At 40.1% G+C, this 72,089-nt stretch overlaps 3 protein-coding genes across 3 annotated transcripts; all 3 read right to left on the bottom strand.

Annotated features, from left to right (window-relative positions):
- Positions 1–11,073: 11,073 nt before the first annotated feature.
- On the bottom strand, positions 11,074–14,395 carry LOC131219494 (premnaspirodiene oxygenase-like). The gene is made up of 2 exons (XM_058214655.1): positions 13,371–14,395; positions 11,074–12,141 (listed from the first exon to the last, which is right to left on the bottom strand). The coding sequence occupies exons 1-2, from the start codon at positions 14,265–14,267 to the stop codon at positions 11,497–11,499; spliced, it is 1,542 nt and encodes a 513-aa protein (XP_058070638.1). The 5' UTR covers positions 14,268–14,395; the 3' UTR covers positions 11,074–11,496.
- Positions 14,396–33,629: 19,234 nt separating this feature from the next.
- On the bottom strand, positions 33,630–36,475 carry LOC131218204 (desmethyl-deoxy-podophyllotoxin synthase-like). Its single transcript, XM_058212884.1, has 2 exons — positions 35,567–36,475; positions 33,630–34,262 (listed from the first exon to the last, which is right to left on the bottom strand). Exons 1-2 carry the CDS (start codon positions 36,473–36,475, stop codon positions 33,630–33,632), a joined length of 1,542 nt encoding a protein of 513 aa, XP_058068867.1.
- Positions 36,476–51,212: 14,737 nt separating this feature from the next.
- LOC131218473 (premnaspirodiene oxygenase-like) lies at positions 51,213–51,735 on the bottom strand. Its single transcript, XM_058213032.1, has one exon. It carries the CDS (start codon positions 51,726–51,728, stop codon positions 51,213–51,215), a length of 516 nt encoding a protein of 171 aa, XP_058069015.1. The 5' UTR covers positions 51,729–51,735.
- Between the last annotated feature and the right edge of the window lie 20,354 nt (positions 51,736–72,089).

The raw sequence follows: 72,089 nt of genomic DNA on the forward strand, positions 1-72,089 counted from the left end.
CGAGGGTATTTCCCTCCCTGGAACAATTCGATGGCTGCATTTTGGACTTCAGTGCTGATGATATCCCAGTAGTGGGTGAAGAATTTGCTAGAGAAACCGTCAGGGCTGGGGGCGCTATCTATTGGAATTGAAAAAACTACTGCCTTAACCTCCTCCAGGGTGGGAGGACTGAGGAGGATCGTGTTGGTGCTGTTTGAGATAAGAGGAGGAATGTTTCCCAGTATGGAGGAGGGGATGGTGGAGCCATTGGAAGTAAACAGGTTCGAGAAAAATGTTACAGCGGCAGTTCCGATATCTTAGGTTGATGAAATGGGGGAGCCCAAAGTATATTGGATCGAGCGAATGGTGGCTCGACTCCTATCCAACACCGAGGCGTGAAAGAATTTGGTGTTTCGATCCCCAGCCTATAGCCATGCGATTCTAGATTGCTGTTTCCAGAATATTTCCTCCAGAAGCTGAGCTTAATTCAGGTTAGCAAGTGCCTGGTTGAGGGCAGATCTGTCAGCAGCGGATCTGGAGTGAAGGAGGCTCGCTTCAGCTGTAGTGACTACATCTTCTGCGATCCTACAGTTCTGAAACATGTTCCCAAAAAAGTTTGGTGATTCCAAGATTTGAGGGTTGCTTTGAGTCTGTTCATCTTATGGAGGGGAATAATCATAAGGCGTCCTTGAGTGTCTTGTTGCCATGAGTTTGAAACTAGGTTGAGAAAGTCCTCATGATGCAACCACATGTTTTGAAATTTAAAGGATCTAGAACCATTACCTGGCATAGCATCTAAGGTAAGGAGTAAGGGAGAATGGTCAAATATACCCGAGTTAGGTGCTTCACCTTGCTTCTTGGGTATGCCTGCAACCAATCCGAGTTTAATAACATCCGGTCGAGCCTAGCTCAGCGTCTGCTTTGGCCCGATCTGTTGTTGCACCAAGAGAATTTGGAGCCAGTGAATCCAGCGTTGATCAGGCCTGCTGCACTAATAACAGAACGAAATTCCTCCATGCTTCGGGGATTTGATGTTGTACTGTCGGCTCTTTCGTCCTGACTGATAGTAGCATTGACATCTCCAGTCACCAACTAAGGGCATGTGATGGAGGAGGATAATGATAGCAATTCCTCCCAGAGGAGTTGCCTATTGAGCCTGTTGCAGTCAGCGTAGACAATCGAAATGGCTACTGCTTGGTCATTGTTATCCAAAATAGCTTTGACAGTGACGCATTGGTTGGTTGCTGATAGCGTGTGGATATGGTACAGAGGATTGAAAAGAATCCAAATCTTCCCTTCAGTTATATCTTCAGAGATCGAGTGTTGGAAACCCAATCTAGAAGCAGTTAGAAGTCTCCTGTTGGGTCGGACTGTTGGCTCTTGTAGCAGAAGGATTCTAGTTTTTCTGGTGTGGACTAGTCTTCTGAGATGTCTCTAGGTCACAACATTGCTGGTTCCACGCACGTTCCAAGATAAGACATGACATCTGAATCCCACTCCACTCCCGCTGCCCGTTTCCGTAGCCTTGCTAGGCGAAAGCTGTGCCTAATGGAGGCCTTTTTCTCCTGCATTATCTTACTTCAAATCTATTTTCCTGACTGAGACTATGGTGGGGCTGAGGGGGAAGGGATGCAATTTGATATGTCTACCCATAGCTCCATTTCTTCACCCATATCATGGGGGAGAATAGGGGGTTGAGGGGGCTCTGACATAGTATCTGAGTCGTAGTCTGAGGATGAGTCGTTGTGATCTAATCCGGAATTGACCAGGGAAGGATCATTGGCGCTTCTATCAAAAAGGATGTCTCCTGCCCATGGTCATTCCTGTTGGAATTCTTGCCTGTTTTCCATGGTTGTGAGAATCTGGGCTTCTACTTCCGGGTTAGGCAGGAAAGCAGTCTTGGTGGGGCTAGGGCAGTTGAATTCTAGGGGAAGAGGAAGGGGAAGGGTGCTAGTGGTAGGGAGAGGAGGAGGTGTTCACACCCCAAGTATAGGGTTGTAATGTAGTAATAAACTCGATGAGACCGAGGTCGAATCCCAAGAGACTAAAACCTGTACATAATCTGAAACTAAATAGAACTAGAACTAGACTAAGATGAGATCTAAATCGAATGTAATTGAGGGAATAATGATGAAATATTAATCTAAAATTTAGAGAATTCAGAGGAAGGAAACTAGGGATTCAAAGGATCTACTTGTAGAGATCAGGGAAATCTTATGCCTGCTTCAAGAACTCAACTGGACTTAGAGTCCCATCTTCATCCAGTTGGAGGGTGTAATCATGAAAATCAAACTGAACTTCCTTTGATATAGTTTTCAAGAGATGAGAGGTATATGAATTAGAATGGATTCCATCAGCAAAGCATGCCCAGGAGACAAAGCAAACAACAGAATTAAACTAATTAACAACCAATCATAAGATGTATGAAGGTTAGGAAGGGTACCGTCATCCAACCATGCCCAGGAGATGATGGTGAACAACAGGGCTTCCTGACATCATAATCAAAATAAGGAAAGGAACATGCTCAAAGCTATCACAGACCCATTGTAATTTCAATCACAACAGACCATTAAAAACTGAAAACATTTCCCATAATTAAACTATAATCAAGACCAGTTTAGTCTAAATAAAAGGCATGCACAAGCAAAAAGTCTCCCCATCATGCTACAAGCGTCACCTCTTAGCCCTAGCTAAGAGGTTTAGCCTAGCAACATAATTAGGCTAGATCCCTTAAACAAAAACAAAACAAACAAAAAATAAAAATAAAGAAAAAGAAAACCAACTCTACTCTCTCTCTCTCTCTCTCTCTCTCTCTCTACGTCCAATTGGATATGCCTCCACGGCTGCTCACCTTCCGGGATCCAGAGATGCCTTTCACGTCCTCTCCCTCTCTTTTTTTATATGCATCTGACGTCAGTGGAGGCAGGTTACGCAGCAAGAGTTTGCGTGCAAACCGGACTTCGCATAAGATAATACGCAAACTGAGTTGCGTTTTGATTAATTTTCTGGGAGAACTCTAACCATATTATCCATTCCAACTTCATGGTGAAGGTCAGACGTGTCTTACGCTCCCTCTAGACGGTTCAGATGGGCCAACCGATCAGGTCTATGATCGCAGAATGACAATGAAAAGTGGACAGCGTCCGGACGTCCATTTTTAGAAATTTCCTACGCTGAGATGCTCGGTGAGCCTCACATTAATGTTTTTGAAAAGATCCACCCCATTCATTGGATTCCTGACGCGATTTCAGTAAGAAAAAAGTGGTTTTGATCGAGTTTTGGTGCGGCCCACTGTATCAAATCGATTCGCCGTCCATCTTGCGTTTTCTGACGATCCACGTGCGTACATGTGTATGGGCCAAAAATGAAAGCTAGATATGGGTCTTCTCCACCCCCTGAGTCGACTGAACGGGTCAGATCATCTAATGGAATGATGGGTGGGCCCATTGTCAAAACCCAATCGTAAGCATGTCCGTCACTGCGTTTTGCATGAGAAGGAACTGTTTGGATGTTTTGTTCAAAAAATAGGTGGGGCTCAGTTTTGATGATATTCTCAGATATCTACTTCGTTCATTATCTTCTAAGTAATGTGTAAGCCCGTGGGTCAAAGTAAGAAGTAAATCAGAACTTTATGTGGGCCACACCATCCACCTATGATGAGGTACTACCCATCGTTGAAGCAACCCTCTGTTCCCTTATGGCATGCATATGAAATTTTGTTTATTTACAAATTTGCCATTCTCCCTTCTAGAAACGTCTGTCGTACGTTCCTCCCTACTGTACCGTCCAAAAGAAGTGAAATTTGGCAAATATCCACTGTTTTTCATACTTTTTTCATTGGTTCAGTTTGGGTCTCGATCTCCCAAGGATGTCCAAGATACTTTCTTAATGGTTATTATCTAATCTTACCCATCGGGTCACTTATACACTGATCCAAAGGCTAAAATTTGACATGTACGGCTAATTTGTGGTCATTAGGTCATATATAAAGTTTCGAGCTGAACGGATGATGGGAACCCTGTGATCTTGCATTCTGGACGATTTTCGGGCCCGTTTAATGCGAGTGGCATGATTTTCTCGGATCTTGGCCTTGTAAATTCATCGATCTCGGTCCTCTGGAGTCCGTCGCTAGCCTTGGTGACTTCAGAGTATTAATTCCATGCTTTTAATACCCTTTTTCAGTCCAGGCTCCTAAATTCACCTTGCAGCACAAACACAATTAAAATATGGTATTAAATAGTATCATGTTTGTAAAAGCAGGTAATAACTGGGGTCTAATATGCAATTTTCAACTCTCAACAGGAGGTTAGGTAGCTGGGATCAGAGGTGGAGGCTGGGCTGTGGGGAACTAATAAGGAGAATGAGCAGAAGGGGAATAGAATTGCAGTGGGACTAAAGGTCGCTGAGTTAGGGGGAGGCCAGCAGGGGGTTGAGAAGGGTGGGAGGTAGGGGGCTGCGTATGAGGTAGGGAGGCTTGGGGATAGGTTAGGCATAAGGCTCGAGTCAGGGAGGTAGCTGCGGGGTGCTGAGATGGTGGGGGGTAATGGGGATTGAGCGCAGAAGGCGAGGTGAGGCCATAGGCTAAAAGGATGGTTGAATGGATGTTAAGGGTGTAGGAAGTGATAGAGGGATGTTGTTGCTCAGGTTGGGTAGGGGAGGTGTGGGTGGGAAGCAGGTTAGTAGAAGGAGGATGTTGAAGGGGAATATGAGGTGCTAAGACAAGAGGATTAGTAGGGTTGGTGAGAGGTTCCTCGTCAGGTGTATGAAGAGGCTAAGGAGGATTGGGTTGAAGAGCATGTTGGAGGGATTGGAAGGGTGGAGGCAAGAGGGTGGGAGCAGGGTTGTTGCTGGATGAGGCATTGGATCAAACAGTTGGTGGAAGAGAGGAAGTGGAGGCATTAGGGCCATCTCCAGCAGGTAGTTGAGCAGCATGTTGGAGGACAGGAGTAAGGTTGTTTCTAGTTGTGGCGTCTGATCGAACAGTTGGTGGATGAGTGGAAAAGGAGGCATTAGGGTCATCTCCAGCAGATGATAAGGAGGTAGGGGAGTGTTGAGTGCAATGAGGATCCTCAGGTGGAGGGTCCGAGTGGGGGATTGAAGGGTTTGGGATATTTGGGGGGGGGGGGGGGGGCCGAGTGGGGAGTTCAGTAGGGAGGTTGTCACGGGCTATGGAGGGGGGTTCTGCAGTGGAGATAATTGGGAATGAAAGCCCGTCCACCTCCAGATCTAGAATTGTAGCTAGAGCCGGTCCTGGATTGGGGAGAATCCTTACTTAGGCGAACATGAGGAAGGTGAATGTCAGCGACAAATGGTCGATCTCCAGGACTAAACCGAAGACTTTTGCGATTTGCTCGATGGTTTGCCTACACCATGCGTGGAGTGGGATGCCTTGGATCCAAATCTAGATTCCTTGGTTGGTGGAGACAGAAGACGGGCTCCATGGAGAGAGCGAACAGAGTCCCATGGAATGGTGGAGATTGGAATCCCAATGGAAGGCTTGCGCTCCTTCTCTAAATGGGAATGCGATGAGGAAAGAATGCATTAAAACTCTAGCAATGTCCACCTTGGAAGAGCTAAAAGGGGAGGATCTAAGAACATCAACTAGATGGGTGAGGGAACAATTGGTGGACTTCACCGTTCCGATGAAGGCATTGGCCAGGTCTCTCCTTCTTGTCGCTAATATGCATAGCAGGACGTGAATAGCATAGGTAATGGGTGGCATTTTGGACATAAAACGGTGGACGGAGGGTGGGATTGGCATGGGTGCGAGTGGATGGGTGGAAGGGTTCGGGTTAGGGTTTGAAGAAGCGGGTGGGGAATCGGCCAGGGTTTGATGCGGGCTTGAGAGGGCTTCTTCGATAATGAGCTGGTGACCCTCGAAGACGAAACCCTGGAGCTTGGCCATGGCCCAATGGGCTTCCTCCTTCTGAGCAAATCGGACAAATTTGAATCCTCTGTTTCGGGACGACTTTGGCATGGAGGGGATGTAGACATCGACTATCTCTCCGAATCTGGCGAATAATTGCTGTAGGGTCGCCCTATCGCAGATGAAAGGAATGTTGGAGATGAAGAGGGAGAAGGGGGAAGAGGTGGAGCGTCTTCGGCGACGCATCGTTGTCCATTCTCCCTGCTCCATTGTAACCCCCACTTCCCTGCCGAGTAACGGACTAGTTTCTTAGATTAAGGAAAGGACGATTTCTCCCCTAGGGTTGTTGGACCGAACTCAACTAGACTTCAGCCTAACTGATCTTGAAATTAGTGAGTTGACTTGACAAGTGGACTCAACCTCCCCTTTCTCCTTCTCCTTCTCTTATTCTCTTTCACTTCTTTCCTTTCCTTGCTCCTTCCAGCCATTACATTCAGCAAGGGAAGCTAGATGAACTTGACTCGAACAAAACTCTGTGTGACTCAATGAGTTGAAGTTTAATTCTCTCTCTCACTCTCATGATTTTTTCCTTTTCTCTCTCAATTTCTCTTTGGATTTCGATATTACCCCTCTCATGAGGGTTTTTATAACCTTTTAAACCTCTTGATAGTTCCAGAAGTTTGCGTCTAAGGACTCAACAAAAGTTTGAGTCGGGCAATTTATGCACTAAACCTTCTCGAAGTGTTCTCGAGCTCGAACTGTTGTAACTCTTGTTGGAGAGATACGTAATCATTGAACAGTGATTAGACCACTGTCTGGTAGGCCTCACAACCATCGTCTTGGATTTCAAAATCAATGGTTATAATGGGTGCTATGATGGTGGTTCTTTCAATGAAGAATGAGGATCCAAAACTCAAGTGGACCACACGAGAGGGAAAATCGGACAAAGAAATGCATATAATTGAAACCTTCTTGGGCTCCACATTGATGTTTATTTTCCATCCAAATTGTTTATAAGGTCATTACCACTGGGATGAAGTGAAAACATTAAAATTTAAAAAAAAAAAAAAAAAAAAAAAAAAAACCTTAGCCTGATACAAACTTTTGGGGCCATACGAATGCTTTAACAATTGTCATTGAATCCCCACTATTTCCTCTCATGTGGCCCACTTGAGATTTGATCTCCCTTCATTTTTGGTTACATGTGCTAAAATGCCCTCGAAAAATGGATGGACCGCATGGATTTCTCAGCAAAAAGGTAGTTGATTATATGGAAAAAGGTAGTTGATTATATGGAAAAAGATCTCCAGTTTTTTAAAATTTTCTTTTCATTTTTTTTTAAAAATAAAAAATAAAAATTATTAAGCTAACCTCAACATAAATTGAAGTTGCCTAATAAAATTTCTCCAATTAATATGAATATAATTTTTATTTATTTATTTATATTTTTTTTGAAGTTGCCTAATAAAATTCCAAGGACAGGGAATCCCTATTATTTATTCATTTTTTGTTACATATCCTAACAAAATGAGACGGTGGAGCCAAACGCAAGTAATATTCAGCAGGAAATCATTGAGGCCAGAAATACGCTATCTTGTCTGGAGCTCATGGAAGAAGCCTTCTGAAAGTAGAAAGCCAGAAACAACTGGCTTCAAGTAGGAGATAGAAATACCGAATTTTTCCATGCGTCGGCTACCGCTCGAGCCAGAAAAGTGATTATCTCTTCTATTTGTTTGGAATCTGGTCAAACCGTCACGTCCCAGGAGGAGATTAAGATCAACGTAGCCCGCTATTTCCACTCCCTTTTTTCTGCAGGGGCAACCGAGCAGGATGAGGACCTTCTGGAAACCATCACGTCTGCTGTCATTGAAGAGGATAACGTTTTGTTGCTGAGCTCACCTTCTCTTAAGGAACTCCACCAAGCCATTATGTCAATTCCTAGGGACAGTGCTACCGGACCAGATGACTTTAATGCAGCTTTCTTCGCTGAATGCTGGGAGGTATTTTGCAAGGATATTCATCAAGTAGCCATAGCCTTCTTTCAAGGTGAACCTCCACCAAGGGCGTTCACCTCCTCCCTCATAGTTCTTATTCCAAAGAAGGATGCTCCCAAGACCTTCACGGAATTCAGACCCATTAGTTTATGCAATGTTATTTATAAGATCTTTGCCAAAATTATGGCTGTTCGTCTGAGCAAGCGGCTTCCCTCGTTGATATCCCTTGAACAAGGGGCTTTTATCAAAGGCAAATCCATCGCTAAAAACATTGCCTTGTCACAAGAACTTCTTCGAGACATAAATAAAAAAGTTAAGGGAGGGAACATCGTTGTGAAGTTGGATATGGAGAAAGCCTACGATAGAGTGGACTGGTTCTTCCTCAAGCGAATTCTTCAGCGGTTCGGTTTCTCGGCCCCTTGGATCAAAATTGTGGAGCGTTGCTGGAGCAATTGTTGGTTCTTAGTTATCGTGAACGGAGAGGTCGGAGGCTTTTTCAAGTCTACTCGAGGTCTCTGCCAAGGGGACCCTCTTTCGCCATACCTTTTCATTCTTACGTCTGAGGCGCTCAGTCGTGGTTTCAGTAAGTTGGTGGCTGGAGGCTCCCTTTTACCGTTTAGAGGGCGTTGTAGCAATGCGGTGGTGTCCCACCTTCTTTTTGCAGATGACACGTTCCTCTTCTTCAATGGAGGCATCCGATCCATAAGAGCGGTTAAGCTTTTTCTGGACCGCTATCAACTTGCTTCGGGTCAGAAGGTGAATGTCCAAAAGAGCATCTTTATTCACTCAGAAAATATGACCCCTGCTAGGTGTACGAGCATCCACAGGGAGTTTGAAATGGCGGGAGTAGTTGAAGGCTTTACCTATCTTGGGGTCCCCATCTCGGTGGGTTGAAGAAGAAGGGACGCCTTTCAAAGCCTCCTCTCCAAAGTGGAAAGCTGAATTAGAGGTTGGAAGGCGAGATTTCTGTCTATGGCGGGCAGAGCCACTCTAATCAACCATGTCCTGGCCAGCATTCCAGTTCACACGATGGCTGCTATGCATGTGCCTGCGACCATTTTCCACAAATTGGAAAAGCTCTTCGCAGACTTCTTTTGGGGCTAGGCGGGTGGTAAAAAGAAACTTCATTGGCATAGCTGGAAAGAGGTTTGCCGCACCAGGGTGGAGGGTGGCCTAGGAATTAGATGGCTAAAGACGTCATGACCACTTTTTGTCTTAAGATGGTTTGGAACGCCTCTCACAAAAAGGAAAAGGGTCTGTGGGGTAATCTTATGCAAGACAGATAGAGAAGCGACATTCAGAGCATGGGGTCGGCTGTCTCTTCGTACGCGGTCTCCCCGCTATGGAAGAGGATCAGAATCCTTCTCCCTACCATTGAATCGACGACCCAATAGCACGTTGGAGACGGCAACATGAATTTATGGTCTGTAAACTGGTCTGGTCTCGGCCCGCTAATGAACAGAGCTACAGCAGGGGTTCCGTCCTCTCTGTCAAATCTTAAGGTGCGAGATTTCCTAGGAAGAATGGGTCTGTTAGCCCCGTCTACAGTCTTCACTCTCCCCTTCCAACAAGACTTGAATGTCATTTTCCACGGGGGACACTGCATCACAGCGAATCAGGATTATCCGATCTAGCCTCTAACTCAGAATGGTGACTACTCAGTGTCCTCGAGCTGGGATCTCAGCCGTGACCATTCCTCTCCTACCAGCTGGGGCCAGAAGATCTGGAATATTAAAATCCCCCCCCTCCCCAAAAAAAAAAAAAAAAATCAATTCTTGTTTGGCGAATCATTAGAGATGCGGTGCCTGTCGACGAGGCTGTCAAAGGAGCTACTGTGTAAAGGAGAAGAAATGCAGTCCGTCTATTAAATCGGTTGATCATACTTTCCTGCACGGTGCCCGCGCGTCTGAAGTCTGGCACTTTTTCGCCAAGAATTACGATGTTAATCTGTCCAATTCTGACTCAGTGTTAGAGCGCCTCTCTCGCTGGTGGACCTCCCATTCGACTCAAACGTCCCCTGCTCCTTTCCGCACCCTCATTCCTTGTTTTATTCTTTGGGAACTCTAAATGGCGAGAAATGCATCCAAGTTCAACAACAAAAAGTGGAGAACGGTTACTGTCATTGCTCGCATTGTTGCCTGGCTAAGATGGATTATTAAGAGTTGGAACATCCCTTCTAGAGGGGTCACCTATAGCAGGGCCTTGCTCAGCATGGGAATCCATTCCCATCTGCGCATGGTTCAGCAAACTCAGGTGGTGTATTGGAAGAAACCGCCGTCTAGTTGGGTAAAACTCAACGTGGATGGCTCATCCCGAGGCAATCTGGGGTTGGCTAGAGGTGGGGGGGTGTGCAGAGGTGAAAAGGGAGATCTTAGCTTCGCTTTTTATGCTGGTTATGGTGTTGCTTCAAACACCAGGGCCGAACTGCGAGCTGTCCACGACGGCCTTTTTTTCTGCTTTCAGCACGGGCTGACGAATATCCAGGTTGAAACTGACTCCATGACGGTGGTGAATGTGTTGTCGGATCTTTCCCAACTGAGTTGGAAGTGGAGATATTGGATCACCAGAATCCGGGCACTCTTGAGTAATGGCCACATCACGTTCATGCATGTCTATAGAGAGGGCAACGGGCCTGCTGACGGTATGGCTAATTTGGGTAGCAGCAAGCAAAATCCATCCCTGTTTTCCTCCGTTGGTGACCTCCCCCAAGTGATTAGGGGTCTCCTTTTCCTCAATAGAGTGGGGCTTGGCTCGATCCGGAAACGAGGTTTTAAGTAACCCCCTTTGGTGTGCCTCTGTTTTTCCTTTTGGGGAGCCTCTTCTCTTGGGTTGGGTGTTTTCTGGGTCATGTTCTTTTGTAAATTTTATTTACGATAGGTGGTCCCAAGCCTGTTTTTAGTTGGCTCGTGGGATCACCCGAAGTTTCAGGGCTTGCATCTTTCTTCAGCTTCCCTTAGGATCCGCACTCAAGGAGGCCGGTCACTCCGTGTCGAGTCCACCGAGTCATTAAGTTGACTCGACTCGATGAGTCACCCCGAGTCTGTCCCAGTACCAAGTTTCCCAGCAGCTCGACATGCCAATTAGCAGAGTCGACTCCACGGAATTTATGGTGTGTTCCAGCGGATGATGCTCAGACCTGAATCTGCAAAATGAGGGCCCACCTTGATGGATGGCTTGGATAAACGTGACACGTGTGCCTGCTGATAGATTAGCATACCTCCTATCTGATAAAAATGTGAAACGACTTGAATTTTTCTTCGTTGGTTGTCTAACCTTTATTTCATTAACAAGCCCAACTAGGCTGAAGAAAATTTACAAGGTGTAACCGGTACTGCTACAACACATGAACATAGTAGTGTCCAGATGAACCCAATATGTGCCACTGGGAATTATGATTCATCGATCCAGACCGTTGATGTGGTCAGCCACATCATGGATGGGTGGTGGCCCAAACAACTTAAAAAATGTAAGATCCCTGCTGGAACATTTTGTCCTCTTTCATTTTTCTTTTTAAATTCTGGACCATTGATATAATTTTCTCAATCACCTATTGAGGTACACTGATCTGAAGGTTAGAACAATCCAACATATGAGATTTTGGGCGTGTCCCCCATCTATGTTGGGACACGTCAGATCAATGATCTCAATTGCAGAAACTCAGGCCCCACCTGATGAATTAGGGCCCTCACCAGGCAAAGGAAAACAAGGGATGGGAACCAAACGTAGGTTGTATTTTCTAGCTATTGTGATCCCAAAGGATTCAGTCAAGTCCAGATCCTCACCTTTCATTCCATCGGGGAGTTTCCAGTCAAAGTGGTAGAGGAGATGGGCCAGGGGGAGTACCACATTGGCTATTCCAAAGTTCATCCCAACACACATCCTCCTACCAGCACCAAAAGGCAAAAACTCAAAGTGGGTCCCCTTGTAATCAAGTGAGCTACCATCAAATCTCTCAGGCTTGAAGCTCTCAGGATCATCCCATTGTTGTGGGTCCCTTCCCAGGGCCCACACGTTGACAATGACTCTTGTCTTGGCAGGTATATCATAGCCGTCAATCTGGCATCTATCCCTACATTCTCTTGGGATTAGTGAGAGAGGAGGGTGTAATCTTAGAGTCTCCTTGATTACCAATTTCAAGTAGTAGAGTTTGGTTGTCTCTCTCTCATCTATCTTTGTTTTACCTTCGAATAACTGTCTCACCTCAGCCTGAGCCTTCTCCATTACCTTAGGGTTTTTCATCATTTCAGCCATGGCCCACACCAAGGTGGTAGAGGAGGTTTCGGTTCCCGCCGCGAACATATCCTGAAAAAGTAAATAGATCATCTTGGTTTAAGAACATGAGCAAATAGATCTCCTATTTACACGAAAAGAATAGAACACCCACATCTGGTTGTATGGTATGACCTATTAATCATCATCTAATCCTTATCTCAATTAATTAGGGTCGGCTACATGAATTCTTACAAAGATAATTAGTGTACATGCCTAAATTTAGAATAAGTTAAATATAAAATTAGGTGTATAAATATTATAAAATCTATGTATTTATCAAACTAGGATCTAATTACAAATCATGAATCTTAATTAAAGATTGTACAATCTAATAATTCTCTTCCTCAATTCTTCTCTATCATGGTGCCATACCTCATTTAGACCATAGGTCATCAATGCTTTTCTTATTACTTCCATAATCCAAGTCTATTATGTTATACCTTACCCTTTCAGGGCCTTCAACTTGTACTAACTCCTAAATGGATGTATGGTATGAACTGTTATATATGATACAATTTTCTTGCTTTTGTCCCTACAAGCAGTGGCCCATAAGGTGGATGGACAGATTGACTACCACAAATCTAGGCTGCATATCGTCAGTTGACACAGGGAAGGATGTGCCACAAATCTAGGCTGCATATCGTAAGTTGACACAGGGAAGGATGTGAAGAGGTTGATCACCTTCTTCCTCAGGGAGTAATTACTCTAAATGCATGGATATTCCTCAAATCCACGAGGGAAAATAAATAAATTCTAATAAAATCGAAAATAACTTGATTGATGATCAAAACGAATTTACAATCCTTTAAATAGTGAAATCAAACCAAGGAAGAAGTTTAGAATCAAACTCCAACTTAACTCCCTGAAAAATGTGACTTACTACAAATACTAAACTTACTATATTATAGAGGATCGTGATTTCTACTAGACTTCTTGGTTTTCGGCCAAAAATAATAAGTGTCTAATTTGGTCTAACCAAATTATTCCCTTAATTTTCTAAGCCTTTTCATGTTGGGCACGACTCCTAAAACTCAACGGATTAAAATTTATGATCGAACTAAAAACTTACTACAAATAATAAAAATGAAAATAAAATTGAGTTTCTACCGCCAATCATGATGGAATCTCCCAAATCTGGCCGGTTGGCTGGCTAAAGTAGCTTCTCCTACCCAAAATCATATATGGTACGACCCGCTCTACGGCTTAAGTAAATTAAGCTTGGCTTCAAAGTAAAAGGGTTTTTGAGCAAAGATACTAACCAAGAGGACAGCTTTTATGTTGTCAGTAGTTAGCGGAAATTCAAGGTTCCCATGCTGTTGAAGTCTTAGTAAAACATCAACCAAATCCTCATCGTCCAATCTGTCCCCACTCATCATGGCTGTCGTGCTTTTCTCCTTATGTTCTTCAATGATGCTACCAAAGATCTCATCATACTTGCCGCGAATCCTCTTTAACCGGAATCTCAATCCGGTAATCAATGAAATAAATCTCAAGGAAGGGTAGAAATCAGACACGTCCAAACCCGCAGCCGTTTTAACACCTTCCTTCAACATGGCAATGAAACTCTCTCTGTTCTTGCATCTCTTACCAATGGTAGCCCTCACAATGACATTGTTCGCAGCATTTACAAGCATCTCAGAGAGATTTACCATACAATTCGAAGAGGCGTAAATGGACTGAACAAGGCTCAATGCTTCTTCTTCTCTGATGGATTGGAAAGATTCAACACGCTTTGCACTGAAGAGCTCGAGCATGCAAATCTTCCGTAGCTGTCTCCAGTAATCACCGTAGGGAGAGAAGCTCACGTTGCTGCATTCATAGGCTGTGATCTCCACCGTTAGAATGGCGGGCCGCTCCGCGAAGTTGGGATCTTGTGTCACCATCACCTCTTTTGCAAGTCTTGGGGAAGTGATCACAATGGTGGAGATGTGGCCCAGTCTTAGGTGCATGAGGGGCCCATATTTTAGGGCTAAGTCCCTGAGGGTACGGTGGGGTAGTGGTTTTAATAGGTTATGGATGTTGCCTATGATCGGAAGCTTCGGTGGGCCAGGGGGAAGTTTGGGAATTTGGGTGGTGGGCCACTTTCCTTTCTTGATCATGATCAAGAAGAGGAGGAAAGTGAAGAGGAGGGGAATGGAAAGGGATTGGAATTCCATGGAAGCTGTTTGAGGAGGTTGTAGCAAATGCTATGTGCACTTCTATCCATTGTATATATCCATCCACATGTTCTGAGACGTTGTGTTCTTCGGGACGCGGGCTTTCGCAGGAAGCTCCTGCACTGGAAACCTAGATGGGGTCCACCGTGATGTTTTTGGTAAATCTACGCCGTCCATCAATTTTTTGAGATAATTTAAGGACTTGATACCAAAATTAATCAGGATCTAAGATTCAAGTGGGCCGTACTAAAGGAAAATATGAGTAGGGAAATTCCTACCGTTGAAAGCTCCCTAGGGTCAACAGAAATGTTTACATGCCATCCATACCGTTCATAACGTCATTACTACTGTGATGAACTGAAAAAACAAATATTAGACTGATTCATAACTTCTGTGGTCCCACGAATATTTCAACTGTGGAAGTTCAATCCCAACGTTTTCAGTCCACTTGAGTATTGGATCCGGTTTATTTTTATCCTTATGACCTAAAGTGATCTCACAAAACTTATGGACGGAGTGGATTTCTCACAAACATCAAGGTGGGCCCCACCTAGGTTCACAACGCATGAACTTACTAGGAAAGGCTTTCACAGGAAATCCGCGTCCAGTGACTCTCATCTGTCCATCTGCGTCTTGTGGGGGCAGTTGATCCAGATGACCGATCTAGTGGGTCTTGCCTATAGCTGGCCCATGATCAGCGACTGAAAGAAGGGAGCGGAATGGGTGTGGCCGGCTTCACGGGACGCGGATTTCCAGTGCAAGACTGATGGGTGAGGCCCACTGCGATGTTTGTGAGAAATCTACCCCGTCCATCCGTTTTTCGAGCTCAATTTAGGACATGTGACAAAAAATTTAGGGAATATCCAGCACTCAATTGGACCACGCAAGAGGAAACAGTGGGCATTCAGTGAGCACCGATGAAGCATTCTTATTGCCGTAAAATTTTTATTTCGGACTATCCTTTTAGTTTTTCACTTCATCCCATTGGAAATTACCTTATAAACGGTTTGGATAGCATATAAACAACAACGTGGATCTGAGGAAGGTTTCAACGGTAGAAATCTCTTTTCCGAATTTTCCCTCTCCTGTGACCCACCTGAGTATTTTATCAAACTGAACGCACTAAAACGATCTCGAAAAACTGATTTATGTAAAGGCTCTGGCAGGAAATCCACGTCCGTGATCATGGATAAGATTCTCGTGTATATTTAATACGGAAGCGGATTGCGCCTTACCCCCGCCCCGACGGTAATCCGTCCGGGCAGAGCTCAGTGAGGGCCACCGTGATGTAAACGTCTTATCCACACGGTCCATACCTATTAAAAGATCATTTTATAGCATGATCCGTAAAGCGAAGCAGGTCCAGATCTCCAGTAGACCACACTAAAGGAAGCAGTGGTAATAATGACACCCACCATTGAAAGCTCTTTAACTGCCACTGTGATGTTTTTTTTACCATCCAACCTATTCATAAGGTCATATAGACCTGGATGAAGTGAAAACACAAATATCAGCTTGATCTGAAACTTCTGCAGCTCCCAAGAAGTTTTTAATGGTGGACCTTCAATCCCCACTTTGTGGCCCATTTAAGCCTTGGTTCTAAATTATTTTTGGGTTCACATTTTATAATGATCTTTAAATAGGTATGGACGGCGTGGATAATACTTTTTCATCACGGTGGCCCCACAGAGCTCTGCCGGACGGATTACCGTCCGGGCTGGGTAGGACGCAGTCCACTTCCATTTAATACATACAAGGAGATGATACGGTAGAGCCCGAAGAACCGGAAGCACATGACAAGCTGATTAATTAATCTGCGGCCTATATTTAATAAATCAAACCTTTTAAGCAATCGTATCCATTGCTTTCCTTCACTCTGCTGTAGCGGATGTATAATGACTTTTAACCAATTACGTTTATTGACCATTTATTTGAAGACCAGTGTTTACAAGTCTACCATCATCCGATCCATGATTGTTGTGGCCATTTTTTATACACGGTTGCATAAACAAGATGGATGGTCCCACGTTGACAGATAGGGCCTACATGGAATTAGCAGAACTCCATGGCCCACCTCATGGATGGACCACTATCCAAGCTGGCGGCGTGGTGCATGTGCACTTATCAAAATGTCAAAATTCTTAGATAATGCACCGTCAACGGCTCATCTCAAAGCTCACATATTCTCTAGAAAATGACGTGACATCTCACACGTCATCTAAAATATGATAAAGTAGAGTGATCTGGGGCCAGGGAGATGAGGAAGACATTTGTTGAGATGAAAACGAAAAAAAAATGTTATTCACATTCCACGCGTAATAAGACGTCATCTTTATCACAGTTATGGAGTTCAAGGCAATCTTTGATGGAGTAAGCCTACGTAGCAGTTTGGAATTTAGAGTTACTGTAGAATCAGATTCAACAACAGCTGTGTACTGTTTAAATGATCTCAATCCTAACGTAGTAGCTACGGTACATCACTGAAGATATCAAACAGAATGTTATCTCGCCAGCTACGGATTTACACATATTTTATGGGAAGAAACTCGGGGTGAACAACCTGGCCCGCCTTGGTGCTTAGTTCTAGAACTATAAGAAAAGCTACTTTTATCGACGAAAATTTTCATCGCTAAAAACTTTTTTTTCATAGGTAAAAACTTTTGCCGACGAAAATCGGTAAAAGACCAAGGGGAAAAACTTTTACCAATGAAAAAAAAATTTTGTTGGCAAAGATAAGACGGTAAAACCTTTTACCAATGTTTTTATGCGTAGGCAAAAATATTTACAAAACTTTTACCTACGAATTTTGTCGTTGGTAAACATTATTAGAAAATGTTTGGAAAAGTTTTACAACACTTTTACCTACGAATTATTTCGTAGGTAAAAATATTTTACAAGTCATTTATCTACAAATATTGTCGTCGGTAAACATATTTACAAAATTTCCAAAACTGTTAACTACGATATTGTCGTAGGTAAAACTATTTACAAAACTTCTACCTACTGATATTTTCATAGCTAAAAATATTTATAAAACTTTTGCCTATGAATATTTTCATATGTAAAAACGTGGATGAGACTTTTATCTACAAAAATTTTCATTAGTAAAAGTGTCTTTTTTTTTTTTAATATTCCATCACAAAATTCCTAATATACAATTGTTACAAAATATTTCATCATATTTTTCCTGATATACACCTGTTATGTAATATATTTCATCATATTCACATTCACATCCATTTAAACCCAAAGTACATAAATCCATCCAAATATAAACTGCATCCATCAACATGACATTCATTCACAATAAATACATACAAGTTTAACATCATAAATAAAATACAAAAGATCACAAAGATGAAGGCGGAGGTGGTAGAGCATCGGTGGGTACGCGTGCAGCGAAAGCCTAGAACATCTCCTTCATCCGTTGCTCATGATCCACCCGTATCTCATCTATCCTCCTCTCATTCTCCTCCCTCTGCCTCACCTGCTCCTCCATCCTCCTTCTCTCCTGCTCCTCCCTCTGCCTCACCAGCTCCTCCATCCTCCGCTCCTGCTCCTCCATCTACCTCTCCAGCTGCTCACTCTTCTTCTCCAGCTACTCTCTGATGTCATGGACTACGATCCGTATCTGCTGAACCTTTCTCTTTGCGATATCAGCTCGGTGGGTGGTGCTCTCGCCAACAACGATGGATCGGGTGGAGGCAGTTCTAGCGGGTGCCATGAGCTTAGCACCATGGCCAAGCCCACACACATATCCAGAACGGGTGCCAAGCACCTCACTCAGGATCTCTGGCTCACTCAGCTGATACCATCAGGAGTGGGCTGACTGCGTAAGGTGTCTATCGCCGCTTGTAATGAAAACATATGAATTTTCTCTAAAAAATGACATTATTATAATTTAATGCAATTAAAATTTACAATATAAGAATTTTTACCCAAATCTCGTCGGCTCTAGGATGTACCCAACATCCCGTCGCCTGTCGACAGTGAGTCCCTCCGTAGAAGTCTACTAGTCCGGGATCCTGGCCAGTGACGGAATCTCGCTGCGCAATCGAAAGGAGAATAGAGTTAATATAAATGCATGTAAAGAATATATTAACTTAATAATTACCAGTAATTTCTTACCATGTCGTGGTGAATTTCTACATATGACTTTGAACCAGATATATGGTTCACTTCTAACTTTCCCCTGTTGTCAGAATTTATTTTGCTTCTCTTCTGAACACATTATTCATAATACATTGTTATTAATTACGAATTTAATTGTTACCTTAAGATATCGTAAATATGTAAATATTACCTGAAAAAAATCAGATGAAAATCTATCGCAGAGTATCTGCCAATCGTTATGGGTCACGTGCAGCGTTGCTGACAGTGCGGCCTCCTCGTGCCTCATACACTGCTTGTACCGCTTGTGTAAAAGGGAGCGGTACTCTTTGAACCGCTCCTTAATCATGTCATTGACGGCATAGGAAATATGCGGAACACTCAAATCCAAGTCAAATTTATCCTGCAGTTTCGTCAATAAGAGATTAAGGTAATAAACTTATTAAAAAAATAACTTAACCATAAATGAACTTTTATAAAATAAATTTTAATTTACTAAAATTTATCTGAAGGGGCTGACGGATGAGCTGCCGCATATCATCTGTCATGTCTGCCCAATGGGGGGTGGTGGGGGGATCAAAGATCGGCATAAGACACCGACCTCCGACGTAAACAGTTTGGCATTGTTCCCAGCAGGTCTAATGCAGTACTCTGGAAACTCTATTGTCACCCTACCCTCACACGTAAGTCGCTCTAAAAGCAACCCACGCGTGGGTCCACGTCCTCGTTGGCTGGTCGACAACACTATTGCAAAAGAAATATGTAAGTCTAAACATAAACAAAAGTCATCAAAAGAAATATATGTCTAGACTTACATGCAGTGTCCGGTGTATGCGCGACTGAGGGATCAGATGCCTGCGATACAACATGTGATGGCGATGCTGGCTCTGTCGCATCACGGGTAGAACGGGTAGATCCAGTGCGCGAATGACGTGCTCTCTTACCTGGTGTCATTACTGAATATGTGCGAGCTATGAACTTATAAATTTAAACAATGGCAATACAAGTGAAATATACTAGAACATTATACAAGTAGTGTTGACAGTACAATGCATTTGTGCTTATGCTTAGAGAGATGATTAAAATATAATTAGACCATTATATTATAATGCAAGCAGAATATAATAAAACTATAAACTTTAATCTATAACCCTTGAAAATTTCATTACACATTGTCATTGTATATTAAATATACATATTCGAATTAAAAAATGACATGTAAATCATGTGTACATTTAATAATCGTCGTCTGTATCACTATCGCTTAGGACTATTTTTTCTTCACCATCACTATCACTGATCAGTATTTCCTTTTTATCGTCTACATGGATCCCTCAATAAAACCGCTATCATCTCTAACAATGTCATGCACTATTGAGGCATCAACATGATCAGGTGGCACATCATCTCTGTCTAATTGGACCACATCATTATCAACACTTGAATCAGTCCATATATCCTCAGATGACATGTCTTCTTGATATGCTTGTTCAACCCTAGACGTGTTATTTTCCCTATCCTTGTTATCTTTAACTTCTGGTATGGGAACGTCAAATACATTCTTAGGCTTTATTTTCTGCACCACGTGCCAAGAGTCGCCTAACTTGGTGTCATCGAGGTAAAATACTTGTTCGGCTTGTCTAGTGAGAACAAATGGGTCGTCCTTAAACCACTTCCAAGATAAATTTACGCTCGTAAAGTAGTTGTCAGTCTGTATTCCCAATTTCTTATTTTCGATGTCTCACCAATAACATTTAAATAAGTACACCCGCTTTCTCATACAATAATTCAACTCAATAATATCCGTCAAAATGCCATAAAAGTCAATTTCATCTTCCTCATTTGTTCCTTTCATAACCACCCCACTATTTTGTGTGGTCCTATACATCTCACGTTCTTCGGTGTGGAACCGAATCCCATTTACAATACAACCTGTATATCTAGATACACGTCTATTAGGGCCACACGCCAGTGAGTATAGTGCATCAGACGCATCTGCAAAGTTGCTCGTGCGCAACGTCTTCATCTATTATCATGTATAGAATGTAATTGTTTAGGGATTTTCTTAAGTTCAAATAATGTGCAATACAACAAAAATTCTAAGTGTGGTGAGATACAATGTGAAATCTTACACGTTTTGCGAACCATTCTAGAAACTGATCCTGATGCATTCGATCATAACTTGTGGAAAATTTTGACTTCATTTCGTCTATGTGTTCGCTACACATAAATAGCACGTCATTAGCAAGAAACACTAAGATCATCGAATGTAGAGAAAACAATAATCGAGGGAAGACTTACTTCAAGCACGACTCTATTTCTTCACAATTATGCAATACATACCACCTCGCCTTTACTAGATCCCCAAAGTCTATATCCTGAAATGTCAGGGATCCTAAAGAATGAACGTTATGTGCAAACACAGATATGAGTCCTTATTCATGCTCCTACCCTTCATCGGCATTCTGATTTTCTCGGTTAAATCTAGTCTCTATGCCACGAAGATCATGGAGCAAAATGTAAGATACTCATTATCAATGTACGCTTCAGCTATAGATCCCTCCGGGCGTGCCTTATTCCTCACAAATCGTTTGAGTGTGTGAAGGTATCTGTACACAAAACCACTATGTTAAGAGTATGAAAACATGGATATATGTAATTTATGGAATGAATAAAAATTTTAATAGGTTGTACCACCTTTCGATCGGATACATCCAATGATATTGTACTGGGCCTGCAAACTTCACCTCGCGCGGTAAGTGAATCGCTAGGTGTATTATGACATCGAAAAATGCATGTGAAAATATTCTTTCAAATTTGCAAAGGATTACGGTAATGTCCCTCTCTAGTCGTTTAATAACATCTACATTCAACGATTTCGAACACAAATCCTTAAAGAATATCTCCAACTCAATCAGCGCCGCACTGATATCCTTGCTTAGGAATCCACGAATTGCAACCGGCAGTAGGCGTTGCAGAAGGACGTGACAATCATGACTTTTCATTCCTGTTACCTTACAGTCTGTAACGTTTACGCGTCAAGATATGTTTAACGCATACCCATTGGAAAACTTCACCGATCTCAACCATTCACATAAACACTTTCTCTCTAGTTTTGTCAATGTGTAGCAGGCTGTTGGTATAGTATACGAATTTTCATGTGGTTGCAAGTGCAACTCTTTCCTTAAACCCATTTCTTGTAGATCCAATCGAGCCTTGAAACTATCTTTTGTTTTCTTCTCTATGTTCATCAATGTTCCGAAGACATTATCACATATATTTTTCTCAATATGCATGACATCCAAGTTGTGTTGCAATTTCAGATCACTCCAATAGAGCAAATCAAAAAAGATGCTCTTCTTCCTCCAGTTATAATCCAATACTGTACGTTTTCTCTTCTTCAAGTGTGATGCCTTACCAAATCTAACTTTTTCAATGTTACTCAGTTGTTAAATCACATCTTCTCCATAAGCTCTTTCGAGGATGGCTTATGATCTTATTTGCCATCAAAGATCATCGTCTTCTTGCACCAACTATGATCGCTCGGAAGGAAGCGACGATGGCCCATATAACACGTTTTTCTACCATGCTTCAATGACAATGAACAAGTCTCAATACCACATGTAGGACAAGCCCACTTGTCCTTCGTGCTCCACCCAGACAAATTTTCATACGCGGAAAAGTCATTTATTGTCCACAAGACCACTGCATGCAATCGAAATGTTTGTCCTTCAAATGTGTCATACGTTTCTACATCTTGACTCCACAACTCATTTAACTCATCTACTAATGGTCGCAAATACACATCAATGTCATTCCCAGGTGACCTGGGTCCAGGAATAAGCAATGATATCATGAAAAATGACTCCTTCATACACAACCAAGGAGGTAAATTGTAGGACATAAGTACCACTGACCACATACTTACAAGCTACTCATATTACCAAATAGATTAAAACCATCACTTGCAAGACCTAGTTGAACATTGCGAGAATCCTCTGCAAACCAGTCATGTTGCTTGTCAAAAATTTACCATGCTTCAGAGTTCGCAGGGTGCCTCAGTGTACTATCATCATGAACATGTTTCTCCTTATGCCACCTCATATCTTCAGCCGTCTTACGAGACAAACAATCTTTGCAATCTAAGTTTCAATGGAAAGTACCTTAACACCTTTTGCAGAAATTTCTTACGCTCGGCTTTGTCATACTTCCACCTAGACTCTCCACATTCTTGACACTTTTCAACCTTATCATGCTCTTTCCAATACAATAAACAATTATTTATACATGCATGTATGAGGATGTAACCAAGGCCCAAGTTTCGCATTAAGGATTTTACCTCATAATGAGACTTAGGCAATATCTCACCTTCCGGTAATGCTTCTTTCAACAAATCAAGCGTCATGTCGAATGATTTGTTACTTCAACGATTTATTATCTTCAAATGAAGTAACTTTGTAAGAAAATTTAACTTGGAGAAGTTCTCATACCCTGAATAAAGTGAACGTTACGCATCCCTCAACAACCTACTAAACTTTTCTGATTCGGCATCACCCATTGGAGGAATATCTTGGCTACTGCTTATCGCTGCAAAATCAATATCCGTAACTATTCCCCTAAACACATCACCTATGATATCTTGCATTTCGTCAACGTCTTCATCCTCGTCATCCGACATAATTGGATCTTCGTTGACTTCAGTGGCCTCAACTCTATGGGTCATATCTTCACCATGATGGATCCACCAAGTGTAACCCTGGTTAATCCTAACTATGAACAAATCGTCTTCTACTTTTTCTAAAGTCTTATATATCATCTTCTTACATTTTCAACATGGACACCTAATCCTATTCCCTGAATCGGCCCGATTTCGCGCAAATTCTATGAACTCTTAAACCCCTTGTTTATACTCTGTGCCAAACCTATTCTTAGCTCGCATCCAACTCTTATCTATCTCTACAATGAAAAGGCTATAGTCAGTTTACGGAAATATCTTTAAGATTAGGCTAGGTTATAGGTTTAGGTTATATGTTTAGGTTTAGGGATTTGAGAATAGGTATAAGTTTAGGTTTAGGTTTAGGTTAGGGAGTTGAGATTAGGATTAGGTGTAGGTTTAGGTTGATGAATTTGAGAATACATTAAGGTTTAGGTTTAGGAAATCGGGTTCAGGTTTGGGATCTGGTTTACGTTTGGGTTTTAGGTTTAGGTTTTAGGTTTAGATTATAGCTAGGTTATAAGTGTAGGTTATAGGTTTAGGTTTAGGTTTAGGTTATAGGTTTAGGGATAAGGTTTAGGGAATTGAGTTTAGGTTATAGGTTATAGGTTATAGGTTATATAGGTTTTAGGTTTTAGGTTTTAGGTTATAGGTTAAGGTTTACAGAATTGAGTTTAGGTTATAGGTTAAGGTTTAGGTTTAGGTTATAGGTTATAGGTTATAGGTTAAGGTTTGGGTTAGGTTTTAAGTTTAGGTTATGGTTAAAGGTTTAGGTTATAAGTGTAGGTTATAGGTTTAGGCTTAGGTTTAGGTTTAGGTTTAGGTTATAGGCTTAGGTTTAGGTTTTAGGTTTAGGTTATAAGTGTAGGTTATAAGTTTAAGTTTCGGTTTAAGTTTACGTTATAGGTTAAGGTTTAGGTTTAGGTTAAGGTTATAAGTATAGGTTTTGGGATTTAAGAATAGGTTTAGGTTTAGGTTATAGATTTAGGTTTAGGTTTAGGTTATATAGGTTATATAGGTTTAGGTTCAGATTCAGGTTTAAGTGTAAGTTTAGGTTATAGGTTTAAGTTATAGGTTATAGGTTAAGGTTTATAAGTTATAGGTTTAGGTTTAGGTTTAGGAATTCGGGTTCGGGTTCGGGTTTGGGTTCGGGTTTTGGTTATAAGTACAAGTTTAGGTTTAAGTATAGGTTATAAGTTTAGGTTTAGGGTTAGGTTATAGGCTTAGGTTTGGGTTTAGGTTTAGGTTAAGGTTATAGGTTTAGGTTATAAGTGTACGTTATAAGTTTAACACCATACCACAAATTTCATGCAACTCTTTAGAACATCTTACACCTGCATATCAGATGTTCGATTAAATTCCTTAAAGAATGTTTAGTAGTATTTCTTAATTTATGTGGTTTGCTAATTCCACACGCATGCACATCCAATCGGGTTTCATTTATTGGGATGTGAGATTTGAGCTTGGCATCAGGTGATATTTTTGACATAAAAATCTGATTTGAGCTTGCCATCAATTGTAGAGTATGATGTTTAATATGCATGCATTCAAAGCTTGTACATGAGGCATGCATTAACTCAAAATAAACTAATTAAAAAAGTGTAGTTTTTGGTTCACGGTGCATCTAAAATGCGACCTTACAATTTCCACTGATTGAGAATGATTGAATGATTATTCTTTTCTGTTTCTTTTAAAATTTTGTATTATTGTTAGTCTCAAGCCATTTATATGAAACTAATGCAATGTTTTCCATGTTTGAGAGAACTATCATGCTAGCATTCATGGAAAAAAGTGGGTGGCAAGCATGCATTTTCTAATATGCACACATGTGTAAATTTTGGAGGAAGACATAATGATGCCATGCCCTTACACAGTTCCTTTAAAAATCAATTCATTATATCTAATACCAATGTATTCTACCTGTATATATTTATTTTCTCCTCGTATTTATTATTAATGAAGCTTCAACTAATACCTAAAGGGAGAAAAAAAAAGTTAGAAAACTTTTGTGGGTTTTATACATGGCCATGGGCATTGCTTAATTTAGTTGATGTGGGCATGGCTATAAGTATTGCTAAACATGGGTATTTCATTAGCATGGTTAAAAAGTGAGCTTTAGACAGGGACTACGTTGGATATGTGTCTAGACTAAAACATGTGTTTGCCACAATTGACTAAATTGTGTCAGCCCATCCACCATATGCGTGGTGTACCAATAAACTTGGTTACATTAAATGGACAGTTCCGTAGGCAGTCTCGCCATGAAGTTTCTGTTCCAAACCTAAACTCGATCCCGAACCCGAACCCGAACCCGATTTCCTAAACCTAAACCTTAACCTTGACCTATTCTCAATTCCCTAAAGCTATAACCTATAACCTAAACCTAAACCTAACCTAAACCTATAACTTAAACCTAACCTAAACCTATAACCTTAACCTAAAACTAAAACCTAAACCTAAAACTAAACCAAAACCTATAACCTTAACCTAAACCAAAATCTATAACCTTAACCATAAACCTAAAACCTAAACCTAAACCTTTAACCTAAACTTATAAACTAAAACCTAAACCTAAACCTAAAACCTAAATGTATTGTCAAATCCCTAAACCTAAACCTACACCTAATTCTAATCTCAACTCCCTAACCTAAACCTAAACCTAAACTTGAAAACCCAAACCTAAACCCGAACCCGAACTCGATTTCCTAAACCTAAACCTTAACCTATTCTCAATTCCCTAAAGCTATAACCTATAACCTATAACCCAAACCTAAACCTAACCTAAACCTAAAACCTAAACCTAAACCTAAAACCTAAATGTATTCTCAAATCCTTAAACCTAAACCTACACCTAACCCTAATCTCAACTACTTAACTTAAACCTAAACTTGAAAACCCAAACCTAAACCCGATCTCGAACCCGAACCCGATTTCCTAAACCTAAACCTTAACCTATTCTCAATTCCCTAAAGCTATAACCAATAACCTATAACCTATAACCTAAACCTAAACCTAAACCTAACCTAAACCTATAACCTTAACTTAAACCTAAACCTAAACCTAAACCAAAACCTATAACCTAAACCTTAACCTATAACCTATAACCTATAACCTATAACCTATAACCTAAACTTATAACCTATAACCTTCAATCCCCATTGGTGCGTTTCTTTCTCTTCCACTCTTTATCTCCCCCACACACCACCTATAAGTGACTTCCCTGTAAGTTACTTCCCACTTACCCAACTTAGAGGCATCCAAACAAGTGGCATGAATCCATGGCAATTCATAAGGTCAAAATCAGTTTGAACAAGGTTTGAAGTATTGGCCGCCTTATCGGTGGTGAATGATATAATACTCAATACACTGATTTTAATCTTTGGTTTTCAATGACAGGTGGGGTCCATGGTCCAATAATCCAAACCCATGCCTGTTTGTCCCAACGGCAGATGGACTACGCCTAAGAATCTCCTCGATAGGACAATCTTAACCTATCAATTTCCGGCTTGTATATAAAAGGTTAGGTTATCTTGTCTCACTCATGTACCATTTCATGTTTTATATATTGTATTATATACATTGTGGAATATACATTGTATGAGGTTTATAGTAATCTTGAAGTGCGAAAAATTTCTAAGTATATGTATTTTAGTCCGAGTTCCTTCTTTAATCACGATAGCCTTGGGAGTGTTGATACGAGAGATGGGTTGACTGCAAAAGGGCTGATTAAAACTATATTGGATTATCTTGCTGGTCCTGAAATCATTATGTCCAGCAAGATAACCCAATATAGTTTTAATCAGCCCTTTTGCAATCAATCCATCTCTCGTATCAACCCTCCCAAGGCTATCATGATTAGAGAAATAACTCGGATTGAAATGTACATACTTGAAAATTTTTGCACTCTAAGATTATTGTAAACCTCGTACAATTTACTTGAAAATTTTCATCAGCTATAGGTCATCTGGTATAAAGAGCTTGTCCTTCACTACTAACCGAACATAAAACACGAACTCAATGGCAATTTTTCAGCCTATGAATCTTGTGTATATGCAGAAAAGCAACAGAAGTGGTTAATGCTTTTAATCATTCAATGTCCAACTACTATACATTTTTTAGCCTCATCTGTATAGATGGAATATTCCATTGTAGGGACTACCTGATGAATAGTCTAGAAGATTGGTTCTCATCCACAAAAAAATAGATGCCTAGCTTGTTTTTAAATGTATTAGCTCGAAATTGATGGAGCAGACCAGGATGTGCGTCGGAGCTATCTGGATGTTGATCGGGGGTCCTTGGAAGGTGGGAACCGCTGTTATGACCATAATTAAGCTATCCATTTCCTATGGACAACATTGGAGTGGCCTGGCCTTTTGGACAGGCTGTGTTTATGTATTTACTCGAAATTGATGGAGCATACCCGGATGTGCGTCGGAGCTATCCGGATGTTGAATAGGGGTCCCTGAAAGGTAGAAATCGTTGTTATGACTATGATAAAGTTGTCCATTTTTTATAGACAACATTGGAGTGGCCTGACCATTTGAACAGGCCGTGTTTATGTATTTGCTCGACATTGATGGAGCATACTCAGATGTGCGTCGAAGCTATCTGGATGTTGAACGGGAGTCCCTAGAAGGTGGGAACCGCTGTTATGAGCATGATGAAGCTGTCCATTTCCTATAGACAACATTGGAGTGGCCTGGCCATTTGGACAGGCCGTGTTTATGTATTTGCTCGAAATTGATGAAGCAAACCCGGATGTGCGTCGGAGCTATCCGGATGTTGAGCTGGGGGTCCCTGAAAGGTGAGAACTGCTGTTATGACCATGATGAAGCTGTCCATTTCCTATGGACAGCATTGGAGTGGCCTGGCCATTTGGACAGGCCGAGTTTATATCTGTATTTGCAGGGACCACAACCTTAACCTAAACCACACCCTAAACCTATAACCTAAACCTAAAACTTAACATAAACTTGTAACCTAAACCTATAACCTATAACCTAAACCTAAACCTTAATCTATTCGCAATTCCCTAAAGCTATAACCTATAACCTAAACCTAAACCTATAACCTAAACCTAAACTTAAAACCTAAACCTAAACCTAAAACCTAAATGTATTCTCAAATCCCTAAACTCAAACCTACACCTAATCCTAATATCAACTCCTTAACCTAAACCTAAACTTGAAAACCCAAACCTAAACCTTAACCTATTCTCAATTCCATAAACCTTAACCTATAACCTAACTTAAACCTAAACCTATAACCTACACTTATAACCTAAACCTAAACCTATAACCTAAACCTAAACCTAAAACCTAAATGTATTCTCAAATCCTTAAACCTAAACCTACACCTAATCCTAATCTCAACTGCCTAACCTAAATCTAAACCTAAACTTAAAAACCCAAACCTAAACCCGATCTCGAACCCGAACCCGATTTCCTAAACCTAAACCTTAACCTATTCTCAATTCCCTAAAGCTATAAGCTATAACCTATAACTTATAACCTAAACCTAAACCTTAACCAAAACCTATAACCTAAACCTTAACATATAACCTATAACCTATAACCTAAACTTATAACCTATAACCTAACCTTAACCTAAACCTAAAACCTAAACCTAAACCTATAACCTAAACCTATAAACTAAAATCTAAACCTAAACCTAAAACCTAAATGTATTCTCAAATCCCTAAACCTAAACCTACACCTAATCCTAATCTCAACTCCCTAACCTAAACCTAAACCTCAACTTGAAAAACCAAACCTAAACCCGATCCCGAACCCGAACACGATTTCCTAAACCTAAACCTTAACCTTAACCTACTCTCAATTCCCCAAAGCTATAATCTATAGCCTAAACCTAAACCTAACCTAAACCTATAACCTTAACCTAAACCTAAAACCTAAACCAAAACTTATAACCTTAACCTAAACCAAAACCTATAACCTAAACCTTAACCTATAACCTATAACCTATAACCTAAACTTATAATCTATAACCTAACCTTAACCTAAACCTAAAACCTAAACCTAAACCTATAAACTAAAACCAAAACTTAAACCTAAAACCTAAATGTATTCTCAAATCCCTAAACCTAAACATACACCTGATCCTAATCTTAACTCCCTAACCTAAAACTAAACCTAAACTTGAAAACTCAAACCTAAACCCGATCCCAAACCCGAACCCGATTTCCTATTCCTAAACCTAAACCTTAACCTATTCTCAATTCCCTAAAGCTATAACCTATAACCTATAACTTAAACCTAAACCTAACCTAACCTGAACCTAAAACCTAAACCTAAACTTAAAACATAAATGTATTCTCAAATCCTTAAATATAAACCTACACCTAACCCTAATCTCAACTACTTAACCTAAACATAAACTTGAAAACCCAAACCTAAACCCGATCCCGAATCCGAACCCGATTTCCTAAACCTAAACCTTAACCTATTCTCAATTCCCTAAAGCTATAACCTATAACCTAAACTTAAACCTAAACCTAAACCTAAACCAAAACCTATAACCTTAACCTAAACCAAAACCTATAACTTAAACCTATAACCTATAACCTAACCTTAACCTAAACTTAAAACCTAAACCTAAACCTATAACATAAACCTAAAAACTAAAACGTAAACCTAAACCTATAACATAAACCTATAAACTAAAACCTAAACCTAAACCTATAACCTAAATGTATTCTCAAATCCTTAAACCTAAACCTACACATAATCCTAATCTCAACTCCCTAACCTAAACCTAAACCTAAACCTGAAAACTCAAACCTAAACCCGATCCCGAACCCGATTAATGTAATAATGTAGCCCAATCACATGGCAACAAACAAGAAAATCTTGCTTTGTTGGCAAGCATACTCGAACTCAAGCATCACAATGCATCTATTTCCATCTCCAATATCTTTTATAACATAGATTATTTGAGATTTGAATTTATCTAATTTTTAGAGTCATATACTAACACAATATGATAATATTAATAGACAAGGTGAATTTGTCACTAACATTATTCCAAGACCCATATAACTTCTCCTTATAGAAAGTTGGGTAGGGCACATGTAGCTTGAATCCATCAAAGGAGATAAGGATCACCTCTCATATGTTCTCTCTCTTTTCATTTGTTTTTTTTTTCCATAAGATTGTTTATTTTGTGGTGTCTGCTCAAATATACGTACAACATTTTATCATGTTAATATAATTATAAGTGGCCTAATCTCACCTTTCTAAAAACAACTAATAGTAATTTCTACCTGATGAGAAATCATCGAGTACCATTAGGCTCAACCCAAAAGATAAATCAACATTTTCTTTCTTTCTTTTTCTTTTAACACACACTCACACACCAGAGTCGCTTACGGCCACAATGGGTACTTGAACTCGTGACCTTGTATTGAAACTATTTTGAATCTACCATGAAGGCATGAGTAAGGACCTAGGTGTGTGTGCACAGTCGGTGATGTATTCACCACATTGAATTTTGTGAGCCCCCCAGGAAATAGGCTATGAATAATTTTTTGTATTTTATTTATGATGTTAAACTTATATGTATTTATACGTGGATGAATGTGATGTGGATAAGATTTTTTGTGTTTAGATGGATGTAATTTATGTTTGGATGAATGTAGTTTATGTTTGGATGGATTTACGTAGTTTGGGTTTACATGGATGTGAATGTGAATATGATGAAATATATTATATAACAGGTGTTCGCATCGTCCGCGCGGGCGGCGTGGGCTGTAGGGCTGCTTGGGCGCTTTTTGGCATTTTATTAGGCACACTTATCACTTAGCATGTGCGCATCGTCGCAAGAAGCAAAAAAAGCCTTAGTCTTTTTGGCACACGGTTCAAACTTTTTGGGTCATGGTACAATTGGAATTAAACTAGGATATACACTGATGTTTTATTACCTTTTTGTTAATTGAGAGCAATTGTGACATGATTGTACATGTGGCACCTATGCCACGTGTCGCTCATGTGGATATAGTTTTTACTGTTGGATAACTATTTCTGTCTGAATGGGTAAAGAAATAACCATCATAGGACAAAGAGTCATGTCCTTTCATGAAAGGCTATTATTTGCTGTAAATGGATATGAATTTCTTGAAGAGGCACGTACATTAGCATCTCTTCAGGAAGAAATCTATAACCTTTCAATTGATATAAATCATGGATACTATAATTCAGAAATTAATACTTTTAATTCTTAAGATTATATCATTTTTTGTGCAATTACTCTTGATCTGACCTCTTGCTAAGTTTTTTCTGAACGTCTTCAAGGCATATCGGTGTCAAAACTAGAAATCTGTTTAACACTTAAATGCGCAAATTTTCGTATTGAAATTCGGATTGAGAGTTTATTGTATCCTGAAAATAATTTACAAATTTCCTTCGTTTGCACTTGCTGGAACTTCCAGAAAAAGGGCAGCAAATCTGTCTTGAGAAATTGACTATTCAAGTCGAGCCTTGAACCTAATAGATTTGATCGTCTCGTTATCTTTTTCTTCTATCCTCCGTTGTGTACAAGAAACTTAATTTTCTAACAAGAAAGACTTGATTTTTTTTTTTAGGGCCCTAAGAGAGCATTAAAGCATGGACACACCAAACGGATTGGATGACTTCCAACCATTAAAGTGGCCCCAAATGCATTCTAAAAAAATTTTAATGGTGGATGTCCCATCCTTCCTTGGTGTGGTCCATTTGATAATGGATGAGCAGCTTTTTTAGGCCACAAGAGAGCATCAAGGGAAGTACATGATGGATAGATTGGATGTACCATATACATTACAGTGGGCCCTACATATCATGAGTGTATTTTAACCATTGTGTTTTAACAAGTTTAATACCTTTTTAGTCATAAAGAATTTACATGTAATTTGAAACATGGCTTTTAAGCATGTTTCATATTACAGCTAAAAGCTAAATACATGTATCCAAACACTCCGCCCGAATAATCATATTACATTTAATCCCTTTATAATTTAAGGACTTTAGAGGCATCCAAGCGACCCCTTAGGTAATTTGAAGGTGTGTGGTTGCTTTATAACAAATAGTTCAGACATTTCCTGCTCAACCATCAACCATCTAGAGTTTATCGGCTCCATCGGGAAAGGACATTTTTTGTTATTTTAAAATTTTAAAACAATTAGCCTGCCCATAGTGTTGACTGAGTTTAGCCTAAGTAAATGGGATTTGGTAGAAGACATCTGGATTTATTCCCACAGGATACTTAAGGACTTAGCCTTTTGATGTAGTGTCAAACTTCTAATGATCCAAACCCTTTATATATCAAATGGGCCACACCAAATTTTATATATATATATAAAATAAATAAAAATAAAAATAAAAAGATGGTCCTCACCTTAAATGAGGTTTATAAATAATAAAATATCTTAAGTTGGTTTCTTTATACCTTTGATCTTTCTTACTCTCTTTTTCTTTTCTTCTTCTTCTTCTTCTTCTTCTTCTTCTTCTTTTTTTGAATTTATATGCTCCCGAGAACATTTAAATAATCAATCACGTACCATGTTTTTCATTGAAAATGGCCCATTTCCAACTCCTTATCTCTTGATGTACCGGAGTGCCATACTCCGGTAGAACATCAAATAACAATATTCCTTTTATGATTGTTCCTCCACTCTCTCCCATGTCTTCTTGCAGAGTGCTTTGCCTATCAGGTGCGTTGCACATGCATATATACCTGCTGCTTTAAAATAACAACTCCAGGTAATAATAGACGAGAGATCCACTTTTCTTACATTAATCGCAATGAAGAAGTTGCCAATGCATTCCATGTGTGGGAACCAAGCTAATCATCAAGTGGGCTCAATCATGTCCACACACGTTCAATTAATTGGATGTATGACGTTTTTAGCCGTCCATTCTCTTCATGTGTCATGTTATTCCCAATTGATGAGTTCGTCAATCTATTTTTTCAAGGGAATCGGACCAGTTGGGTCCCAGCCAGCTGGGATCATCCTGGCATGTGTACCTATGGATAGATTAGCTTACCTCTGATACAAAACCATCCAACATCAACGTCAAACCACTTAAAATTTTGTTACGTGAATGTGTTCCATTTCACCGGCATACCGCACTACACAAGGAAAATTACATTGTAGAGCTGATGCAACATTTGGAGGAAAAAAAAAAAAGTGTTCTTATAGACCAAGTCTGTGCATGTGGGGCCCAGTGTTCATTGATCATTCAGACCATTGATCTGATGAACCAGACGTTGAATGGTTGATAGCTAAAAATATCTTTGTTATTGTGAGATCCAGGCCATCCAATTCCTGGCCTCACTTTTTTCTCTCTACTTTTTTCCTCTGAAACCTTGGTGTACTTTTCTCAATCATCTACTTGTGACAAAGTGCAGTGGGCTAGAAACCCCAACAAGGGAGATTTCCGATACATCTTCCTCAGATCAATGATATGGGTCACAGAACCTCAGGCCCCACTTGCATAGACTACCACATTAGGACACTAATCACCACCTGATGCATCATGGCCTTATATTTCCTTTAACTCAGTAGGCAATGGAATACAAGGGATGGGAACCAAACATAGGTTGTATTTTCTGGGAATTGTGGCAGAAAAGGCCTCAGTCATGTCCAGATCCTCACCTTTCATTCCACTGGGGAGTTTCCAGTCGAAGTAATAGAGGAGGTTTGCAAGGGGAAGTACCACATTAGCCATTCCAATAGTCATGCCAGGGCATATCCTCCTACCAGCCCCAAATGGGACATACTCAAAGTGGGTCCCCTTGTAATCAATGGAAGTACCATCAAATCTCTCAGGCTTGAAGCTATCTGGGTCATCCCAGTGTTCTGGGTCCCTCCCTATAGCCCATATATTGAGAATGACCCTTGTCGTGACAGGTATCTCGTAGCCGTCAATCTCACATTTCTCTCTGCATTCTCTAGGGACCAGTGGAGCAGGAGGGTGCAATCTTAGAGTCTCCTTGATAACCAATTTCAAGTAGTTGAGTTTGTTTGTGTCTCTCTCATCTACCTTTCCCTTACCTTTGAATACTTGTCTCACCTCAGCTTGGGCCTTCTCCATCACCCTAGGATTTTTCACCATCTCTGCCATGGCCCACTCTAGGAAGGTTGAGGAGGTGTCGGTCCCTGCACCCATCATGTCCTGAAAAAAAAAAAAAAAAAAGAATAAAACCAACTTGGTTCAATCACACTAATTGGATTTCTACAATGTTTCTTAGCAGACTAGTTTTTTAATCCTAAAAGTTGCATAGAATGATGCTAAATATCCAATCAATGGACCTTTCGTGGTTCTTCTGTTGGACGGTAGGCATATTTTTTAAAAGAATGGATGAAGGGTATCAATGGGTGGACTCACTGGAAACGGTCTCTAAAATAAAACCGAGGAAAAATGCTTGTAAAAGTGGGTCGTTGGTTAAGTAAGCCTACAAACAATTGTAGGTTACCACTTCTACTGAATAATCATTTCCCTCATCATCCACACACACACATGTACATGTACATACACATGGGGTGTGAGAGAGAGAGAGAGTAGGGCTATAAATGGTTGGGTTTGAAGTCCATTTAGCAAACCATTTACTCAATGGGCCTGGTCCAAATTTTAGACCCAAACCCTTTTACTAAATGGGCAGGTCTGGTTCAGGTCTGAGTTTACCCATAGACTTACTTATAAATAGGTCTGGGTTTGCTAGAGGGAGATCCACTCATACACATTTATTAATGAGTTGGGTCTAACGTGTCTGGCCAAGGGATATATATCCAGACCCTGGACTAGACCTACTTATAAACAGATCTAATGGGTCTGGTCAGGTCTAATCCCACCATATTTGGGGCGTGGATTTGGACTCCATGATGCCCTGTATTTTCAGTCAAATATGAGGTGGGTTTATCATTTTCCCATATTACTTGTCAAGATATGCAAACATTTTTATCAGGTTTAAACAGGTCCGAATCTGGATTGGTCTCTTGTAACACAAACTAGACCCACCCATTTACTATAAATGGTTTCGGGTCAGGGCCTAATATACAGGAAACCAAATCCAGATCCGTTTAGCAGATGGATTTGTTCTTGGACCCAGACCCGCACCATTTAACAAACGGGTTGGGTTTGAGTCGGGTCTAGATGGGTTGGATGTAGATACCTCCAATAGATCCGCTTACGTCCATTTACAGCCCTAAGAGAGAGATACTCGGGAACTGGTTCTCCCAGGAACTTCATAAGAACTTTTGACAAGTGATGGTCCACTAAATGAGTCACCTTATGAAGATGCATGGTCCAATCACCTCCCCCACTATATGCAATTTTCTACCTTCTGTCCATACATGCAATGGCCCATCGATCGGACGGACAGATTGCTGTGGCATGCATAAAAATTGCTGCTAGAAATAATTTATATAAATTGAGAGTTTGGCTTAAGGAAAAAATTGGTTTTGAGCAAAGATACTAACCAAGATGATGGCTTTTACGTTGTTGGTTGTGAGTGGAAATTCAAGGTTCCCATGAAGCTGAAGCCTAAGAAGAACATCAACAAAATCCTCGTCGTTAGATTCGTTACAATTCATCCCCACCGTTGCATGTTTTTGTTTGTGTTCTTTGATGATATCACTTAAGATTCGATCAAACTTTCGGTGAATCCTCTCCAACCGGAATCTCAATCCAGTAATCAATGAAAGAAATCCCAACGAAGGATAGAAATCAGATATGTCCATCCCCGCAACCGCTTTCACACCTTCCTTCACCGCATCAATGAAAACTTCTCTTTCCTTGCACGTCTTGCCGACGGTGGCCCTCGAGATCATATTGTTAATGATTGTGAGAAACATATCTGACAGATTGACCGGAGAACCAGCCGAGTTGTAGACCGTCCAAATAAGATTCGACACTTCTTCTTCTCTGATAGATCGGAATGATTCGACGCGGCTTGCGCTCAAGAGCTCAAGTGTACAAATCTTCCTTAGCTGTCGCCAGTAATCACCATAGGGTGAGAAGGTGACATTGGTGCTTCCGTAGGCTGTGATCTCCAGCGCTAGAAGTTTGGGTCGCATGGCGAAGTTGAGATCATGTGTCCTCATGATCTCTTTGGCCATTCTTGAGGAAGAGATTACAATTGTGGAGAGGTGGCCCAGCTTTAGGTGCATGAGAGGCCCATATTTTCGGGCTAAGTCCGTAAGGATGTGATGTGGCAGTGGTCCAAGTAACTGGTGTATGTTACCTATGATGGGTAGCTTTGGTGGGCCAGGGGGTAGTTTGGGAATTGGGTTTTGGGTAGTGGGCCACCTTCCTTTCTTCATGATCATGATGAACAAGAAGAGAAGGAAAGTGAAGAAGAGGAGAGTGGAAAAGGATTGGAATTCCATGGATGATGTTAGAGAAGGATGTGACTATGTTGGAAGTGGTGTGTGCACGTCCATCAAAAATATTTCTATGTAAATATCAACACCCAGATGTATCTATTTATAGTGGTCTACAGCTGTACACGAGTCGAGTTATCTCGGTCAGCACACCTGACTCAACTCGGAAAAGCTTGACTCGCCTCAGCTCGAAATTGGATTCAGATCGAGATAAGCTGGTTTTTGGAGCTCAAAAATCTTCAAGCTAAGTTTGAACTTGCCCGAGCTCGACTCGACTCTACTCGGATCAAACCTCGACTCGAATCAACTCGGATCGAATCGGATCGGTGACTCAATTATTTTGATATTGATGCTGCTCACTGAGTGTTTGATGAAATAACTCAACGAAACGTTGTTTCGGGTGCATACATTCTTCTCGGAATCGGCTAGTAGCGAGGAAGGAATGGATATGAAACAAATCACTACAAACAAAGAATTGATGTTATAAAATTATTTTCATGTCTAGGTTTTGAAGCTGCCCATCAAGTGTTTGATGAAATATCCCTAAATTGCTATTACTGTTTTACATTATGTTAGAAATTGAAGATGCACCCTGTATTTGAGAAAATGTCATGGAGGCTTGAACTGGCCCAGCTGCTGACCAAATTGAGCCGAGCTGGCCCGTCAAGCTCAACGACCAAGCTGAGCCGAGTTCAAGCTATGATTAGCCATTAGCCGAGCCGAGTGCCAAGCTCAAGTCGTGTACAGCTCTTTTATATGTCGAAAAAGGGTCTAGTATTCTAAGAGCACAGTAAGTTATAGTCCTCGGGGAGAAGGTTCACATGTATAGATAGTTCCATCGATGGATCTGAACTGTCAATTAAGTCCATAGCATATTCACGCACTGATCAGATGATCCAATCCATCCTTTATTTGGCCATATTTTTCATAGCCATCTCTTTCCCATGTGATGGATGGATGGTTAAGATTGCCTAACAAAAGTGGTTCTTTAGAATCATACGCAATCAATGATGAAACCTAATAAATAGACGGATCAAATTGTTGATTGGACCGATTTATGGTTAAAAATCTTAACCGTCCATATTCAAGGCCATTGATAATATGGTTAACGTGAATCCGATTGTTGCAATGCTTGCATGGTCGCCTATGAAAAGTGCGTTGGACTTAGTGAACAATCTGGATCACCATATGGGACTAAGTGTTCCAATCCAACAGGAGCACCATAACGTTCATATCTATGAATCTGCATATCAAGCACTTGAGTATGGACAAATGCTCCCAATTCGTAGCAATCCAGCACGTTGATACGATTGATCCAGTGATGGATAGATAATATCCCAAAAATAACTTACATCAAATCACCATGCAACATTAGGAAATTCTCATTAAATGTTGGTCGTTGCAATCATGTTTTTCTTAACCATCTATTAGCTGTCCACTGATAGAGTATATTGGGGGAATCCCACTTCCATGATGGGTTCCATCAAACCAACAGTCTGGATCACTTAGCGATGGGGCCCACCTGTATGCACTAAAGATTGAAGGATACGGTGCATGTCTTTTGTTTGACGTTCATACGATTGCTCGCCCTCTCTCGACCGCGAGAGGATTAGGTGTTACCCTTACTGTGGGGCCCACCTTGATGACGTGTTGTATGCCCAAAGGGAGCGGATTAGCTGTTACCCGGGTAACAGCTTAGCCGGTGTTACCCTTACCGTGTGGGGCCCACCTTGATTAATGTATTTTATATCCACGCCTTCCATCCGTTTTTACATCCCATTTAAGGACGTTATCCCAAAATTAGACAGATCCAATTCTCCGGTGGACCACACTAGTGGAGAAAGTGGTTAATAACCATTAAAAGCTTTTTGAAGGCCAAAAACGTTTTGGAGCAAGCTAATTTTTATATTTTTCCCTCATCCAGTTCTGTTGAAACTTATCAACGGGTTGGATGGCAAATAAACATTCTGGATATGCTTAAAGTGGTCAATGGGAAGTTTTTAATGGTGATCATTCATTCATCACTGTTTCTTGTGGTGTGGTCCACCTGAGAATTGGATGCGCTTAATGTTTGAAACCATCTACTAAAATGGGCTGGAAAAACGGATGGACGGAGTGGATATAAAACATATCATCAGGATGGGCCCTAAAGTAAGGGTAACACCCACTAAGCTGTTACCCGGTAACACCTAAACGGCGCCCATATCCGATCAATAATGCCGAATCCCGAAAATTTCCTCTCTAATTACTAATTAATTATCCTAATCAAGCCCAATTAAACAAAAATATTGTATTGATGAGAAAGAGTTTGATACTCTGGCAGTGTGTCACAGTTCATGTGCATGCACTATTTGTACGTGGTATGAAATTATTCAAATCGTCCAAGTTGTGGGTATGGCTTTAGATCGACCTAAAACCTAACACGGATCGATATCTGAACTGGCAGATAGCTTGATATTTGATCGATGCTTCAATGAAAACCTTTGAATAATAGAGATCAACGGACAAATATCTACCAATCAAACGGCTTGGATCTTCCAACCAAACTGATTTTAAGGCTATGAGTGACCTATCCAAAGTAGGTCTCGCTATTGGGACGGTTTAAATTGAGTTACAAATGCCACGTGTACAATCTCTGAGTGCATGCCTATGGAGCTTAATACTCTTCCAGAGTATCGAAGAAGTCCAGCACACCAATTTGGGCGCAGTCTCCAACTCACCATTTTGTATGTTCATCCGCTCATCGCCATCTCTACCGTCGAAACAACAACAGCTACGCTTCGGACAATCCAAAATTCTCTTTGCACCATCGATCTTATCTAGGCCGCCCAAGATTCCTAGAGTAGGAGAAACGTTGGTCGAAAGACGGTTATTCTTTCTACGAAGACTCGCGCTTGAAAGCGTTGAGATAATGTAAAGGGAAGTCCAGTGGTAGGGTCCACTATTTGCACGTGTACAAAACTGTGTGCATGGTTATGGAAGATTGTACTCTGCCAAAGTACCATACTTTTTATACACGTCCAACACGTGTGCAATGATGTTTGTTATGTGACACGTGTGTGGGATCTCCTACTCTCATCAAGCGAGTTCTTTGTTGAATATTTCCTGGATTAAAAATCAGGAAAGTCCGTTCAGGGGCCTGTCACAGATGTAACTGAATGTGGAAAGTCCATTCAGGGGCCTGCCACAGATGTAACTGAATGTGGACCGATGGTGATTGCCTATTGCAGTTCTAATTATAATTGTTTTTTTTTTTAAATACATGTGGGCTATCTAATGACGTTTATTGTGCGGCCCAAGTGATGAACATTCCGGATCTCATACATGTGTTGGGCTATTCAGGCAAGTAGGGGTGGCAATGGGCAGGCCTGCCCAACCCAGCACTGGGAGCCCAGTCCTACCAGGGTTTTTTTTTTTTTTTTTACTCAATTCTCTTACTCACTTGCACACCCCATAAAGGCCCACGGATTCACACCACAATGGGCGCTCGAACCCATGACCTCATGTTAAAATTCTTGTGAGTCTAGGGCCGCATGTGTCCTATTAGGACTTGGGCCCTAAACTTGGCCCAAGATCTGGGCACGACCTTCAAATCTAGCCTAGGATGGGGAATTGACCATCGTTGACTTCGCCTCGAGTCCGTTGTGATGGACAGTTAGGATCGAGGGGGGGTCCTGCTGATGGACAGACCCCATCTTGTGGGCCACCCCACCCCAGTGTGGAGATGGACTTGCATCAATGAGAGATTCAAAGTCACTGACAATCAGGTATAAATTAATAGCTCAGATTATATATTTGTCATTTTCATGATAATGTGATGCTTTAAATTGAAATCAAACAATTGGATAGCTTAATGGGTCCACGAAGAGTATTCTCAATAATTTAGATCAATGGTAAATTAAGTGTTAAATAACATGAAAGCTGGGAAGTGTAGATGGAAGATGTGTATATCTACCTGAGAGTGGGGCCATTAGATAATAATCTCAACAGTTAGATAAGCTTATTCATGGGTGGTAGGTAAGATAAATTATCAAAATTAAGAATAAATGCGTACAAGTACGGATATGAAGGTCCCAAGCTTGGTTAACTACAATTGGCTAGTCCCAAAGTGAAGTGTATGATCGTATGTCTTTCCTAGTGTGTAAGTACTCTAATGGTTGCTTTGATTACCAATCAACTATACAAAGTATATTAAGTTTGAAGGTCGTTAAGAGTTGTATGAGGGTCTAAGTGTGTGTAAATGCACTAAAATCCGAGTGTCATTCTTATAACGACCCTGAATTTTCGTACGCTTGGAACTGCAATTAGTAGTTAAAATTTAATTTTTAAATTAAGAACAAAAATAAGTTAATATTTGAATTGATAGAGATACTTGTGGTTGAGAGAGAGGTAAAGGGATTAAATATTGCCGCCGTGACTCATAGTTATGGGTGAGAACGAAGGATTGATTCATGTGGTATTAATAATAACTTTTTGCTAAATTCCAATAATAATAATAATAAATAAATAAACAAAATACTCTCTTTAAAATGATATGGGAGAGGAGAGAATATCCTAGAGAGAGAGAGAGAGAGAGAGTTCTAAGAGAACTTGGTTAGGTAAGTCCCGGCACTTAGATTTCTTTTACTTTTATGAATTTAGCTTATTTTCTCTTGATCTATTTAATAAATGGTGTGTATCGACCACATGTTCATTACATAGGTGCGTAGAGAAATCTCAAGTAGAGATGATTTAGAAATACAAATCTAGGCAATAATATTTTAAGGAATGGATTAAATTGCTTGGATCCGGCCGTATTAGGATGGATATTAGTTTTGTTCAGAACTTAAACAAGATTTTCCTATTTTTGTTCGATCGATCAATGGGATTATTCGATTAATCGAAAACAATACAAAGTTTCTAGCAATCAAAGTCCATAATTTGAAAACAGATCGACAAGATGGTTCGATTGATCAAAGGTATAGTTTGACCGATCGAAACAAGTAGTTTCGATCAATCGAAAGGGGCAAAAAGTGTCCAAAGAGTTATAATAGAACTTCGGATTTATTTGACCGATTGAAGTAAATTTCGATCGAACCTCGATCGATCAAAGGAAGTATTGATTTATCGGTTTGATCGTTCAAAAATACATTGGAATGTTCTATTTGATTTAAAACTTTAATGTCTTATTTATGTGAAGTAACTAAGTAATAATTCTTGATTTTCTTAGAATGTTGGGATGATCAGAACACCTTGGTTAATTGATTGGGCCCCACATTGAAAAGAAATCATTCCAAAATTTTGTGAAGGAAGAAGAAAGATAGAAAAAGAAATAAATAACAATGATTTGATTGTTATAATAATGTCAGATTTGGGGGAAATAGAAAATTATTTTAAATTACAAATATTTAGGTGATTGCAAACTGATTAATATAGGGATAATATCACTAAATTTTAAGTGAGTGATCCCAACATGTTTCCTCTCAATTATGATTAAAGTAAATGTTTAATCATTTTGCTTATTTTGATTCCTAGTATTAAGTGCATTGTTGAATTTGCTTATAATTGAAATGCCACATTAATCGAACAAACCCCAAGTGTACGGCTATAATGTAGTAATAATTTGGTGAGACCGAGGTCATACCCATCGGGACATATGATTGTGCAATTCTTTGAATACTTTAGCACTAGAACTAGAACTAGGCTAACTTATAGAATCTAAACTTAAGGACTGACACAGTTGAAAAGGAATTAATGAGGATAAAATACTATAGCACTAAGGATTCACTTATAAATATATCTTAATGTTTAAGTTACTTGATTCAATTAGATTACTTCAATTAAAATCAAAGTAATATCCTATCCAACCGGATAATGAAGCATTTAAATCATCATTCATATATCAAAACGGATTTGAACTTCAATTGAATTAGTTCCCACATAATGTATTGATCCCAAGAAATTCAAAACATCTATCATGATTATAGTCTATGATAAATCAATGAATTTTATAAATCAATCCCTTGCAAAATAGATAAGAAATTACTCTTGACTTTCCTAAGCATCCAATGTGCTTGGAGTCGACAATTGATCAAAGTAAACTAGAAATAAATCTTTATTCAAACCAAATATTAATGAATTGTTCAACATACAAACTAATTACCTGAGTCAAAGTAAACTAAAATATTGAGAATAATTATAAACTTCACCTCTTAGTCATAGCTAAGATAGCAGTCAATCAAAGACATAATTGAACTATGATTCCAAAGAATATATATATATATATATATATATATATATATATATATATATATATATATATATATATATATATATATATATATATATATATATATATATATATATATATATATATAAACTTAATAGAACCTAATGAATGGAGAAGGACTCTATAGAAGCTCTACAAATCCTTGCTCTATCCCTTCTACCCTAATCAGTATCTAAGAAAGCTAAAATCACCACTTTAAATAGGAAAAATTCAAACCGACTTTAAATTTATGCACTTTATTATGCTTCGATCGCACCTAATGTACACTTTGGTCACACTAAATTTCACTCCGAATTAGTATCTTGGTTGCAGCCGAATTTTTTTAATTTGCATTTGAAGTGTCTGTTTCTCTTAGGTCACACCGAACCTCCCTTCTGTGGTACCGAACATGGTTTCGGTCGTACCTAAAGTTGAGACGAATTGTCTCTGAAAATCACAATTTGTTGTTGGATTGTTCTGTGCACTTTCGGTCGGACCAAACCAACCTTAGGTGGGACCGAACAATCTGTTATTTCCGTTATTACACTTTGTGATTTAGTCAGTATTTTAGTTCTCCTTTATACTTAGTTTTCTTAAGCACTTAAAATCTTCATTAATCACCTCCAAATCTTCACTTGATCATTTTTTAGCATTAAATATAAAGATGATGATCACAGATAGTGAAATGATTTGGATGGTTGAATATATGGATTCGGAATGGAAATCCCTCACAATATGATACATGAATATCAGTACAGAAGCAAAGCGCTATAAATAATGCATTCCCCAAATCCCTAAATTCTTCTTATATAAGATCATATTTGAGAGAGAGAAAAAAAGTGCATTTCAGTCCAAAGGGAGCTCCAACGCCACACCCCCTTGGCGTCTCCAATTGAGTTAGGAGGGAGAGAGAGAGAGAGAGAGAGAGAGAGAGAGAGAGAGAGAGTGCGTGTGTGTGTGTTGGGGGGGTGGCGCATGCCCTTACGTCCACAAGTCCCTACATGTGGGATCTGCTTCACAGAGTTTCTAGCTCCCTTTAAAGATTCAAATGGTGGTTCTCATCTTTTCTTATCTAAAGTAAATCTAAGAGACTCTCTGTACATTAAGGAGATCTACAGTAGTAACGAATCAACAACAATTTGCTTCAATAATATCTTAGATATATATATATATATTTGGTTGATCTAGACTGCGATCATGTTAAAATATGAATTAATCTTTTTAAAAACTTTGATTAGTGTTGTATTTATCATTAAAACCCATCAATGTTTATAAAAATAAAAAATAAATAAACAAATAAAGACATGTGTCCTTAAATGGCAAATAATGTGCACATTGGCATTCAGTGGCCGGAAAGCTCATTGAAGTTCTTCCTAGCATTAAATGCTACTTAGGATAACTAAGGGCTCATAACATGCCTAGAAGATAATAATACAAAAGTGGTCCAATTTTGCTAAGTAGGCATGTCAAGCACTTGCCAACGAATTCCATGATTGCAAGCTAAGATATATAGTCATGAGGTGGGCTCCACCATGTCATCAGGTGGCTCGTGAATGTTCACTTTCCACGTACCTTTTTAGCCCCCCGTTCTCTCGACGGTGTCCCAACTGATTACACCATTCTGAGTTTTGGGCCAGAGAATCTGCACCAGTGGGGGCACACCTGATGTACGATTTGTATCAACATTGAATGTGTCTACTAGGGCTGAAAGTCGGGCGGGTTAGGTTGGGTTGGGTTGGGTTGGTGCTCAACCCTAGCCCAACTCTAGGTTCCTATACCTCAACCCTGTTGGACACGATGGTGGATTTGTGCAAATCCAAAACCGTGTAAGGATATTTGAGCTAGCTGTGCATACCGTGTGAGCTAGCTGTGAGATTAGATAATTTTTTTTCTAAGTATAGATTGCTAGCTGTGTTAAGATAAATAGTAGATTTCTTTCTGGATTTTTTCTTTCTTTAGCTGCCCTTAGGAAGCATCTAGATAGGGATTTTTTTTTTCTTTTCAAATAAGGAGAAAAGCCTATAAATGGCACCAGTGTAATCATTTCCAAAGCATTCAAAAATTCAACAGTTTAGTTCATTCTCTTTCTCTTTCTCTTTCAATTTTTATTTTCCTGTTTCATGGTGGCTGCAGCCACACATTAGAAGAGTGGGTTTTTTAAAACCCAAAAAAGTGGTATCAAAGCATCTGATCCTTGGGCCTCATCACCTGTGAGAAGGAGGTCTTGTACTACCTGTTTTGGGTCTAAAATACTCAAAACAAATCAGCCGTGAGAAGCAAGTCCTGCACTACCTGTTTTGGGTCTGAAATACCCAACCAAAAAAAAAAAACAAATCAGCCATGAGGAGGCTGAAGTGCATTCCTGTTGAACTGTTTTGGGTCTGAAATACCCAACAAAAAAAAAAAAAAAAACAAATCAGTCGTGAGGAGGCTGAAGTGCATTCCTGTTGAACTGTTTTGGCTCTCAAATACCCAACAAAGATGTTTCTTCTTCATCATTTTTTTTTTATGTCTAGATTTTTGCTTGTAAAATCTGTCAAGCCTGCTGTGCACATTTTGCTTGAAACGTCTATCGTTTTTTTTCTTTTTTAGCATTTCAGTAGTAGATGGTCTATAAACTATTGCAAGTTCTAGTAGCATATATATTGCCCATCACCATCATCAAACTATCCAGATTTTTTGATTTGTAAAATCTATCAGTTTTTTTTTCTCAAGTAGTGGGCGATCCTTGAACTTTAGCTGCATATATATTGAAATATTTTAATAGCAATCACAATACAACCTCAAATACCCAAGTTGTCTAAGGACAACTACGAAAACCGGTGCATACAAATAAAAGCCTTGTTTGGATCTCAAGATCTTTGGGAGATCATCACCGAGGGTACGAAGAGCTCACAATGGAGCAAGAAGCTACTTACTCCGCCGAACAAAAGGCCAATATCAAGGATCAAAGAAGGAAAGATAAGAAAGCTCTTTTCCTCATCTATCAAGGGTTGAATGGTTCCACCTTTGAACGGATCACCGAAGCAACATCATGTAAGCAAGCATGGGAGACTCTTAGCACCATCTTTAAAGGTGTTGTTCGTGTCAAAAGGGTTCGGCTCCAAACCCTTAGAGCAGAGTTCGAAGCGACTCACATGAAGGAAGGTGAGAATATTGCTGATTATTTTTTGTGATTACTTGTAACTGTCAATAATCTAAAAAGAAATGGTGAGAAGATTGAAGATGTCCGAGTTATTGAAAAAATATTTTGATCTCTCACAACTAAGTTTGAACATGTGGTTGTGGTGATCAAAGAATCAAAAGATATTGAGAAACTCTCCATTGAGGAGTTGATGGGATCGTTGCAAGTTTATGAACAATGAATGCAGAAGAATGCCAGTTTCATGCCAATGGAACAAGCTTTGGAATCAATATTGCCTCTGAATGATAACAATGGTGGACGTGAAAATTCACAACGTGGTGGACGTTTTGCTAACAATCGCGCAAGAGGCAGAGGGCGCGGATATCAACAAAGTCGTGGCCAAAACCGGCAGAAAAATATCAATTTCCGTGGAAGAGGAAATGGTAGAGGCAGATCGATGCGTGGACGAGGAAGTACAAAGCACATCCAGTGCTATAATTGCAACATGCTTAGCCACTATGCATCTGATTGTTGGAGCAAGCCGATGAATCAAGACGAACAATCCAACTATGCCAAAGCATCAAGACATGAATAAGAAAGCCCCACACTTCTCCTTGCGCAAGAGAAAGACAGTGATCAACAGGATGTATAGTATCTCGACACGGGTGCAATCAATCACACGTGCAGCGACAAGAAACTCTTTATGGAACTCACAGAAGGAGTTCATGGCGATGTAACGTTTGAAGACTCATTAAAAACTTTGGTGAAAGGTAAAGGCAAAATCAAAATCTTTCAGAAGAATGGTGTTCCAAACTATATCTCCAATGTGTACTACATGCCTAATATGAAAAGTAATATACTGAGTCTCGGACAACTCCTCGAAAAAGGGTATGTCATACACATGAAGAACTCTTCTCTTTCCATAAGAGATATATATATGGATGTTTGATTGTGAAAGTCCAGATGGCAAAGAATCGTATGTTTCCTCTCCATATAAATACAATACTTGAGAAGTGTTTTTATGGAAAAGCAAAGAATGATTCCTAGATGTAGCATCTTCGCTTTGGCCATCTAAATTTCAGTAGCCTAAAACTTCTGTCCTCATCAAGCATGGTGCATGGGTTGCCTGCCATTGATGCTCCAGAACAAGTGTGTGAGGCGTGCACACTTGGAAAATAAAAAAGGAACTCCTTTCCGAGTAGAGTATCCTGAAGAGCAAGAGAACTGTTGCAGTTTGTTCACACTGACATTTGTGGACCATTGGAGCCAATCTCTCTTGGAGGTAATAAATACTTTATTACCTTCATTGACGATTTCAGTAGAAAATTATGGGTGTATGTAATCAAAGAGAAGTCTTCCGCTTTTACTATTTTTAAAAATTTTAAGGCCCTCGTTGAAAAAGAAAGTGGTCTTAAAATCAAAACCCTCTGATCTAACAAAGGTGGGGAGTATACCTTAAATATTTTTTGAGAATATTGCAAGGAACATGGCATTAAGCAATAACACACTGCAGCGTACACGCCACAACAAAATGGAATGCGGAAAAGAAGAACCACACCATCCTCGACATGACGAGGACCATGCTGAAGGAGAAAAGTCTAACAAAGAATTTCTGGGCAGAGGCAGTTGCATGTAGTGCCTATCTGCTCAATAGGTGTCCAACCAAGAATGTCAGATTCAAGACACCGCAAGAAGCATGGAGTGGATACAAGCTGAGCATGGCACACCTTAAGATCTTTGGGTGTGTCGCCTACGCTCAAGTTCCAGAAGCGAGAAGAAAAAATCTTGATGATCGTGGCGAGAAATGCATCTTCATCGGTTAAAGTGAAGAGTCAAAAGCATACAAGCTTTATAATCCACTAACCAATAAGGTGGTAGTAAGTAGAGATGTAGTGTTTTGCGAGTAAGATTCCTGGAAGTGGAACCAAGAAGATTCGGCCAAAGAAAGTCAGGTTGAGGCTGAAAAATATGAAGAAGAGATGCATGTGAATCAGGAACAGACACCCACATCACCCCCTTCAGATCGCAGAAGTCTAAGAGTACGTTCCATCTCCCCTGGAACCACTTCATCAAATCAGAATTCAGCTAGCACAGTTTCATCCAATTCTCCTTCACCCTTAGCACCTATAAAAATGAGAAGCCTCAACGACATCTACACAGAAACTGAGGAAGTGAATTTACTATGCCTGTATGTGGACCATGAGCCTCTCACATTCTAGGAAGCTGTGAATGAAGAATGTTGGATAAAGGCTATGGAAGAAGAGATTCATGCCATCAAGAAGAATCGAACATGGGAATTGACCTCACTCCCCAAAAGCCAGAAGACCATTGGTCTTAAACGGGTGTACAAAATCAAGCGGAATGCCGATGGTAAGATCAAACGATATAAGGCAAGGTCCTAGCAAAAGGTTACAAACAGAAATATGGGGTAAACTATGAAGAAGTTTTCACCCCAGTTACTCACCTTGACACTGTTAAAAAGATAATCTCCCTTGCAGCTCATCATAGTTGGATGATTTATCAGCTGGATGTGAAATCCGTATTCCTAAATGGAGTACTCGAAGAAGAAGTCTACGTTGACCAGCCTGAAGGCTTTGTCATGCAAGGGAAGGAACATAAGGTGTATCGGCTGAAGAAAGCTTTGTATGGGTTGAAGCAAGCTTCTCGTGCTTAGAATGCATGCATCGACGGTTATCTTTAAGAGAATGGTTTTGTCAAATGTCCATATGAGCATGCCATCTTCATAAAGAAGAATTAATGCCCGTGGTGATATACTTATAGCTTGTTTATATGTTGATGATCTGTTGTCTAGGAATAGCCAGGCGATGTTTGAAGAATTTAAGCAGGCTATGTTCAAAGAATTCGAGATGACTGATGGTGCATTGATGTCCTTCTTCTTAGGCATTGAAGTGAAGCAACAAGTCGACGGCATTTACATATCCTAGAAGAAGTACACAAAGAAACTTCTTGAGAAGTTTCAGATGGTCGACTGTAAAGCTGTAAATACACCTGTTACAACAGGCCTGAAGCTTACAAAAGATGGAGAAGGAAGAAACATCGATCAACCCTATTCAAGAGCTTAATCGGAAGCTTAAGGTATCTCACAATCACTAGGCCAAATATAGTCTACAGTGTTGGGCTTCTAAGCCAATATATTGAAGCGTCAAAAGATTCACACTAGCTAGCTGCAAAACAAGTACTGAGGTATATCAAAGGGACTATTGAGTTTGGTCTCTTTTATCCGTACGATGATGAAGCGATGCTGTATGGATACTCTAATAGTGATTGGGGTGGTGACCAAGATGAAAGAAAAAGCACCACAGGCTATGCTTTCTATCTTGGGTCGACAGTATTCACATGAAATTCAAAGAAGTAAAGTGTGGTCGCCCTGTTCCCATGTGAAGCTGAGTACGTAGCAGCTTCATCCACTGTATGTGAGGTGATCTGGCTAAGGAATCTACTAAAGGAGCTGTAGTATCCATAAGAGGAATCTACTGTTATATACATGGACAACAAGTTAGCAATCGAACTTGCCAAATAACCAGTTCAGTATGAAAGGAGCAAGCACATCAACACAAGATATGATTTTCTTAGAGATCAAGTAAAGCAGAAATTGGTTAAGCTGGAATACTGTCACACCACTGAACAAGTGGCACACATCTTCACCAAAGCATTGCCGACTGACACATTCAGGAGACTTAGATCAATGCTTGGAATGAAGCCGGTTTTGGTTTGAAGGGGAGTGTTGGACACAGTGGTGGATTTGTGCAAATCCAAAACTGTGTAAGGATATTTAAGCTAGTTGTGCATACCGTGTGAACTAGCTGTGAGATTAGATTTTTTTTCTTTTCTAAGTATAGATTGCTAGCTATGTTAAGATAAATAGTAGATTTCTTTCTCGATTTTTTCTTTCTTTAGCTGCCCTTAGGAAGCATCTAGATAGGAATTTTTTTGTCTTTTCACATAAGGAGAAAAGCCTATAAATAGCACCAGTGTAATCGTTTCCAAAGCATTTAAAAATTCAGCAGTTCAGTTCATTCTCTTTCTCTTTCTCTTTCAGTTTTTATTTTCATGTTTCATGGTGGCTGCAGCCACACATTAGAAGAGTGGGTTTTTTAAAACCCAACAAACCCTAATCCAACCCAACCTCAGGTTGGGAATTCCGAACCCGAGCCCAACCCAAGCAAAGCTCGGTTGGGTTGGTGGATACATGCTAATATTTTCATCATTATATTAGTTTATTATATTTCATATACGTCTTATTTGTTGTACCTATGATTTTATTCATTATATATATAGTTATTTATTGTAAAATAAAAAAAATAAAAAAAACTTAATTTTTTTCTAAACAAACTAGCTAAAATACAGGACAACTACTCCTTTAAGAGTCATATTGTTTAGCACACAATAAATCTATTTGGTAGAGAGAAATCTGGTGTATCTTGTTATCTTGATTCATCGGAAATGACGTGGACCAATGAGACCCAACGGCTCCTGTGCCTTCAACACAGATGATCCACACTCAATTATAGTTTATAACTTATGTATTGATCGGGTTCGGGTTGGGTTTGGCAACCCAATACCGCAACCCATGCCCGACCCAAGTTTTATCGGATTGGTGTTTGTATAGCCCAAGCCCAAGACCGAACCCGACACATCATGCCCGGGCCCAACCCAATGACGGGTTGGTCAGGTCGAACCCGCCCAAATTTCAGCCCTAGTGTCTGCGGGATGTTCAGCTTTTTCTTCTTCTTTTTTTCCGTCTCTTTTTTTTTTTTTTTTTTTTTCGGGATGTTCAGCTTACCTCTAATACAAAACCATCCAACAACAAAGTCATCCCACTTAATCTTTTATCCGTGAACGTCTCACATTTATTTCGTTAACACACACAATGATACATAAGGGGGAAAAAAAATATCATAAGATAGAGCATGCAAACAACATGTGAATGGCATCCAAATGGGACTAGACTGTGCAAGTAGGGCCCACAGTCAATCGATCCAGACCATTGATATGATCCTCCACCATGGACAGGTAATTACACAAAATCATTAAAAAACATATATAAGATTCCAGCCATCCAGTCTTAGCGACTACTTTCTTGCTCGTGTGAACCTTGCTGTATTTTTCTTACCTCTCTATTTGTAGAACACTAATCAAAGAGAGTATCCCAAAATGGGAGATAATTTGGACATCCTAGATCCATGTTGAGGCCATCAGATCAATGATCTAGATCACAGAATCTGATACAACATAGCCATATATTGTTTTTATTCACTAGGCAAAGGAATACAATGGACCGGAAATAGTGGGGTTTTTCTAGCTACTGCAACCCCAAGGGACTCAGTCATGTCTAGATCCTCACCCTTCATTCAGTTGGGAAGTTTCCAATCAAAGTAGTAGAGAAGTTGAGCAAGAGGAAGTACTACATTGACTATTCCAGATAGCATTCCAACACATGTACACATCCTCCTCCCAGCACCAAAAGGTAGAAACTCAAAGTCGGCTCCCTTGTAATCAATCAAACTGCCATCAAATCTCTCAGGCTTGAAGTTCTCTGGGTCATCCCAATGTTGTGGGTCCCTCCCAATGGCCCATACATTGACAGTGATGCTTGTGTTGATGGGTAAATCGTAGCCGTCAATTTCGCATCTCTCCCTACATTTTCTTCGAAGTAGTGGGATAGGTGGGTGCAATCTTAGAGTCTCCCTGATAACCAATTTCAAATAGTTGAGTTTGCTTGTGTCTCTCTCATCCACCTTTGCCTTACCTTTGAATACATGTCTCACCTTGGCCTGGGCTTTCTCCATCACCATAGGGTTTTTCATCATCTCTGTCATGGCCCACTCTAGAGTGCTAGATGAAGTTGCAGTCCCGGCTGAGAACATGTCCCGAAAAAAAAAAAAAAAAATCTTGGTTTAAGCACATTAACCAGAGATTTGCACAATTTTTATTTTTATTTTTTCCATACATCTAAGTTGCAGCGCGCCGAGAGTGAACTAGCGTTTAAAATCATGAAAAATCATAATGATCTAATGATCCTAACTATCCATATATGCTGTGTTAGCTAGAGAGGACAACTGATAATCTTCTAGAAGGCCATGTGAATGGCCTTACATCAAGATGACCAAGTGTCCTACGTGGACAGTTTGCTAAGCCTATATTAATATGTGGTGTTACGTTAAATATACATGAATATGTGTTAGATGGTAGAACGTTTCCATTGGTTGTCCTTGTGAACTTGAGTTTGGACAAAAATTCTAGTTGCATTTGGAAACTAAAACAGTCCAATCCATTGATCTGGACGGTCCATTATTAGGTCCAACACAAATTTAGTTAGGTGTTACCATGCAAATATCACACTAATATGATGATCTGAACCATCTAATCATTGACCTCTTATATGGAATTGATGTAGAGCTCCCTTTGATAATCAAATTCAAAGAATTCAAAGAGCCATGCTTCAAGAATTCAGATCAAATCATGATCAACTTGTAGCAAGATGGTGGGGACTTAGAAAGCGTTGGATTGTGGGGACTTAGAAATTTTTAGGGAGCAAGATCCCTATTCTATTATCAATTGGGATGGAAAAGGTCAAATTAAATTAATCAAATGGGTTTAAACAAAGAAAATCTCAAACATTCAAAATTGAAAAGGATTTGGCTCCAATCACCTAAGGAACATGAGGAAGTTCACGCAATGAGTCAGTTAAATTAGTAGTTAATGCAATTTTAGGGTAATTGGAGGAAAACAATTGTAAAAAATAATTATCAACCCTCATATATACATTGGATAGAAGTGATCTTGGTAATGTTGAATAGCTTGTTTAAAGTGTTGGGTAATCAAAAAAAAGTGTTGGGTAATCGCTGAAGCAAACTCCAAATTTGAATCACATAATGAAAGATAAGTGTAAACAAAGCATGCACAGGAACACACGATTTTACGTGAAAAATCCGTATAGTAAAAAACCACGGCACAAAGCAACAAGTTAATCCACTATCAAAACGAATTACGAGATTAGATGAACTTATAGATGTGAAAACCATTGTTTTCTCCCTTCCAAACCCTAAAATCGATTCAGCCATCATTGTTCTATCATAATCCCACATTACACCCATATATATAGTGTTACACCCAGAATAGGAAACAAATCACGCAATTATGCAAAACCGCACGCACCACCGATCTAAGCATCAATCATTCAACATCGATCGAGCAACCCTCGATCGATTGAGCCCCCACATGTTCGAGCAATCGAACATGCTCAAAGGTGTCCAAAGAATTTACATGAATTTTGTTGATCGCTCGATCCTCCCAAGTCGATCGATTAAACTTGTCCAAAATTATTCAGAGAACAATCTGTCTAATATGGAGTTCACTTAATCGATCGGGCTCCTTTATTTCTGTACAAATTGAAGACATTCATACAACAATCTCCACCATGACTTCAATCATCATGAAGCATAGCTCCAAGCTCCATATCTAATCATCTCCATCATAGCTTCACCATCGTTGCTTCTCCTACATACTCCGCCTTCATCAAAACCTTTTCCAGACCAAGAGAGGTCGAACAAAATTTGAACTTCTCTGTGGGAACCACCCTTATAAGCATATCCATCGAATTTACACTCGTGTGGATATTTTCAAGAGTAACACCACCTTCCTCAATTGTTTGTTGAATAAAATAATGACAAACATTGATATGCTTAGTACGAGAATAATATACTTAATTCTTTACTAAATTGATCGAGCTTTTATTGTCACGATTAACCAGGATGACCTCCTACTAAAGCCTAAGCTTGTTCATCATTCCTCCCAACCAAACACTTTCTTTGAATGCCTCTGTCACTTCCATATATTCAACTTTGGTTGTAAAGAGCAAACACAGACTGAAGCTTTGACATCTAACTGATCACTCCACCTAGTAGCAAAACAAATAAACCCGGAAGTCAACCTTTTGTTGTCCACATTCCCTACGTAGTCCGAATTAACATAACCTACAAGTTTTTTCTCTTATTTCTCAAATGTCAAGACATAGTCCGTTGTACCTTATAGATAATGAAGTAGTCATTTAATGGTCTCCCAATGTTGCTTGTCGGGGTTTAATGTGTATCTACTCACAACACCGACTACATGTGAAACATCTAGTCTCATAGAGACCATGACATACATGAAATAGCCAACTACGCTCGAATAAGACATACGAGAAATAAACCACTTTTCTTCATCTGTAATGGAATATTACTCTGAAAAAAGCCGAAAGTGAGTAGCATGGGATGTGCTAACCGATTTAACATTGTCCATCCCAAACTTCACCAATACCTTTTCAAGGTATTTTGCCTAAGACAACTATAACATGCACCTCTCCCTAGAGGCAGGCATCGAGTCGAGTCAAACCGAGTTAGGTCCAACTCAACTCGATCCAGTATTGTCAAAACTCTAACCCGAACTCAATCCGACTTGGGATCGAGTTCAGCAGGCCTGACTTGATCCGAACCGGATCTTGGCTGGGCTAACCAGAACCGAGTCCGACTAGCTCGGTCAGAGATACCGAGTCGGATCGAGTTGGCTATGGTTCGGATCGGGTCAAAAGGCACTTGTCGTCCATTTTGCCCCTTGAGTGTTGATGGCTACTTCGTTTCAAGAAAACCTGATACACTTTCAGGACACTTATCAAATGGCTACCACATCCCAATCAACTAGATTCTTGAGATATGGCCCAACTGGGCGTGTCCCATAAAAATCAACTATGCTTAACGTTGTACACAAGTGCCATGTGTGCACAGTAGGATTCCTCAAACGAAAATGGTGAAATCCAGCCCCCTTTACAAGAAAATCCTAAATTTACAAGGAATTGAAGAAGATAAACGAAGGAAACTCACTGCATGAAGCTCGGTGTGGCCAGTGTCACATTAGACAACTGTCGTTTTCTAATCTTAACTCGATCTAGGGCTAGTCGAGCCCTTCAACGGGAGGACTTTGTAACGAGGAAGCATCTTATGCAGACTTTAGGCTCTGGCAAGTTCCTGAACAGAGTCCACAGCAGGTTAGGCGTCACAGCACCCGCGCCAGGCCAAGCGCACCAACCCGATCCGAGCAAGGCCGGATGCACTTCAGTGGGCCAAGCCGATCCCAACTCGGCATGGATGCAACACAGCAGGCCAGGCCGAGCAAAGCCATCCATTTTAAGTTTAAAAAATAAAAAACCTGAAAAATTAAGCTCAAGAATGGGCTGGGTGGCCGGACCGGTGCTGCTGTGCGAACAGGTGGAGGAGAGAGAGAGAGAGAGATAGAGAGAGAGAGGAGGAGGAGGAGGAGGAGCTCGAAGCCAGACGAGTGCCAGAGTAGGGGATGTCGGGATCGGGTTAAGTGCGGCGGCTGGCTGCTAGGGTTAGGGACTTAGGGTAAAGAGGGGATTGGGTATTTTTGTTTTGCATATATAATACCCAATTACAGGTCCGACTCGGGTTTTGGATCGGACCGAGTCTAACCGGAACGGATTTCGGATCGAGTCGAGTTTAGGTTACAACCGAGATTCGAATCCGGGTGGGTCTACTTGATCCGAACCCGACTTTGGCATTCGGTTCGAGTCAAGTCGGATTTAACCGAGTCGGTTGAGTCGGATCCACTTAGTCGAGTCGGGTCCTGCCCACCTTTACCTCTCCTTATTTCTATGTATATCAATACCGAAAATCCTCTTTATAGCCGCCAGATGTTTCATTTCAAAATTTCTTGATAACTGAGTCTTCAATATATTGAACCCGGGCATGTTATGACTAGCAATAAGCATGCCATCAACATATAATATGAATATAATGAATTCACTGTCACTTAGTGCCTTGAAGTACACACAATGATTATATTCACTTTTGGTAAGTCACTAACTCACCATGAAAGTTTCAAATTTCTTATACCACTATCTAAGCGATTATTTCAGGCCGTACAACGACCTCCTTAACCTACAAACCTTATTCTCTGATCCCCTGTATCTCGAACCTTTCTGATTATTTCATGCAGATCTGCTATTCTAATTTTTTTATATAGGAAAGCAGTCTTTACATTCATTTATTACAGTTCCAAATTGTATTGGTTACCAGCACCAACACAAATCTAATATATACATACTTAACCACAGGTGTGAAAATCTCGCTAAAGTCGATACCTTCTTTCTGCACATAACCATTTGCTACTAGTCTGCCCTTATATCTATCATGCTTCTTCCGATAGATCCACTTACAATCAAACGTTTTGCACCAAATGGGAAGCTCCACCAACTCACAAGTCTCATTCTTATACAAAAAACGCATCGTGTCTTGCATTGTTGTTATCACTTCTCAACATTTGTGTCATCTAGTGCTTCTTGGAAGGTAGATGGATCCCTCTCATCCATAATGAGAGCAAATGTAATATTCAAGGCATTTTTGTATCTCGTCGGTAATCTGCGATCTCTCAATGGATTTCTCCTCATAGGTGGCTGCTCCACCTACTCTTATATCTCTTCCTGTGGCTCAGCTTCTTCCTGTATCTCACCTTTTTTTTTTCAACGTCAATAGCCATTGATTTCACCGTTTCCTTATGTTCTTTCTTACGGAACAAGAAATTCTCATTAAACCTATTATCACGGCATATCATGATCTTCCGTATCATACAGTCTATATCCCTTCACACCATTTTCGTAACCCACAACAGTACACTTTTTCACCCTTTGATTTAGCTTATCTCTCTTAATTGATGATACATGAGAATAAGCGTCACAACCAAATATTCACATCCCTGAGTAGTTTACATCATAACCACTTCACACTTCTTCTGAAATTTTACAGTTTATCGGTATAGATGGATAACAATTCACTAAGTAACCAGCCGTATTGACAGCATCAGTCCATAATCCCTTACCCATTGTAACATTACTATCATTCGTCGGGCTATCTCCAATAGAGTCTGATTCATTTGTTCTGACACACCATTTTATTATACCATATGCCTTACTATATTTTGCCTCACTATCCCCCATCTTTGTAAAACTTATTGAATTCTTTTGAAGTGAATTCACTACTATTATCTATCATCAATACTTTCAACTTCTATCATCTCTACTTCTATACCATTACCTTCCACATATTGAAAGTGACAAAAATATTGGATTTATGCTTCATAAAGTAAACATAAACTTTTTTAGATTAGTTCTCAATGAATGAGACAAAAAACGATGACTTCCCTCCAGAAACAACGAGAAGCGGCCCCATACATTCGAATGCACATAATTAAGCACCCATTTACTTACATGTTTTCCAGACTTAAAAGACAATTAAAGACAATCGTAATTGTTTATCATATATACAATACTCACATATATTAAAATCAATACTTTTAAATGCATGAATCAAACAATAATCAGAAAGTACCTTCATACCGCGCTCACTCATTGGCCTAGGCACACAAGGCACACACATACCAATGTGGACTATGCTTCAGATGTTGCAGCTCCACCTGATACGGTATTCCCGATCGGCTTGTAAAGGTTACTGCTCCAATCTGCCTTCATTATAATGAGTGCTCCTTTTGAAACTTAAGGACACGATCAAACATGGTGAATTTACACCCCAAGTATTTCAGTAGCTCCCAAAGATATTAGATTCTTTCTAAGATTAGGAACATGCCTCGCATCCGTCAGAATACGCTCCATCCCATCAAACATCTTAATGCGCAGTGATCTGAAATCAATAACATTATAGGCAATGTCATTGCCCGTAAACATTTGGCCACCATCATACTTGATGTAACTGGTGAACCAACTCCGATGAAAGATCATGTGGTATGAAGCCCCCAATCCAAAATTCACTCGTTTCCGTGATAACCGGATTTAGATGCGGTCAGAACGTCACAACCAATCTTTTGGGAAGTTCGATCAATCGACAATTGATAAAGAAGGTTGTTCAATTGATCGAATTCCTTTGTTTTGGACAGGATCAGTAGATCTATTGGGAAGTTCGATCAATCGACAAAATTCAGAAAATTCATGTAAACTCTCTAGATACTTTTAAGTATGTTCGATTGGTCAAACATGTGGGGACTTGATTGACCAAGGGTTGCTCGATCGATGCTTAGATTGATGAAGTGTGCAGTTTTGCATAATTGTGCAATTTGTTTCCTATTCCAGGTGTAACACTATATATGGGTGTCATGTGTGATTAGGGTAGAACAAGGAAAGTTAAATCAATTCTAGGGTTTTCACAATTATAAGTTTATCTAATCTCATATAATTCATTTCCATAGCAGATTAGCTTATCACTTTGTACATGATTTTTCTCGCAAAGGGTTTTCCACATAAAATTGTGTATTCCTATGCATGCTTTGTTTGCATTTATCTTTCGTTGTGTGATTCGAATTCGAAGTTTGCTTCCACGGTTTCCCAACAAGTGATATTAGAGCTATCATTGGGATTCGAGTTTGGATCTGAAACATGACAATGAAGGGATCTAACATGAAGTATGAAATGGAAAAGTTCACCAAGAAGAATAACTTTGAACTATGGAAGGAAAAATGAAAGGCCTTCTAGTTCAACAATGATTACAATGGGCACTCCTTGGTATCACGAAGCGTCCTGTAACTATGAGCGATGAAGAGTGAGAAGAACTAGATGAGAGGGTGAAAATCTCGATCCAATATTATATTTTGCGGATGACATCCTTTATAATTTCTTTAATAATAAAAAACCACCGCAGGGCTTTAGATGAAGTTAGAAAACCTCTATCAAATCATCTATATATGAAGAAAATATAATTCTATAATCTGAAAATGACAAAATGATCAAATATTAATGAACAAATCAGCGCATTCAATCAATTACTCGCAAGTTTATGGGTATAGATGTGAAGATCGATGAAGAATATCAAGCCCTAATTCTATCGATTTCTCTTTCAAAGTTACGTGAGAGTCTTGTAGATATTATATGCCATGGTAGGAAGACCATAGACGTTGAAACCGTTATCTCATTAATAGATCTCTAATCAAGATGACATTTAGTACAATTGGAAAATTCTGTATAAGTACTACAAAATAGATCCCTAGATCGTGAAAATCAAATAAAAAGTAGCTTTGAAAACTGACATTTATGATGGAAAACAAAAATTCTAATGGAGAAATAATATTTCTCAGCCAGTTACTCGTAAACCCAATTTAAGGCAGATCAGTAAGACGAGCAGAGGAAGTTTCTTCACAAGTAAGAAAACACTCCCCCAAAAAATTATCAATATGGACCCATACTAACTAGGGTCCACAAATGATCATCCATCACTTATTTTCAAAGCTTCTTTTAGATTAAAATCAAGATCAAACGAGGATGAAGGAAACTTCATAAAACCTCCGCAGTTAAGCTAATTTGTCATGCAATTAAAGCCCTTCATTTTTATCAAATTAAATGGTCGTGCAATTACCGCCCTTCATTTTTATCAAATTAGATGATTAGATCCACACACTGTTGAATAAATTAGTAGCAGCATGTTGGAATGTGTTGATTTGGGTTGTCCTAGTCTTTAGGAGTTCAGTAGTTTGTTTCTGTTTGTTGCCTAGTTTGTAGGAGTTGTTTAGCATGATGTTAGTGGTGCCTATTTTTGTGTTTGTAACCATTTGTTTTTTAGCCTATATAATGGTCATTTCCTTATCAATGAAGTTGTAGAGTTTCAGTCCAACTCTGTTTCCCCTTGTTTTTAGTTTATCATTTTCTTCTTCCATTTTACATCAATGGTATCAGAGCTTGGTTAGAGTTCAACAATGGCTTCTGAAACTTTTGTGTAGTCATCCATTCCACGCTTTGATGGTCACTATGACCATTGGAGCATGCTCATGGAGAATTTTTTGAGGTCCAAAGAATATTGGACAGTTGTTGTTTCTAGAGTAGCAGAACCAGTAGCAAGTGTTGTGCTGACAGATGCACAGAAGGTGGAGCTTGAAGGGCAGAAGTTGAAGGATCTCAAAGCAAAGAATTATCTCTTCCAGGCAATTGATCGTTCCATCCTGGAAACCATCCTTTGTAAAGAAACTTCCAAGTAGATCTGGGACTCTATGAAGAAGAAGTATGAAGGGACAGCAAAGGCAAAGAGGGCACAGCTTCAAGCACTTTGAGGTGATTTCGAAACTTTACACATGAAGTATGGAGAATCAGTGTTAGATTACTTCTCCAGGAGGATGGCAATCGCAAATAAGATGAGAATCTATGGCGACAAAATGGCAGATGTCACTATCATTAAGAAGATTCTTCATTTGATGACAACAAAATTCAACTATGTTGTTTGTTCGATTGAGGAATCTAAAGACACTGACAGTATGTCCATTGATAAATTGCAGAGTTCTTTATTGGTTCATGAGCAGAAAATGAATCGGCAAGACAAGGAGGAGCAAGCGTTACAAGCCTCGGCATCAAAAGGAGGAGGTCAAGGATGAGGAAGAGACAGAGGCAAAGGCGACAATGATGGTAGACACTCAAATCAGAAATCTGAAGATTCTAATTCTTAGGGGAGAGGAAAAGGCCATGACAACGACAACAATCATTCAACGCCTTCCAAGTCAAAGTCAGTAGACAAATCAAGAGTTGAATGCTTCAGGTGTCACAAGTTTGGCCACTACAAGCCAGAGTGCCATACTAATCTAAGGAGAGATGGTAGAAAGCAGTCCAATTTTGTTGAGAAGGAAGAAGAAGTGTCTTTGTTGATGGCTTGTCACGTGAAGGAGGAAACCCACAAGAAATTCTTGTGGTACTTAGACATTGGCCGCAGTAACCATATGAGTGGAGAGAAGTCTGTATTCTCTGAATTTGATGAAGCTTTTCGTGATGTTGTGAAGTTCGGTGATGGCTCTACAGTCTCTGTTATGGGAAAGGGAAAGGTAGCAATTCAAACCAACAAAAATTCTATTCAAACTATTTCTAACGTTCTCTTTGTTCCAGATTTGAGCACAAATTTACTCAGTGTTGGTCAGCTACAAGAAAAGGGATATGGAATCTCTATCAAAAATGGAGTCTGCAGAATTGAAGATGAGACGTTGGGCTTGATGTTGAGGGTCAAATATTGCATATTAGAACTAGTTATTGCCTACATTTATGAACATGATACTATTTAACAAACTATTTTAATCGTGTTTGTATTGCAAGGTGACTTTAGGAGCTTGGGCTGAAAAAGGATGCTAAAAGTATGGAATTAACGTTCAAAATGCACCAAGGCAAGGGATGGACCCCAAGGGACCAAGATCAATGGATTTACGTGCCATAGATCCGAGAAAATTGAAAAACTGAAGCTCAAGTATCCCAAAAAATCAGCCAGAATGCAAGATCATAGGGTTTTAACCATCTTCTTAGCTCGAAACTTCAGACATGGCCTGAGGACTATAAATTAACCATACATGTCAAATTTCATTCATTCTATCCCTGTGAAAGTGGCTCAACGGACAGATCAGCCCTTAAAACTCTGATTTTGGGCCCACCTGATATCTAGATATTCTTCAACTGGACCTAGACAGCTTAAATGAGATGAGAAAATGGATGGACGGATCAGATCTCTTACAAGTAGCACACTGGACTCCACCTGAGTTGGGTGTGCATAGTGTAAAAGTGCACTAGCCGTGCACGGCAACAAAGAGATGGTCAAATCGTCTCTTGACCGAGACTCCTTCCTAAAAACGGAAATCCTGTTTTCCTTCCAGCGTCCGCACAGGGACTTGCGGACGGATCTTTGTAGGCCACCATCACAAGCTATCTCTCTAATCCAGACCGTCCATCAGAAGCCAACGCTTCCTATAATCCAAGCCTAGATGAATGAACTGCAGGAAGTAATGAAGATTGGTTTTCAAACCGTCTAAAAGAAGACGAACGACGGAAGAAAAATATCATTGGACCGCACGAAAACTCTACCAAAACCATCCCTTCCTGACTGGTTTTTCGCCAAGAATATAATGAACGGGGTGGATTTCTCTAAAAACCATACTGTGGGGCCCACCGACCGTACAGCGTACCTTGTTTACGCAGGAACGCGTGTCCATGAAAATCGGCCACGGTGGGCCATTCTGTGATCAATATCAAGGTCGGATCAGTGATCCAGACCGTCTAGAAGATGCCCAGGGGGCCCATGAACACTACCAAGGAGACAGATTCGGTCACTGTTGATCGCAGGATTCCCCAAAAGCCGTCAAACACAGCTTTCTTTGTGTTGCTGTGAAACTGGCTGCGTAAAAGCCACGCACACCGACTCCAGCAACCTTCCCTTCCACCGCCTTTCACATATATGAAAGGGAAAGAAGAGAGAGGGGGGGGGGGGGATCGACAGCTTAGACGTGAAGCACAGGAGAGAGAGAGAGAGAGTTTATTTGTTTTTCTATTTTTATTTGGTTTTTTTGTTCTTCTTTTCTTTTCTTTTTGAGATTTAGCATAATCAGGTTTATGTGTGGCTAAACCTCTTAGCTAGGGCTAAGAGGTGAAGCTTGTAGCGTGATGGGAGACTCTTTACTTGTCCTTTTATTTAGATTGAACTGATGTTAATTTTGGTTTAATTAAGAGAATGTTTTTAGTTTTTAATGGTCTGTTGTGACTAAAATTACAATGGGTCTGTGATAGCATTGAGCATGTTCCTTTACTTTTTATGTTTATGATGTCAGAAAGCCCTGTTGTTCACCATCGTCTCCTGGGCATGGTCGGATGACGATACCCTTCCTAACCTTCATAGCATGTTGATTGGTTAGTAATTAGTTTAATTCTGTTGTTTGCTTTGTCTCCTAGGCATGGTTTGGTGATGGAATCCATTCTAATTCATATACCTTTCATCTCTTTAAAATTATATCAGAGGAAGTTCAGTTTAATTTTCATGATTTTTGAAGCAGGCATAAGATCTCCCTGATCTCTACAAGTGGATTCTCTGAATCCCTAGTTTCCTACCTCTGAATTCTTGAAGTTTTAAATAATTATTTCATCATTATTTCTCAAATTTCAGTTGATTTAGATTTCATCTTAGTTTAGTTCTAGTTCTACTTAGTTTTAGATTACGTACAGGTATCAGTCCCTTGGGATTCGACCTCGGTCTCACCGAGTTTATTACTACATCACAACCCTATACTTGGGGAGTGAACACTTGATAGCTCAAGTCAACATGACAGCCAACGGAATGTTTCCATTGTATCTCCATGACACCGCTCACTCATGTCTTTCTGCAAGATTGGGAGAGAAGGAATGGCTATGGCATTTTCACTATGGGCATTTTAGCTTTGGCGGGTTGAAGACTTTGCAACAGAAGAATATGGTGACTAGTCTTCCTCAAATTATAGCTCCTTCTGAAGTTTATAAAGAATGTGTTGTTAGCAAACAACACCGTAATCAATTCCCATAAGGGAAATCATGGAGGGCGAAAGCTGCATTGGAGCTTGTTCATTCCGACATTTGCAGGCCAATAACTCCATGCTCTAATGAAGGTAAGAGATATATACTTACCTTCATTGATGATTTTAGTCGCAAAAGCTGGGTTTATTTTTTGCAAGAGAAGTCTGAAGCCTTTCTAGCCTTTAAAAGCTATAAAGCGCTGGTTGAGAAAGAAGTTGGTAGTCCCATAAAAATTCTTCGCACAAATCGTGGTGGAGAATATAACTTACATAAATTTACAAGTTTCTGTGAGACTCATGGAATTAAGAGGCAGCTTACAGCAGCTTATACGCCCCAATAGAATGACGTTTGTGAAAGGAAGAATCGCACTATTCTAAATATGGTGCGAAGTCTTTTAATAAGGAGTTGTATTCCAAAGAGCTTCTGGCCTGAAGCAGTTAACTGAAGCATTCATATATTGAATAGAAGTCCCACACTTGCTATTCAAAATATGACACCAGATGAAGAATGGAGCGGACAGAAACCAACTGTTTATCACTTCAGAATTTTTGGGTGTGTTGCATATGCCAATATTCTAGATCAGAAGAGGAAGAAGCTGGATGACAAGGGAGAAAAATGTATTGTTCTTGGTGTTAGTGATGAGTCAAAAGCTTATAAGCTTTACGATCCTAACACTAAGAAAATACTTATCAGTCGAGACGTTGTTTTTTATGAAGATCAAATCTGAGAATGGAGCAAAACTGTAGTTGGAGAGCCAATTCCAACTAGTTTTGATGCAGAAGATGGTGATGAAGCAAACCAGCCGCAGCAACACCTTGCTCCAGCAATTGATGCATTTGAGAATCCTCAAAATGAAACTCCTGTAGCCTCTGAAGTCACTCCAATAGCACCAGAAGTAGTGTTGAGGGTCAAATATTGCATAGCAGACCCAGTTGTTACCTGGATTTACAAACATAGTATTGTTTAACGGCCTGATTTAATCATGTTTGTGATGCAGAGTGTATTTACGAGCATGGACTGAAAAAGGATGCTTAAAGCATTAATTTAATGCTCTGATGACACCAAAGCATAGGATGGACCCCAGGAGACCAAGATCGACTGATTTGCACGCCAGGGATCCAAGAAAATCGAGGAATTGAAGCTCAAGTGGCCTGAAAAGTGTCCAGAATGCAAGATCATAGGGTTCCCACCATCTGATCAGTTCAAAACTTCATACGTGGCCTGAGGGCCATAAATTAGCCGTACATATCAAATTTCAGCCATCGGATCACTATGGAAGTGCCCCAACTGATAGATCAGCCCATAAACCATTGATTCTGGGCCCACCTGATATCTGGAACTGTCTCAACTTTGGTCTCGGCGGTTTAAATAAGATGAGGAAACAAATGGATGGTTTGGATTTTGATAGAACATCACAATGGGCCCCGTATATGCAACGTGTGTATATGAGGTACACACGTACCCGAGCCGCACCAAACAAGCTAAAGCGGGTCAGCAGCGCTGACCCGCATCTTCTTCCCAAAAACGGAACTCCGTTTCACGCAGCGAGACGAACGGACGCTGTCCATTTTGCAGACGCCAGTGGGCCCCACACATTGTCCTAGTGAATGATCCAAGCCGTCCATCTTGTAGAGGGCCATGACTTCTTCAAACACATGCTAAACTTTTGGACCCATGCAAGCACACGTGCACGATACAGAGGCCATAAGTGGACTGCCCTGCAACGTTCAAATTGATGTTTGGGTGATTTCTTCTCTGATTCCACATCAATAGACGTTCAAAACTACCCATTCTTGACCGAAATTTCGTCCTGAATCCAATAAACGTGGTGGATTTCTCCGAAAATACCTCTGTGGGGCCCACCGAACACGTCAGCGCCTCTGCATACGCCTTACGCGCGTCCGGGGAATCCGGAATTTGCGGGAGGTAGTGTGTCAGGATCATTAACACTTTGAGTGATCCAGACCGTCCAATGTGTCCACAGGGAGTCCAATACCCTAGCCAAGATGTCAGAATTGTCAGGTAGGTCGATATCACGCCGCAAAGACACTCCAAACGCAAGTCGTTTTGCGTTTTCACTGTGCAGACGAACTCAGTTGCTGCGAAAGCTCTTCTATTCCGACTCCAACACAGTCTCTGATGCGAAAAACTTCCGCATGAAGGTCGGAAATTGGGTGCCGACGAGGGTGCTATAAAAAAAGAGAGAGAGAGAAAGTGTACGGAGAAGGAGAAAACGGAGGTGAAGGAGACAGGGAGCAGCCGTGGAGGCACATGGGAGAGAGAGGCTCTGGACGAGCAGCGTGGCTGCTGGCACGTTGGCTGGGAGTGCTGGAGCAGAGGCTTGAACGGGAGGAGTTTTCCAGGGCAGCGTCGGATTAAAAGAGAAGAAACGGGAGGAAGGGCAGCTACGGCTTGGACGGTTGCTTGATTTTGAAGGAAAAGACTGTAAAGACCATAAGTTCTTCCTTCTTCTCTTCTTCTCTTTTTCGTTTTCTTTTTCTTTCTATTTGTTTTGGGTTTAGACCAATCATGTGTGGCTAAACCTCTTAGCTAGGGGTAAGAGGTGAAGCCTGTAGCGAGATGAGAGATACTATGTCATGCTTTTAGTTTCTGAACTGAATCTGATTTTAGTTGATTATTAAAGGAAGGTTTTCTTAGTCTTTAATGGTCTGTTGTGACTGAAATTACAATGGGTTTGCAATGACTTTGAATATTTCTTCCCCTTTTTATGTTTATGAAGTCAGGAAGCCCTGTTGTTCACCATCGTCTCCTGGGCATGGTTGGATGATCGTACCCTTCCTAACTTTCATGTACTTTTGATTGGTTGGTAATTAGTTTAATCCTATTATTTGCTTTGTCTCCTGGGCATGGTTAGATGATGGAATCCATTCTAATTCATATACCTTTCATCTTTTGAAAACCAGATCAAGTAAGTTCAGTTTGATTTCCATGATTCCTGATGCAGGCAAAAGATCTCCCTGATCCCTACAAGTGGATCCTCTGAATCCCTAGTTTCCTTCCTCTGAATTCCTTAAAGTTTAGATAATTATTCCACAATTACTCCTTAAAATCTATTTGGTTTAGATCACATCTTAGTCTAGTTCTAGTTCTACTTGGTTTCAGATAACGTACAGGTATCAGTCCCTGTGGATTCGACCTCGGTCTTACCGAGTTTATTACTACATCACAACCCTGCACTTGGGGAGTGAACAAGTTTTTGGCGCCGTTGCCGGGGATTGATGGCTACGTTTTTCTGAAATTAATTAGTTTTAGAATTAGGATAAGATTAAGATTTTACTAACTTTAGGTTAAATGTTTTTATTTTATTTTATTTTTAGAAACTAACATGTTTTCCTGTTTTGTAGGATCCTGAAGTAACTTCTAAACTGGTAATCCCTTTCTAATTCCTCTACCTTTTCTATTTCTAGAATTAGAATTTGAGTTTTGAAAATTTTCTATTTTCTAGTATTTTTTCTATTTTTAGGAACTAGTTTATTTTTAAACTTTCATCTTTTATTTTTAGAAACTAGGATAATTATTTCCCTTTTTAGAAATTCTTCCTAATTTTAGAAACTAACTCATCTTTCATTTATTTTATTTTTAGGCTTCGATTTTCTTAGAGACTTTCTAATTCTAGGTCTTCTTTTTAGAAGCTAACTTAGCTTCTAGGTTTAGGGAACTTTCCTTTTTTAGAAACTAATTTTCTATTGTTTTCTTTTACAGGATCTTAACATAGGAACTTCTCATTTGGTACCTTCTTTCTAACTTCTCCTCCTCTTACTTTCCATACTTCTGTAGGATTTTTCTTCTATTTTTCTTAGAATTAGACTCAGAGTTAGGGTTCTATTATGGAAGCGTGGGTACGTGCATATGCCGAGATGGATAAGAGATATTGGGGAATGCCTGAAGGTTGTGGAATTCAACGTATACCTCAAGATTTTTCTCCATCGAGAATAGACATTGAGAACCGACTAGAACGTTATGCTCCATCGGCTAATAGGTCTGTATACGATCATAATTATGGGAATGAGGATTATTATCAACCATCATGTTCTCCCATGTATGATCAGTATAACTATAACCAGTGGAACCACCAAAACTGGGAAGATGAACCAATAACATGTTGTAATGATTATTCTCTTGAATACCCTACCTTTGAGAACCAACCAGAAACGATCAAAGAGAATTCATTTCAGCATAACATGGAGTGTATTAGAAAAGCAATGGAAACACTCAATTCGCGCCTCGATAGGATAGAGGAAGCTCGCTCATCCCAACTACAATCCAATCCAGAAATACAATGCGAGAAAAATGATCCTCACTTGCTTTTGAAGAAATCTGAAATTTGGAATGAGCATTTGGATTCCATTAATGAGCATACGGTTCAATTTCCCGATGAGTTGATCTCGATGACTGTTCAAAGGAATGGTCAAGATGCGTGGGTATCTTTCAAATACAGTGATGATGACACACTTTCCTCACATGACACACAGGATCTCAATGATGACGTAGAGGTTAGTTTTTTCAAACCTCAACCGAACTTAGGTGTAGAATGTGAGGAGAGCAACCCCATCCCAAGTGTGTACTGCACGAAATTAGACAATGATGCTTATTGGGATGATGATCATGAATATACAGCCCAAAGTCCCCTAGAATCAATCTCAAGTTTGGTTCAGTTCAATGATCAAGATGTACATGAAGTGGTCGGTCATAATGAGCCACTCCCCTCACCTAACATGTCTGATTTTAAGGTGGAGGATGAGCCCCTTACAATCGACCCTTCTAACTCTTGTGAAACATGTTTGGACCACTCATCTGAATTAAATGATGATGTGATTCGGGAGAAGGACGAGTTGCTCGCTACGACCTTGGAAATTGAAACCACTAAGTTGAGGCCACCATCTGAGCTATACACGTTTGACAATTCAACACCTCGATTGAGTAGTTTCAATGAACAAAGTGATCACATCGATGCTTCCCCTATTGATTTTCAATCTATCTGTGTAGGGCTGGAGCAAGAGAGCACACCTCCGTTTACCTTTAAAGACAATGGATTCCTTGGGCAGATCATCACAAGCTTTAATGTGAAAAATGAGTCACCCTCAGCTGAATGTCCCAACTCTTTTGATGATTGTTTGGCACACTTTGCAGATTCAAATGATCCCATGATAAGAGACATAGTGAATGCCTTGCAAGACAACATCTCGGTAGTCATCACTGACCGAGAAAACCCTTACTTTGAAGTCCCTTCTTCCACAGATCCTGAATGTTTACCATTAAGGGAGGAGGAGCTGAAAATTGAGCTGAAGTTTGCTACTTTGGAATGTGTTGAGACTACACCACTTCCTGAAAATTTTTCTCAATTTGATCTACCTGTAGTCTCTGATTCACCATGGGATACTAACTTTGCAACTTTTTCTGACACAGGTGAATCATATATATTTTGGATACCTCAAGCGAATCAACAGCAAAATTTTAACGAGGTACATAAGTTTCTATGGAAGGTCATGCTCCAAGGCGTCCAAGCCTATTGCAAAAAGGGCTTTTGGATGATCCTGTTGAGGAACTTACTGAGAAACTTATCACGATACTGGCCGGAAGAAGAACCTTGCGACATGATCGAGTAGTTTTTCCCTGCTTTCTTAGGACTAGGGTAGTTGCTTTATTTGTCTGGCTGAAGACGGTAAACTTAGCGCTCCTGGGAGGCAACCCAGCTCTTCATTTCATTTCGTTTTTATCATTAGTTAGTTCAATGTTTGTGGGTAACATTACTGCAAACCCTCACGAGACTACAACTCGTCCACTAGGGGTAACCTAGGGGTTTAAAGGCTTGTTGCATACGCTAAATGCAATCGAGAGCACCTGCGAAAGTGGTGTAGGTAGGATTTCATTTTTGTTATTTTTATTTTATTTTTGTTAGTTTCTCTCTTGTGCTGACCCGCTCTTACGTAGGTATCATTGAAAAGCCTCTTGATTCTTTCGTCCAGGTACTATCTTTCCATCACTCCTATTTTTCCGTTGTCTCATGTGCATTGCATGTCTATTTCTTTTTACATTGAGGACAATGTAGATTTTTGGTTGGGGGTGGGAGAGTAGGTTCCTAATCAGTGTTTTCTTGGTTTTGAGCAATTGGTTTTGAGCAAAAATTGTGAAAATTTTTAATTTTTCAGGATTTCTGATGAATTCAAAGTGATCTTGATGGCCATCTAGGGCACTTAGAATTTTAAAATGCGTGATGTTGGTACTTCATGACTCTTGGATTCAGTTATCTATCAAATTTCACAGCTAAGTTTGAATTGTTAATCCATTATTAGAATTTGTAAATATTGATTGAGTCATGAATTCGCAAGACACATCTCGCTTGCATGTTAAGGTTTCAGTCTGATATTGAAGGATTAACGTGGTAATCACTAAGCATGAAAAGAACCGGCCTGAGAAAATTAAAAGGAGTGGGCGAACAGTCTTTACCATAGGTTTGCTCCCTATAGGTGAGGATTCCATTCCCCATGAATGATATGTGAAAAAAGTTGGGTGTACAGTCTTTACCTTAGGTTTGCTCCCTGTAGGTGAGGATTTGATCCCTCTTCTTGGCGTCATTTCAGTTGAATTAAAAAAAATTAAAAATTAAAAGAATAAAAAGATAAGTGTAAGCCAAGTTGGGTTATCGTGATTTCTCTTATTTGTTACCGATGATATCCTTAAATATCAAGGTGAATCTTAATGTTGACAAGTCGGGATTGGACTATACATCCATGAAATTCAATATTTAGAATTATTTTAATTAATGGACTAATATGTTGAATTTGATTATGAAGTTTACCGTGAGCTTGATTTCAGGAAAAAGTAATGCCAATATTCATGAATCTTAGAATTCGAGTATCTGAACTATTTTTCATAAATCTCTTTGAGTTGTAGAAATTATCCTGTAATTCTCAATTTATTTTTCGCATACTTTGCTCGGGACCAGCAAAATGCTGGTTGGGGGTTGTGTTGAGAGTCAAATATTGCATAGCAGACCCAGTTGTTACCTGGATTTACAAACATAGTATTGTTTAACGGCCTGATTTAATCATGTTTGTGATGCAGAGTGTATTTACGAGCATGGACTGAAAAAGGATGCTTAAAGCATTAATTTAACGCTCTGATGACACCAAAGCATGGGATGGACCCCAAGAGACCAAGATCGACTGATTTGCACGCCAGGGATCCAAGAAAATCGAGGAATTGAAGCTCAAGTGGCCTGAAAAGTGTCCAGAATGCAAGATCATAGGGTTCCCACCATCTGATCAGTTCGAAACTTCATACGTGGCCTGAGGGCCATAAATTAGCCGTACATATCAAATTTCAGCCATCGGATCACTATGGAAGTGCCCCAACTGACAGATCAGCCCATAAACCATTGATTCTGGGCCCACCTGATATCTTGAACTGTCTCAACTTTGGTCTCGGCGGTTTAAATAAGATGAGGAAACAAATGGATGGTTTGGATTTTGATAGAACATCACAATGGGCCCCGTATATGCAACGTGTGTATATGAGGTACACACGTACCCGAGCCGCACCAAACAAGCTAAAGCGGGTCAGCAGCGCTGACCCGCATCTTCTTCCCAAAAACGGAACTCCGTTTCACGCGGCGAGACGAACGGACGCTGTCCGTTTTGCGGACGCCAGTGGGCCCCACACATTGTCCTAGTGAATGATCCAAGCCGTCCATCTTGTAAAGGGCCATGACTTCTTCAAACCCATGCTAAACTTTTGGACCCATGCAAGCACACGTGCACGATACAGAGGCCATAAGTGGACTGCCCTACAACGTTCAAATTGATGTTTGGGTGATTTCTTCTCTGATTCCACATCAATGGACGTTCAAAACTACCCATTCTTGACCGAAATTTCGTCCTGAATCCATTGGACGGGGTGGATTTCTTCGAAAATACCTCTGTGGGGCCCACCGAACACGTCAGCGCCTCTGCATACGCCTTACGCGCGTCCGGGGAATCCGGAGATTCGGGGGAGTTGTGGGCCACGATCATCAATCTTCTCGATGATCCAGACCGTCCAATGTGTCCACAGGGAGTCCAATACCCTAGCCAAGATGTCAGAATTGTCAGGTAGGTCGATATCACGCCGCAAAGACACTCCAAACGCAAGTCGTTTTGCGTTTTCACTGTGCAGACGAACTCAGTTGCTGCGAAAGCTCTTCTATTCCGACTCCAACACAGTCTCTGATGCGAAAAACTTCCGCATGAAGGTCGGAAATTGGGTGCCGACGAGGGTGCTATAAAAAAAGAGAGAGAGAAAGTGTACGGGGAGGAGAAAACGGAGGTGAAGGAGACAGGGAGCAGCCGTGGAGGCACATGGGAGAGAGAGGCTCTGGACGAGCAGCGTGGCTGCTGGCACGTTGGCTGGGAGTGCTGGAGCAGAGGCTTGAACGGGAGGAGTTTTCCAGGGCAGCGTCGGATTAAAAGAGAAGAAACGGGAGGAAGGGCAGCTACGGCTTGGACGGTTGCTTGATTTTGAAGGAAAAGACTGTAAAGACCATAAGTTCTTCCTTCTTCTCTTCTTCTCTTTTTCGTTTTCTTTTTCTTTCTATTTGTTTTGGGTTTAGACCAATCATGTGTGGCTAAACCTCTTAGCTAGGGGTAAGAGGTGAAGCCTGTAGCGAGATGAGAGATACTATGTCATGCTTTTAGTTTCTGAACTGAATCTGATTTTAGTTGATTATTAAAGGAAGGTTTTCTTAGTCTTTAATGGTCTGTTGTGACTGAAATTACAATGGGTTTGCAATGACTTTGAATATTTCTTCCCCTTTTTATGTTTATGAAGTCAGGAAGCCCTGTTGTTCACTATCGTCTCCTGGGCATGGTTGGATGATCTTACCCTTCCTAAC

The sequence above is a fragment of the Magnolia sinica genome, chromosome 11 (genome assembly GCF_029962835.1).
Source record: "Magnolia sinica isolate HGM2019 chromosome 11, MsV1, whole genome shotgun sequence".
Lineage (NCBI taxonomy): Eukaryota > Viridiplantae > Streptophyta > Magnoliopsida > Magnoliales > Magnoliaceae > Magnolia > Magnolia sinica.

Coding starts and splice junctions, on each gene's coding strand:
- LOC131219494 (XM_058214655.1), bottom strand. CDS start 14,267: ATGGAATTCCAATCCCTTTCCATTCCCCTCCTCTTCACTTTCCTCCTC. Junction 12,142..13,370: donor ACATAAAAGCTGTCCTCTTG/GTTAGTATCTTT, acceptor TTACTTTTTCAG/GATATGTTCGCGGCGGGAAC.
- LOC131218204 (XM_058212884.1), bottom strand. CDS start 36,475: ATGGAATTCCAATCCTTTTCCACTCTCCTCTTCTTCACTTTCCTTCTC. Junction 34,263..35,566: donor ACGTAAAAGCCATCATCTTG/GTTAGTATCTTT, acceptor TTTTTTTTTCAG/GACATGATGGGTGCAGGGAC.
- LOC131218473 (XM_058213032.1), bottom strand. CDS start 51,728: ATGTTCTCAGCCGGGACTGCAACTTCATCTAGCACTCTAGAGTGGGCC.